The 72089-nt window shown below is 37.3% G+C and overlaps 2 non-coding genes across 2 annotated transcripts; one reads left to right on the forward strand and one right to left on the reverse strand.

Annotated features, from left to right (window-relative positions):
- Window positions 1–34267: 34267 nt before the first annotated feature.
- LOC118344929 lies at window positions 34268–34374 on the reverse strand. Its single transcript, XR_004798658.1, has one exon. It is a non-coding gene; the product is annotated as a small nucleolar RNA R71 (small nucleolar RNA).
- A 13322-nt stretch (window positions 34375–47696) lies between these two features.
- On the forward strand, window positions 47697–47804 carry LOC118344952. The gene has a single exon (XR_004798679.1). It is a non-coding gene; the product is annotated as a small nucleolar RNA R71 (small nucleolar RNA).
- The last annotated feature ends 24285 nt before the right edge of the window (window positions 47805–72089 follow it).

Genomic DNA, 72089 nt, shown 5'->3' on the forward strand with positions numbered 1-72089 from the left:
AAAAACGTTTCGTTTTCAATTTCGTATATTTTAGAAAACTCTAGAAGAGTATGAACGTAATACTTACCTGAACTCCATGCTACTTTCATACCATGCAGTCCATTTATGTGCGTGTCATATGGCAACCTACATGCATACACATAACCTTGACGTCATTCTCTATATAATGCATAAGCAACTTAACTATAAATAGAGCTACCCTTCACTTGGAACACTCTTCTTCTATCATGTGCTCTTACATATCCTTTACTATGCTAAGACCTTTGGGGACCACTTGCGGTCACTATCTCTTCCAAACTCGATGTTCTACTTCAAGTGCTCATTCACTAAGGTGAATCATGGGTTCACCTTAAAATTAAGACACTAAAACATTCGTCTTACTCTTCTTACTAGCCACATTCGTCACTGTCTCCATGCATCTTAGCTCACACTAAATCCTCATCCCCATCCATACAAGCCACGCAACTCTAAGCCAACTCTGAGGCTTAAGCACCGTGTAACCATGCTTAGGACAAATTACCCATTACACATGGTGAATTCGTCTGGTACATATGTCTTACTAGATTACACATGCACCTTATCCCTTTATCACCTAAGACCAACATATAACACGTTGCTTACATGCTCGTAGGGACAAGCACCATACTCCTATACCAACCTTCTCTTAACTCGACTAGCATGACTTTTCATGCTACCCGTCCATTTTGATAGTTCATCCTAACACTTAACACGACAAGACTTCATTCACAATTAAGCCTTACGTCACGTCATATAGCTTGAGAGTACTCCCAAGCTACACCGTGGCCGTGTCACGTCACCTGACATCCTGCTACGTCATTTTTATGCCAACTCCTAACTCATCACAAATACGGTCCTTGACATACTCCTGTCACAACGTGACATCTCGTCACGTTCCTGCTACGCCATTCTTACACTAACACCTCACCTATCATGAGCACGACTACTGATAACCATGTCACTTTGTGACATTCCCCAGTCATGCTTCTGCTGCACACTCTTACGCCTATTCTTTCACTTCACACTTACTCCCAACCATAAGTCAATTACAGTGACAGCTGTCACCTCAGACTACAAGTCACATCATAACTACTTCGAGACACTGTTCCACAGTTCTCGACACTACTCATCACGCTCTACGCCCATCACTAACCCAACCGTCCTTATTTCTGTGACATGCCACACGGTGAATTGTTGCACCTCATGGAGTACACTCCATGTATACTTCTCACACACTATGCCACATCACCACTATGGCGTATGTAACACCTCGGTCTCGCACGGGTTGGAGAGTTACTTCCTAGTACTTAAACTCACATTCCAACAATATAAAAAAATATCATTTAGAAAATTTGATTCAATCTAATTTCCTTAATATAACCAATTTTTCAAAATGCCAAGTCATCACAACACAATAAAATTTCTTAATAAAATTCGACAATACTCATAAAAAACTTCCTATGCTTGATCCACTACACTTAAATCATCTCACTCAATGCCTCATAATCTTGATCATCAGCTGAACCATCATAATATCTGAAAAATATTATGGAGATAAGGGGGTGAATTATCAACAACTCAGTAAAAAGAGAGCATATACTAGCATGTAAACATGAGTATTTATAAAAATCAGTATGCAGAATAAGACATTTACTTTCAGAATGTAGAAACAACATATTTTCTTTCAGAATGCATAAACAAAATTTGTTACAAAACATTAAAGCGAAATTTTTTAGAAAAATAAACTTGTTCTCAAAAAGAAAGTCCTTTGGCATATTCAACTGAAACATTATATTCATATCATCTCATAGCATCACGTCGGGACAAATATCATGTTCAACCCCTGTGGTAGGGTTATAAACCACCATTATACCTGTGGCTGGGTCGTATACCATGTTTCACCCTCGTGGTAGGGTTATAAACCACCATTATACCCGTGGCTGGGCCTTAACAGAAACAGAACAAAACATTATCAGAACAGATCACATTCAGAAACAGAATCAGAACTTCATGCCAAGGTTTTTCAGATGATATATCATATCAAAACAAAGTACTGAAAAGCTTTAGATCATTTAACGTGTTCGAAATAAATAGATACCAAAACATCTTCGTTTATTCAAAGCAAAAACTTTTAGACTTTCATATTCGATCTTTTTGTATAGTTCAGAAACATAATGCACAAAACTAGCTCATGTCTACACCAGTCATGACAGAAAATACTTTCTCTTATAGAATTTATGTATATGCAGAACAAACATCTGAGGTCGTTTTTAGATTTCTTTTCAAAAATAAACATGAATATTTTCAAAGTCAACCTCATTTCATTTCTTTTATGCAAAACTAGTATATAAACCCCGCTTACCTGGGCAACTTAGCTTTTCAGAAAGTTCCTCAAAAATGTCGAGTCGACTATAAATCGTCACCTATAAAATAATCACATAATTTCCATAAGTTTCCAATCAATCACGGATTTCGATATTTAAGCCTAAACTTCTTAAATAACCTATTTTAATTCCTCAAAACTTAAAACGTTCATAATCCCAAAATATATCATCACTTCCTAAAATCACCAATATCCACCATAATTCACGTCAAACACAAAACATCAACATTTAATCTCGAAATAGCCAACAAATCTCATAGCATAAACCAATCACACCAACAACTCCATGATCCAATCCAATCGACCCCCTTACTCCTCGGACTCAGTCTGGCACAACCAACCAATTCATGGTAAATATGAGTTAGCACGAAAATACATTTAAATCTCAAAAGTTATTTGAGAAAATACTTACAATGCTATAATATAATTTTTGAAAGATCACGAAGGTGCTAGAAGCGGCAACGCAGCAACAAAACAATGCCAAATGCACTGTGGCCGTGGGTCTCAAAAACTCACTTTTGAACGGGTGTAAACGAAGATCCGAGATTGATAGGGTAGGGCTTAGGGATGTCGATGAAGATAGTGGTGGTGGTGGTTGGCCGTGGGTGGCGGCGGTTTATGGCCAAAATGCTCAAATCGGAGATGGAGATAGATGGGGCTTCACCGGTGACAGATTGGAGCCAAGGATGGGTGCACTAGGTTGCTAGGAGGTCGAGGATGATGTGGTGAGAAGATGGTGGCCGGAGGTGGCGCGACGGCGGCACAGCGGCACAAGGAGTGTCGCGGCTTGGTGTGGTGCATGGGGGCTATCGGCGGCGAGTTAGGGGCTGAAATCACAGGGGGGTGATCGCCAGTCAAAGGGGAGGTGAGAGGGAGGGGCTGTGTCGGTCACCACCGGCGCACGGCGGCGGGCTGGGGGACGACGCACGGATGGAGAGAAGAGAGAGGGAGAGACATGCGGGCGCGGGAGAGGAGGAGAAAAAGAAAAGAAAAAGAAAAGAAGAAAAAGAAAAGAGGAAAGAGAAAATGGAGGGAAAGAAATGAGGTCCAATCCTCATATCTTGGGTCACAAAAATGATCCAACGAAAACAATTTTAAAACAACATGTAAAATAAAAATAATTCAAACGTAATGATTAAAATGAAAATAAATAATTAAACCCAACAATAAGTTAATTTAATATGAAAAACAATTTAAATGTATTACAACAATCAATTATAAGAAAGCACTTCCAAATAATTTTCACAAAATTAAAATCATAAAAATAAACCCACTAAAAATCCAACCAATTTAAAAACAAGAGAATAAATTTTTAAATTAATAACAAATAATCTTTCAATTAAAAATACACTAAAATACGGGGTGTTACATCCTTCCCCCCTTAAAAAAAAATTTCGTCCTCGAAATTTGTATAGTCAAATATAACGCTAAAGCAAGATAAAAGATACAACCCAAAACATGCTCGAAATGATCATACCATCAACAACTCCCAACAAGCATGAGTAATGGTCTCTCAAGTCTATTTCCATAGGCAATTCCATCATACTCGTATTAGTCCCCCAGTGGCACAACACGTCCAGTATTCTTAGGGTGGCTATGCTATCCAAAATCGCATCTTTCCACAAGAGCCTTAATACAACATCCAAGGAATCCCAATGATTATTATTATTTCCGTAATACGATCTGCGCTAACATCAATCGACTCCTATGTTAAAACTCACAAACCTTCATTGAATTCTACAAGTTGGTAACCTATTAGCCACTTCCAAAGTTATCCATCAATAAACATTTCCATCATCCAGACCTATTCCCTCAAAATGAACAAGAATTATATCCTAATTCCGCACCACCAAAAGTTTAAACTCTAATTAAAAGTATCTTTATCAAATTTTCAAATCACCACTAATTCCTTAAGATCAACACAAGGTATGAATCCTTAATTATATCACTACATAATACCATTGAGTACGAGGTAGCTCAACACCTACTAACCAGAAAACTCTCACCACATTTGGTAGAAAATTCTTGATCTCCAAAACCATGAACTATTACACACTTTCCTCAAACTCACCAAGAATTCATTCCTGAATCTGCACCAACTATTATCCTTAAATCTGATATGGATCTAATCCCAAAACCTGCCACTAAAACCTCGAACTAATAACAATTATTATCCAAACTGGACCAATACCTTCAATCCTCAAAGAAATAATCCCCTTGAAAATTCATATATCAATAACTCAACTTCGATCAACCCCATAATAATGGTCACATACTAACCAGTCTCCAAAATAAATCAAGCTAGCACACCAAGCCTACAGAATTAAAAACTTAAATCTTATTTCAATTCAATCATTCAAATCTGTAATTTTAAAACCTTAAATTATACCAGAATCATTTTTCGAAATCTGTAAGATCGATGAACTTATGTCCAATAATAAAACAATTGACTCCCGAGGCTTTCAAAATCTAAAATATTAAATGATAACAATCATTTCCTAAAGTCTGCAAAACCTTAAACTTTTGGTGAAATTTCCGTAAATCTATCCTTAAAGTTTGTTGAACTTGCAATCTTCTATTCTAAAGCCTCGTGTCATACATCTATGAAATCGAAAACCTCAAATATCTCACTCCCCGAATAGATCACCCAGACCATGCCGTTCTTTTCAAACCTTGATATTATAAAAGCACACCAAGTCGATAAAAGTTCAAGCCTACTGTGCCAAATATAACAATAGCGTTCTCTGTCGTACCATCTTCCTGCCATAACTTAATCCTTAACCCGTTTTTCAGCTTCGAACGAAATGAACAAAATAAAATAAACTTAATAAATAAAATAACATAATTTCAATTCCAATAAAATAAAATCAAACAAAACCAAATAAATTCAATTTAAATAAAAAATAATAATTTCCAAATAAACCTTTAAACTTAAAAAGATTATCTCTTATAGTCCACAAAGTAAGCTTGTTGGATCCAAACTCTCTAAACCTCAAAATCTCAAAACTCAATCATAAAGTCTGCAAAACTACACCTCAAATCTGAAGTTTCTTCCTAAACCCACGGATATCCAAAACTCAAATGTTTTTAGTCTGCAGAACCTCAAAACTATCCTTCGTTCAAACTTAGGTCAACTTCAAAAGCTAAATCTTAGATCATTTCCAAGTCATGTCTTGCATCCTACAGAATAAACTTACCGGATCTAAAACCTGATATGTTATTAAAATCATTTCTTAGAATTTGCAAAATCTAAATCCTCAAATCCCATCAAAATCAATCATAAGGTTTTTAGAATCTCCAACTTAAATATCCATATGATCATCCTTAAATTCCTAAAGTTCCTACACTGAAATCTTTACATCTTATGAACCCACAGAAATTTAAACCTCCAAGGTTTATAGTATGCAGAATTCAAACCTGGCTCTTATACCAACTGTAACGCCCCGGTCCCGCACGGGTTGGAGAGTTACTTCCTAGCACTTAAACTCACATTCCAACAATATAAAAAAATAGACTCCAAATTCCCAATATCATTTAGAAAATTTGATTCAATCTAATTTCCTCAATATAACCAATTTTTCAAAATGCCAAGTCATCACAACACAATAAAATTTCTTAATAAAATTCGACAATACTCATAAATCATCCACTACACTTAAATCATCTCACTCAATGCCTCATAATCTTGATCATCAGTTGAACCATCATAATATCTGAAAAATATTATGGAGATAAGGGGGTGAGTTATCAACAACTTAGTAAGCAGAGAGGATATACTAGCATGTAAACATGAGCATTTATAAAGTTCAGTATGCATAACAAGACATTTACTTTCAGAATGTAGAAACAACATATTTTCTTTCAGAATGCATAAACAAAACTTGTTACAAAACATCAGAGTGAAATTTTTCAGAAAAACAAACTTGTTCTCAAAAAGAAAGTCCTTTGGCATATCCAACTGAAACATTATATCATATCATCTCATAGCATCACATCGGGATAAATATCATGTTTAACCCTCGTGGTAGGGTTATAAACCACCATTATACCCGTGGCTGGGCCGTATACCATATTTCACCCCCGTGGTAGGGTTATAAACCACCATTATACCCATGGCTGGGTCGTATTCCATGTTTCACCCCCGTGGTAGGGTTATAAACCACCATTATACCCGTGGCTGGGCCGTATACCATGTTTCACCCCCTTAGTAGGGTTATAAACCACCATTATACCCGTGGCTGGGCGTTAATAGAAACAGAACAGAACATTATCAAAACATATCACATTCAGAAACAGAATCAGAACTTCATGCCAAGGTTTTTCAGATGACAGATCATATCAAAACAATGTACTGAATAGCTTCAGATCATTTCACGTGTTCGAAATAAACAGACACCAAAACATCTTCGTTTATTCAAAGCAAAAACTTTTAGATTTTCATATTCGATCTTTTTGTATAGTTCAGAAACAGAATGCATAAAACTAGCTCATGTCTATACCAGTCATGACAGAAAATACTTTTTCTTATAGAATTTATGTATATGCAGAACAAACATCTGAGGTCGTTTTTAGATTTCTTTTCAAAAATAAACATGAACATTTCAAAGTCAACCTCATTTCATTTCTTTTATGCAAAACTAGTATATGAACCCCGCTTACCTGGGCAACTTAGCTTTTCAGAAATTTCCTCAAAAATGTCGAGTCGACTATAAATCGTCACCTATAAAATAATCACATAATTTCTATAAGTTTCCAATCAATCACGGATTTCGATATTTAAGTCTAAGTTTCTTAAATAACCTATTTTAATTTCTCAAAACTTAAAATGTTCATAATCCCAAAATATATCATCACTTCCTAAAATCACCAATATCCACCATAATTCACGTCAAACACAAAACATCAATATTTAAACTCGAAACAGCCAACAAATCTCATAGCATAAACCAATCACACCAACAACTCCATCATCCAATCCAACCGACCCCCTTACTCCTCGGACTCAGTCCGGCACAACCAACCAATTCATGGTAAATATGAGTTAGCACGAAAATTGTAACACCCCGTATTTTAGTGTATTTTTAATTGAAAGATTATTTGTTATTAATTTAAAAATTTATTCTCTTGTTTTTAAATTGGTTGGATTTTTTTTAGTGGGTTTATTTTTATGTTTTTAATTTTGTGAAAATTATTCGGAATTGCTTTCTTATAATTGATTGTTGTAATACATTTAAATTGTTTTTCATATTAAATTAACTTATTGTTGGGTTTAATTATTTATTTTCATTTTAATCATTACGTTTGAATTATTTTATTTTACTTGCTGTTTTAAAATCGTTTCCGTTGGATCATTTTTGTGACCCAAGATATGAGGATTGGACCTCATTTCTTTCCCTCCATTTTCTCTTTCCTCTTTTCTTTTTTTTCTTCTTTTTTTTTTCTTTTCCTTCTTTTTCTTTTCTTTTTCTCCTCCTCTCCCGCGCGCCGCACGTCTCTCCCTCTCTCTTCTCTCCCTCCGTGCATCGTCCCCCCGTCACCGCCCCTCCCTCTCACCTCCCCTTTGAAGTGCAAAAACACCCAAAACAGAAATAGAGTTGGAAGTGCTTCATCGGTGACAGATCGGAGGTGGGGTTGCAGGAGAAAAAGAAGGTGACCTTAGGTCATCTGATTTTTCCAATGGGCCTGGGCCTCACGGCCCATTAGTGTTTTTTCTAGACCAAATAAATTTGGGCTGGGCTGGTTCGGCCCTTCTGTGTTTATTAAAAAAAAAAATTTATCTAGGCCATTTTTTGAAGCCCAACCTTGTTTGTGCCAATTTTTTTTAAACAGAAAATAAAAAGAAGGAGATGAAAATGGCATCCTTGGGACTCGAACCCAGACCACCGATCAAAGGCAACGCGCACCACTGGGTTGCGACTTACCTTTGGTTTAGGTGGAGTTTTTTAAATGTATTTATTATACATTTATTTCATTTCTATTAAAAGATTTTTTTTTTTGCATGATTTAATATATGCTTAGATATATTGTTATATTAGATGTGATCTTTTATTTAATGTTTTAGATTAAATGTGATTACATGTGAATATATAGTTATATTCATGCTATTTTTTTTATTCCCTTATGTTATATTACATGTGATCTTTTACTTAATTTTTTAGATTAAATGTGATTACATATATATTTGAATTGAACATGTGGATATGTGATTATTTTATCATCTATGAATGTTAGACTTGAATGTTTATACATTAGTCTTTAATGATAAAATAGAAAAATTCCCACTAGGTAGTCTTAGTTAGAATTGTCAGTATAAATGATAGGCTAAAAAAATTGCAGTGACCCCAGTAAGAACTGTAAATGCATTGTATAGCCAAAAGACCACAGTGACCCCAGTAAGAACTATAAATGCTTTGATGGAATAAGAAAAATGGACTGTAATGGTCTTATATGAACCATCTTTGTAGACTGGCCCAAAAGGTTATTGCGATTTTAGTAGGTTATGTCTTTACATGTGACTAGGACTAGATGACTACTTAAGATAGTGAGAGTATAGTTGAGATTTATGATGATTAATTCTCCTATATTTTTTTTAAATTTGCACAGGAATTTAAAAAAAGGGGAGAAATTGGATGGGGAGAACTATGACATTTGGCATCGCAAGATCCAATATGATGATTCTGAAGCCTAGCGATTTTTCGATCTTGCGACATGTCCAAATTATTATTTTTCTAGTTTGAATGGACGCAACAGATTTCTTAGGTGTGTGTGTAATATCCCTTCTTTGCATATTGTAATGAAATGGCATCCAAGAGTATAGTTGACGATTTAAACAAAGGGGAGAAATTGGATGAGGAGAACTATGACATTTGGCATCGCAAGATCCAATATGTCTTAGATGACTAAGAGGTCTTCGAGGCCTTATCTCACTCCCTTATTGTGCCCGTGGAAGGGATCTCGGAACAAAACAAGATAGATTAACTAGCCTATACTCAATGGGCTAAGAAAAGTCGGTGTGCGCGCATAATAATGTTAAGTAACATGCACAATATCTAATGCGTGAGTTCGAGATCTATGACACTACCCAAAGCATGTGGGAGGCTTTAAAGTTGAAGTTTGGTGGAACTTCAGCCACTAGGTTGCGTGGGTTAACCATGAGATTTGACTCCTATAAGATGCGCTCTAACCACACGATAAAGCAGCATCTTAGGGCTATGTCGAGCATGATCCGCGAACTTAAGTAGGTAGGAAACAACCTGACTGATGAACATCAAGTCCAGGCAGTGATAAGATCACTGCCAAATTCTTAGGAGAATATGAGCTAGAACCTGACGCATAACGAGAATATCAAAGACTTTGATGATGTCTCATGTCACTTGGAATTGGAGCTGAGCGTCTAGAGGCTACTAAGCCCAATCATACGGCCTATGTGGCTGATTCTGGGTCACGTAAGGCATCAAGGCCTAAGCGCAAGAACTCCAAGAATAGGGTAGTTGCCGGAAAAATTAAGAAGGTGTCAGGAACTTCTCAGCGCAACTAGAGGGGCAAGCGTAGGATGAACAAGTCAAAATTAGAGTGCTTCAACTATGGAAAGAATGGCCACTTCTCTCGTGACTGCACTGAGCCAAAGAAGGTACACTCTGACTTTTCTCGTATTGTTTTTGTAACTAGCCATGTGATGGTTGCTCACTCCTATCCTGTATGGACTGTTGATTCAGGAGCGACCAAACACATAGCGCGAGACAGAGTCGAATTTGTGGAGTATCACCGGATCTCAGCTGGGAGCCGTGATATCAAGGTGGGGAATGGAGCTAGCGTGGAGGTACTGTGACTTGGTACCTACAAGCTGGACTTGTGGGGTGGCCGCACTCTTTTCCTCCACAATGTGCTATATACTCCCGAGATTCGACGAAACTTACTTTCTGTAGTCACTCTATTAAGATTTGGTTTTCGAATTGTATTTGAAAACAATTATGTTTCCTTTTATTTGGGCCATGTGTTTTATGGCAATGTTTTTCTTCAAGACGGTTTTATGATATTGAATTTGGATTATTCAAATATAAATGAGTCTATTGCTTTTCTTTCTACATCTGATAATTTGGATTCATATAAATGGCATGCTAGGCTTGGCCATATAGGGCAAGATAGAATGGCTAGGTTAGCTAGAGAAGGCCTAATAGGCAATCTCGCTAAGGTCATCTTGCCCACATGTGAACATTGTCTAATGAGAAAAGTTAAGAGAAAATTATTTGGAAAAGCCACTGGGGCATCTTTTCCACTGCAATTAGTCCACTCAAACATCTGTGATCGCAAGACACGGAGGTGTCTACTTCATCACATTTATAGATGATTTTTTTACATTACGGTCATGTCTACTTAATCTCCCTTAAGTTTGAAGCATTGGAATGCTTTAGGCGATATTTAAGAATGGTTGAGAATCAGTTAGATAAGAGTTTAAAAACTCTAAGAACTGACCGAGGACAAGAATCTCTCTGAGCAATTTAAAAGACTCTGTGATGAAAAATGAATCAAAAGACGGTTGACGATGCCGAGTACGCCACAACAAAATGGCGTGGCGGAAAGGAGAAATCGAACACTGCTTGAGATGGTTAGGTTAATGATGGAGCAAGCAAACCTACCAATTTCTTTTTGGGGGGATGCACTTTTGACTGCTGCCTACATTCTTAACCGAGTGCCCTCCAAATCAGTAACTTCCACCCCATATGAACTATGGACCGGCGAGAAACCCAATTTGAGTAACTTGCGGCCATGGGGTTCAATGGGTTTTGTTCACGATCTTTATCATAAGTATGGGAAGTTAGGCCCTAAAGGGAAGAAGTGTATCTTTATAAGGTATTCAGAACACTCTAAAGGGTATGTGTTAATAGGTGAACAATCTGATGGAAGTGTGACTGAGAATGAGTCATGAGATGTGGATTTCATTGAAGATGAGTTTCCAAGTAGAGGTGAGGTTGATAGGAGTTTAAAACTTCATGAGATTGTGGAACAAGAGGAAAGTGCTCCAAGGAATTTAGTTGAGAATGAGGAAGAAATTCTTCAAGCTCCTAAAAATTATAAAAAGGATTTAAATCCGAGTGGGAGCACATCACTTGTCAATCAATCACAACAGCCTCAGCCACGTAGAAGCACACGTGAAAGTATTCCCCGTCGTCGTTTTGAGATTGAAGGGGAAGCTTTTATGGTAGCTCCGCATGATGATGACGAGTCTAGGACAATTCATGAGGCTCTCTCATCTTTTACTAAAGATGAGTGGATGAAAGCTCTTAATGATGAGATTGAGTCTATGAAGACTAACCAGGTCTGGGATCTGGTTGATCTACCGACAGGGCGTAAGACTATTGGGAACAAATGGGTTCTTAAGGCCAAATACAAGTTGGATGAATTAATAGATAAGTACAAAGCTTGCTTAGTGGCGAAAGGATATACCCAACAGGAAGGTATAGATTCTGAGGAAACTTTTTCACTAGTGGTGAGGTTTGCCTCAATTCGCATGATTCTAGCTATAGTAGCAAACATGGATTTGGAACTCTACCAAATGGACGTTAAGACAACATTTCTTAATGGAGAATTAAATGAGGAGATCTATATGGATCAACCAACGGGCTTTATGGTCAAAGATCAAGAGCGCAAAGTGTGCAAGCTCAAACGATCTATATATGGCCTAAAACAATCATCTAGACAATGGTACCTCAGATTCCATCGAGTCATTCTCTCGAATGGGTTTTCGATGATCACAAAGGACCATTGTGTCGATGTCAAAAGGTCCAAGAAGAGTTTCATTATGTTGTCATTGTAACAACCGATTCCACCATGAAAACTAAAACCCAAGCCCTGACTAGATGGAAGCCTAGCCTTCATGAGAAACCGATGCCGTTTTAGGTAAGCTATCACCCTTTCAATTTTTTTTTCATTCTTTTCTGGATCTCGACGGTTACTCTTATATCTTTCCATTCAGTTTTTTTTTTCACACCTCCGAATCCCTCTCCACCTCAAGTACCACCTCCCCACGCCTCTGTAATTATTATTTTCTCCCTTTTAAGTTCTCTCCCAACAAACTCTCTCTACCCATTTCTCTTATACTCTCAGTTCTCTCTCTTAGATTCTCTCTCGTTCACTGCAAACCTCCATGCAGACATTGTAGCCCAGGGCCATCACTCACTGCTGCGGCATTGCCAACCATTCCGCACGGCCACCATCACGCCAACCTGTGGCTTTCGCAGATGGACCCACGAGCCACTGCTCACCCTCTCAACCCCAAAACCACCACGCTGTCACTGTGAGACCCCCTTGCAGACCACTAACCCCCACGGACTTGCACCACCCAGCCACTGCCTTGTTCACACCACCACCATGCAAGCCTTCCACATTCCCTCGATTCCACCCACTTTGCCACCACCCTTCACCATGAAACTCAAGCCATCATCGCACGCTAAGAGGCCTCTGTTTTCACTTGCCAAAAACAGAGCATGCTTTCCTTCTAACTTTGCCTCCATGCAAGCCACCTCAACGTGCACTCAAGCCTTCATCAACCCTTCCCGCCACCTCAACCTTGCATCAAGAACCCCACGGCAACGAAGCTCCGTCACGCCCAACCAACCATCACCAACATTCGTGGGAAGCAGAAACAAAAACTGCTCTCGTTTAAGCCCTTAGAATAGAGCAACGCCACAATCTGGAGTCATCTTGAGCCACCGTCACAGCACCCTCACCCCTCTAGACTAGTCCCTGTCAGCATGACCTTCATACTCTCTCCCTCTCTCTGAACTCCACCGCTTGCCACGGAGGAGACTGCAGCGATTGTATCTCGCTAGCCCAGCCCCCTGCATCTTCACGTGTTCACTGCTCTCCCTCGGTGAGTGTTCTTTTCCTGTTATGCCGTGCTCTCTGTCTTTTACGTTAACTCTCTCTCATTAATTTCTCTCCCACTCAGTGCCCCGCCAACGCCCTCACAGCCATCGTCCACCGCCCAGCTCGCCACTCGTCATGCTCTCCATCTCTCAGTGAGCCTCGACCTCGCGAATTGTTGTCACTAAAGAAATAACTATCGAACGACTCGTCATGTTCTACTGAAGCTTAGCGTAACTTAGTCATGCATCATATATTTATGTCACTAAATTACTTGGTTACCCTTTGAGTTACCACTATATTAATCTATCTTTAAACTTTTAGCATGTAATAGAGGACTCTATTTTAATTATGTTTCCAGTACTTTAAATTGTTTTTAAAGTAAAGATTTCTTTAAAAAGTAAACGATCTGGTGTAGGTTTATTTCCCCCGGCTTAGTTTTATGATATTACAAGTTTGCCCTTTAAGTACAAGCCAAATCATAAAATGGTTTGAGTTCATATTTTTCGTTGGGTTGATTTTACGACAGGTTTCAGTATGATTTCAGATAATTTTTATGTTAATGTTATGGGAGTTTCATCTTATTTTATATTATTAAAAAAAAATTTCTAAAGTATTTTAAATTTGTTATTTCCTTTCGAAAGAATAATTGATAACGTTGTATTTTTTTACTAGGATCTAGTTTATTATATTGTTGATGCATAATTTAAAATATTTTGGTCTAAGTATATTATCTAGTAACAGATTTTATAGTTACACTTCAATAGTTAATAAGTTAGCTTTTTAGTGTTTTAGTCGAAGTTATTAAATGGACATTGTTGATCTCAGAAAGTGATGATATATTTTGAGATTATGAGAATTTTAGGTTTTGAGAAATTAAAATAGGTTATTTTAGAAGGTTAGGCTTAAATATCGAAATCCGTGATTGATTGAAAACTTATGGAAATTATGTGATTATTTTATAGGTGAAGATTTATAGTCGATTTGACATTTTTGAGAAAAATTTTGAAAAGCTAAGTTGTCCAGGTAAGCGGGGTTCATATACTATTTTTGCATAAAAGAAATGAAATGAGGTCGACTTTGAAAATATGCATGTTTGTTTGAAAAGAAATATTAAACGACCTCAAATGTTTGTTCTGCATATGCATAAATTCTATATAAGAGAAATTGTTTTCTGTCATGACTGGTGTAGACATGAGCTAATTTTGCGCATTCTGTTTCTGAACTATGCAAAAGGAGCGAATATGAAAATCTAAAAGTTTTTGCTATAAATAAATGAAGATGTCTTGGACCCTGTTTATTTCAAACATGTGAAATGATCCGAAGCTATTCAGTATTTTGTTTTGATATGATGTGTCATCTGAAAACCTTGGCATAAAGTTCTGATTCTGTATTTGAATGTGATTTGGTTCCGATGATGTTCCGTTCTGTTTCTGTTAAGGCCCAGCCACGGGTATAATGGTGGTTTATAACCCTACCACGGGGTGAAACATGGAATACGGCCCAGCCACGGGTATAATGGTGGTTTATAACCCTACCACGGGGGTGAAACATGGTATACGGCCCAGCCACGGGTATAATGGTGGTTTATAACCCTGCCACGGGGGTTAAACATGGTATTTGTCCCGATGTGATGCTATGAGATGATATGAATATAATGTTTCAGTTGGATATGCCCAAGGACTTTCTTTTTTAGAACAAGTTTGTTTTTCTGAAAAATTTCGCTCTGATGTTTGGTAACAAGTTTTGTTTATGCATTCTGAAAAAAAATATGTTGTTTCTGCATTCTGAAAGTAAATGTCTTGTTCTGCATACTGAACTTTATAAATGCTCATGTTTACATGCTAGTATATGCTTTCTGCTTACTGAGTTGTTGACAACTCACCCCTTATCTCTACAATATTTTTCAGATATTATGATGGTTCAGCTGAGGATCAAGATTATGAGCATTGAGTGAGATGATTTAAGTGTAGTGGTTCAAGCATAGGAAGTTTTTTTATGAGTATTGTCGAATTTTTATCAAGAAATTTTATTGTATTGTGATGACTTGACATTTTGGAAAATTGGTTATATTGAGGAAATTAGATTGAATAGAATTTTTTATATGATATTGGGAATTTGGAGTCTATTTTTATATTGTTGGAATGTGAGTTTAAGTGCTAGGAAGTAACTCTCCAACCCGTGCGGGACTGGGGCGTTACAGTCACTGTATGTTGACAATATACTACTAGCTGGAAATGAGTCACCACTAAAGAGTGGTTATCCTTCAATTTTGAGATGAAGGATATGGGTGAGGCAGAATACATTCTGGGAGTTAAAATTTACAGAGATTGCTTAAAGAGACTTTTGTGTTTGTCCCAGCAGACTTACATAAAGAAAGTCCTCGAGCGCTTCCTAATGAATGGATGTAAACCCATTGACAACCCTGTTGCAAGAAGCCAGAACTTATCTAAAGAGTTGTGTCCTAAGACTCAAAGAGAAAAGGAAAAGATGGCTCGTGTCCCTTATGCTAATCCTGTGGGTAGTCTGATGTATGCAATGATGTGTACTCGGCCTGACATATGCTATGCAGCTGGCTTAGTGAGTAGATTCAAATCTAACCCCGGACTAGCTCACTGGAAAGCGGTCAAAAAGGATTATGTGATATCTCAAGGAAACTGTAGACTGTGTTCTGTGCTATCAGGGTTTAGATTTGCAGCTAAGAGGTTACAGTGATGCCGATTGGGGCAGCGACCTAGATGAGCGCAAATCAACCACTGGGTATGTCTTTTTGCTCAACCAAGGCGCCATTACATGGAGCAGCAAGAAACAACCCTGTATAGCTTTATCTACCATGGAGGCAGCATACATAGCTTGTTCTGCAATAGTTCAAGAAGTTGTTTGGTTACGGAGGTTCCTCAAGCATTTAGACATTGGCACGGATACTTCAGATCCGGTGACGATATTCTGCGATAGCATGGCAGCTCTCGCATATGCTAAGGACTCAAAGTATCATGGAAGAACCAAATAGATAGATATCAGATATCACTACATCAGAGACATGGTAGCGCGAAAGGAAGTGGTTCTGAAACACCTTTCTACGAGTCGCATGGTTGCTGATCCCTTAACGAAGCCTATAGCAAGAGATGTCTTTAAGGCTAATGTTAGGAATCTAGGACTACGTAGACTGTAAATGTAATTTGTATTTCAAATGACATTGAGATGTAACATTTCCTTTGGGATATTAATACAATATGATTCAGTTCTTATCTTTATCGTATTGTTTATTTTAATACACACACAAAAGATATGTCAACAGGCTTAGATCGGCTCACTCACACGAGCGATCGCCTCTAGCGCTTAAGTAGCAAGTAGAGATGAGACATTGTGTCCCTAGGTACTTGTCCAAAGGGATAAGTTGGTTGACACAAAGTTATGTCGCCTTAGTGGGAGCTAAGATGAGGTCTATTGATAGGATTATGCATGGGTTACCCCACCATCCATGTAGCCTATAGTAAGCCAGATGTGAGTTCCTCTTTGACGTCTTGGAGGCGTGCAAATAGATGAATTCGGGTTAGATGCTTAAGGAGCGGCTAGACTAAGATCTGTACGGTGTTGATATAGACATATGCTCTTTAAGAAAGAGAAATCCATCGTAGCATGTGTTTCATACTATATGTGCTTATACGACCATATGTGTAAGTGAGTAAAAATGTCCTTTACTTTTAACTATGTCACGAGATGGAGGTTGTGATGTCTGCTACTTTAACTATGTCACGAAAGGGAAGACTCTTCGATATCGTATATTCGATAGTGTTTGCTGACGTCAAACAATGATGCTACATCTTGGTATCGGCTAAAGGTTGTGAACACATTGAAATGATTTGGAGGTAGTCAAGCATTGTTTTGAGTTTTAACTCAAGAGGATTCGAAAATGCTTGATCTTGATGCGATAGAATGAGTCTAGGATATGACCAGACACTTTAGGGATGTTACTATACTGGTCTTCTCTAGGAGAGATTTGGTATATGTACTCCCACCTTTCTACATACGTGCTTGGTGGTCACACGACCTATTTATTTGTATGAATAAGATTGAGAATATTAAGAGATGGAGACCTGAGGTCATGCCCACTGTGTGCAAGTGGGAGATGTTAGCAAGAGGTAAGGAGGGGTGCCCATGTGGGCTGACCCCCTCCCTTTATGCCTTAAAGTAACGTATGGCATTAAGCCATACGTTACTTGTAATGTATGGCTTAATGCCATATGTTACAAGCTGTTGCAGCTTACAACTGCTGCATTGTAATGGCGCTAGCTTTGAAGGCCAGCCATGTGTTGGTGGACTATAAATAGTCCACCTCAGTTTGGTTTTGGCATCATCTGAAATATACAAAAGCTCTCTCTCTTTTTGTTCTCTCTTGATAAGATATTTAGGCTGTGGATTTGTTAAGTGTTACTTTAGTTTTATACTACGTAGCACACTTCGCCACTAAGAGGAAACGCTTGGGATTTATCAATCTGGAGAAACTTGTGGAGCAATTTTATAAGCTGAGCTTGAGGTATTTTTCCGCTGTGCATTCTAGTATTTTTTATTTTTTTTTGTTCAACTGCATCCACGATTTCACTCTTTGTTTTCTCTCTTTTGTTTTTCTTTTTTCTTCTCTCCATTCCTTCCTTCTTCTTTTTTGATATAATGGGAATGAGGCCCGAGAGGTGGGGAGAGACTGCTGAGCGAGAGGGTGAGACAGAGGTAGTGGCCGAGGCCAAAACCATGACTACGCTACTGGGCTTTACGTCCGTGGCTGCTGCAGCGTGCATGGGAGCTTCGTACGATGGCGCTGGACGTCTCTAGGTGGTGGAGGCTTGATCTCCGACGTCATCTTTTACTACTGGAGGTGGCGGTGGCTTCGTGTGGGACTGATGGTGTAAGGTGGCTGATTTGAGGCCCACAGTGACTCCATAAATTTGCTCTGTTTTATGGAAGAAAAACATAGGTGGTTGTCCGTGCATGGATGGTTGTTGGCTCTCCAAGGTGCCAGCGGCGTGGTGTTTTCTGATGTGGGTTCACGACTGGCTATGGTGGTGTGGTCTGGGCAGAGATTTACGTGAAGATAGAGGAATTGGGCAGCAACTACTTGGAGGTGCAGTGAGTGTTGTGCAGGAGGAGGTCGTGCATGGAGAGAAGGTGGTGGCGCTACTGGACATGCGGAGTAGTGGTGCATGCAAGGGTTCATGGCTGGTGGAGAGGACGTGTGATGGAGCAGTGCAGCATGGAGTTCACTTACTCTTGGATGTGGTGGATTTGTCGTGCATGATAGTTCAAGTGAGGTAAGGTGGTGGTGCACTATTGGGGTACATGTGGAGACTGGTTTTGGAGCTGAAAAAGTGTTTGCTAAAAGTTGGCTTGACAGTTGGCTCGAGCCAAAGTTCACTCGACACCGCTTGAGCAAAGACAAGTTAGAGAGTTCACTTGAGTTTCGCTCGACTCTATGCTCGAACCAATGTTCATTTGGTTATTCGCTCGAGGCACGCTCAACACTCTGCTCAAGTGCCACTCACTATAAATATATCATATCAGAGTTGTGTTGGACGGCCTCAAGCATATTTTGAGAGAGAACAATTGTCTAGTGAGTTGAGATTGAGTGACTATATTCTCCTCTGGTTAATAAGATTTTTTTTGTTATGCGGATGTAGGCAATTTGCTGAACCACGTATATTGTGTGTCGTGTTCTTGATTGTGCTGCTTTTACTTTATTTGCCATCGTTGGTGTATGTGTTTTGCATGACATTTCACAACAACTGGTATCAAAAGCCATGGTCGGATCTGAAGGAGAATGATGGCTAGAGATAAAGTGAATGCACCTGGGATCGAGAAGTTTGACGACACTGATTTTGGGTACTAGAAGATGCAGATTGAAGATTATCTCTATGGAAAGAGGCGCCACCATCCACTGTTGGGAAAGAAGCCAGAGAGCATGGTTGATGATGAGTGGACCCTGTTCGATCGACAGGTTCTAAGCCAGAGAGCATGGTTGATGACTTTGTCCAAAACAGTGGAACACAATGTCAGTAAGGAAAGAACTATGGTGGATCTCATGGCAACTTTGTCAGGTATATATGAAAAGCCGTATGCGAACAATAAGGTGCACTTGATGAAGAAATTGTTTAATCTGAAGATGTCGGAAGGTATCTGTGTAGCCCAACACTTGAATGAATTCAATAGGATCACAAATCAACTGTCTTCTGTAGAGATTGAGTTTGATGATGAGATCAGATCATTGATTTTGTTGACATCGCTGACAAATAGTTGGGAGGCCATGAGGATGGATGTGAGTAGTTCAGCCGGCAAGGCAAAACTGAACTACGATGACATACGTGACATGGTGCTTGCTGAAGAGGTACGTAGGAGAGCCTCGGATGAGTCCTCGGGTTTTGGATCGGCCCTGATTGTTGGCAATAGGGGTAGAAGACATGATAGGTCAAACTCCAATAGTAAGGGGAAGAGCAAGATGAAATCTGGGCAGCAGATCACATTCTGGAGTTGTGGCAAGCCGGGACACATCAAGAGAAATTGCAGGAATCAAGAAAGTGCTGAGGATGATGTTGTGAACGTAGTGGCAGAAGAAATTCATGATGCCTGTGACGCCCCCAAATTCCGCTTGGGATCGGACGGACATTTGAAGTGTCGAGACATGCAACACATGGTTACCTGCCCCCGTTCATGACATATAAGATGCAATATTCCTAACATGCATCTAGCATTATGCAAAATTCGCAGCGGATAATTTTTTTCTTTAGCAATACTATCCACCAAACTAAAATATCCCAAATACTTAAAACATACTCCATACTTAACGACATACTAAACAACTAAGATCACAATAATAGTCCATAAGGTTGTGATCAAAAGAGTGCTGGAGATTGAACTCCACCAATACAAGTAGTAATCTGAGGTAACTATTGTAATACCATCTACGTCGCACCGTCGCTTAGTCGGCCGTTTCCAGTTGGTCGATTCCCGGTTCTCCTTCAGATCCTATAACAAAATCTACCATTCGGGGGGAATGGTAGTTGGGACTACCATAGTGAGATTTGATTACAAATCTCAGCAAGTTAACGGAAAACTTCCACACAGGTTAATGATGCATGCATGGCAGTAAAAGCATGAATGCATAATCAAATCATAAGTAATCATAGCATAACTTGACATACAACATAACATAACTGGCATAACTTAAACTGAAACTGAAGCTTAGCATGAACGTGACTTGAAACATAGCATGAACGTGAACTTGAAATATAACATGGACTTAAAACATAACATGAACGTGAACATGCATAATTTGAACATGAACTTGAGCATGACATAACATAAATGTGAATTTGGAACATAACGTAAATGTGAACATAACATAACATGAACTTGAAACATATTCTTGTCTCATGGGATTACCATGATTGCGTGAACGTAAACTTGAATGTAACATAACGTGAACTTGAAACATGACTTGAACGTGAAATACATGAACTTGAAATCTTATTCAATAGACTTAATCATTAAAGTGACCATATGGGTGCTACACAGGTCCCCTTGAGCCGTGTGTCCCTGCCGATTACCGCATCACATCACAGGTTTCTATACCAGCTGTGAGTGCGTTAATACGTACTCCACAGTTGTTGTGGCCCCACGTATTCTACGTGTCACAATTGCTGTGTCTCACGTAGTATGTATGCTCCACAGTTGTTGTGGCCCCATGACTTATCTGTTTGTGCCACACTTGCTGTGGACACACGTAACATAATGTGTGGCACCATCGGCGTTAGTGCCTGGCGCGCTCCGGTGACCAGCTAATTAGGCCCCATTCGCAACCTGTTGACTGTACTTCGTCAACCCAGGGAATTTCACACCTATTTAGACACTCCAGCGTGAACAAAGGAGTTCCACTAGGATATTACCCCATCCTAGCGCTTAGGGTCGTGATTGACATGAATGACTTAACTGGCAGACATGACATTTCGTAACGTGACGTAACATGAACGTGACATAAAAGACAAAAGTCCTGACGTAGCATAACATGACATGAACATAAGATGACAGACATGACATACTTCAAGACATAAATGTAACATAATACATTTCATAACATGGCATACATGTAACATGCAACATTTCGTAACATGGCATACCATATAACAGACAACATTTCTTAACATGGTGTAACATGTGACAGTGAATCTTACATGACATGAAATACATGTAACAGATGGCATACTTAACTTAACATGACATGCTTGCAATGTATAGGAATACGTGACATAATATCTTTTGTAACAGATGAATAATTCATGACAGAATAAATTATGTGTAACAGATAAATATGTAATGACTTGGCATGACACATATGATAACATGCATACATACAATTTAGTTCCCTTACTTATCACTCATACACATTAAACTGATAGTAAGTTAAAAGCTAACTTACCTCGATCGTCGCGTTCTACTAGAATAAAGCGCGAAACACAAGGAACTGAAAAAGGTTATTCTAAAGGTTAGAAATTAATTACTAACAATTAGAAATGTGAAAAGAGACAACTTAGAGTAAAATTATCATTTTACCCTCTACATGTGGGCAAATGACCATTTTACCCCCTAACTTAAGGATTTGATATCCTAATTCCAAAAAATTACCAAAATTTACATTCCTCATGTAAATTTTGTCCCAAACTCAAATCTCAACTCAGAAAAATTTAAAACCAATCACAACTATGAAAAACTCACTATGGCCGAAACCTACATAGGCCATTTGTCTTATTTTGGTTGCAATTCTTTCAAGTTCCAAAACTCATGAATAAACCAAAATCTTGTAACAAAGATCTTCCTATCCTAAGTTTAAAAACACCCTTAAAACTATCCATTAAGAAAAAGCTAATTATCAATACCAAACTTTTTGTAAAAAGACCCAAACTTTTTAACAAAAGTAAACCTTAAATCACATGTTTTGACCTTAATAAAAACATCTCCAAGAATTCCAAAAAATCAAATCTTACTTCTAACATATTCATAACATCATCCTAAGATCAAACATGCTTTAAAACATCAAACAAAACTCACCAAAAACACAAAACAACACTTGGAGTTTTTGGTTTTAAACTTAGTCCAAAACAGAAACTGATTTTCCCAACTAACTATGATCAATCTCTTGATCCATGGCTTAAAGACATGTGATCTTCAAACTAACACATCACATGGTTTAAAAATGTGTCCTAAAGATCCAAATCAAACTTAAAATCACATGGCTAAAATTTAATAAAACATGGATCTAACTCAAAAACATCAAAGTTTAGGCCTAACCGAAATCCTCTTGCATAGAAAATCATATCTTTAAAAATAATACTAAATATCTTCGAAATAACATCCTAACATGTATATAAGAGGTTTAGGATCATCATATAAAAATATCAAAGCCTTTGGAATAAGATTAAACCACGAAATATTCAAACTTTCACCAAACAGAAACTGTTTTTCCACTTCCAGTTTTCAAGTTTCTAACTCTAAGCAAATCTATCATCAAAAGCCTTATTCATGCAACAAAACCTCAATGAACATTCATAAACACATGTTAACAACACTCCATAAAATTTTCGGACCAAGATAAGTCCATTAGCTTGGTCAAAACTTCCAAAACATAACAAGTCCACTTCCAGAATGACCTTTCCATGGTTAAAAATACTTTTTACCAACCAAATGAGAATGGAATGAGACTAATAATATATCCACGGAAACTAGACTCAAAGACGAACAACTTATGTGAAGGAATCATCATGCGAAAATACTTACAAAGGGTCTTAAATGGCCACGCAAAAAGTCCCAAAAATCTGCCCGAGAGAGCTCTTTTGGGTTTCTCTCTAAGAACGGGAGAAAGAAGTGATAAAATGGAGAGAAGTATGTCTTGCAAGACTTTAGACTTCTGGAGGGAGAAGTTATGGGCTTGAATGACCCTTGATTGGAGGTGGATATGTGACATAAAGTGGAGAATAGAGAGGGGCAGAGACTGCTTGCAGCAGCTGTGAAAGATGGAGGTTGATGGAGTGGATTTCTCCTTCACATCAAGGCACTATTGGGTGCAGCCAATGGCAGTGGATGGTCTGCCATGTGGGGGAGGAAACTTCTCCAAGAAGCTTTGCCAAGGTTGCCAATTTCGTGGGCCTTGGTGGGCCCCACCAAGTGAGCTTCAATTTGGGGTTTAAAGGGGGTTTGGTTAGGGTTTGAGATGCTATCAAGCCCAAAATCAATTTTTCTTGGCCCAATCAAATTCCCAAGGTTTAAAAGGTTGAATAATGATGTCATAACAAGGATTTGATTAATTAATAGCATGTGGAAGTGATTTAATCAAGTGATTAAATACAATGCTAGAAATCGGATTAAAAAGGGTTTGGAGGCCAACTTTAGGGTTTGGGAAAACCATTTAGGGTTTTGGTTTCAACCAAGCTTTTGGGGTTTCAAATGGATTCCAATCATTTAGGGTTTTGCTAGGGTTGAAACCCTCTTTGGTCTGGCACAATTTGGTTGAACAAATGAAACACAACTTTGCTTAGGTGGCATGATCTCACACCTTGATTCCTTCACAAATCTATCTAATGGTTTTTCTTTGTGTCAAGTATCTAATACCATTCACTAAGTGTGGCTAAAATCTTGCCAAGTGTCCAAATAAAACTTCTCTAACCTAATTTGGACATTACACACTGTGATTTGAAAACACTGCAATGGGTGCGCTTATCGAAGTTACTATTCACTCCAAAAAAAATACATATTAAACTTAGTACTAAAAAATTATAAATATTCATATTAACTTATAGTGAAAATCGTTTAACGAAATTCAACCCCGAAGTGCCCCTAAAAATAATTTCACAATCTTCAACAGATGTTTCGTCCGGAATTATGAAAATAAGTTATTGCGCCATAAAATCGTAAATAATCATCTGAGTCCAATGGCGTAGACCATAATGCATTCTGACACTTCTAACTTTCTCAAATAATTAAACTCATATTACTAGCGCCATAGTGAGTGATAACACTGACTATGTTGACAGACTAAAACCTATGCGATTGGTCGATTCGTAAAAACTTATGGGGTTTTCACGAGATTCCTAAAATCAATAGAAATTCCACCAATGAATTTCTAGCGAGCTGTTACAATGCCTTACTTCTTGCAGTGTACAGTTCGATTGATGATTGGGTGTTGGATTCAGGGTCTTCATGTAACGCCCCGTTCCCGGAGGTCCGGAGAGTTAACTCTTAATACCGCAAAACAACTTAAATAGTACAACTATAAAATCTGATGTTCATGATGTGTTTCATGTGTCTTCATTGAAGAAGAGTTTTGGACAGCAAGAGCCACGTTTTGTTGACCCTGAACGCATTCAACTTCAGCCTAACCTTACTTATGAAGTTGCCCCGACGCAGATTGTAGATTGGAAAGAGCAAAGATTAAGGTCCAAGACAATACCTATGGTGAAAGTGTCATGGGGTGATCCGTTGGCTCAAGATTTCTCTTGGGAAAGAGAAGCCGACATGAGGGAGCATTATCCTTACTTGTTGTTTGATTTTGACGGTATGTTCTAAGTATGCTCTCGGTTGAATCTTGTTCCTGTCTTAGTTTAATGTTTGACCTTGCTAATTTCGAGGAAGAAATTTTTTTTAAGGGGGGGAGGATGTAACACCCCGTATTTTAGTGTAATTTTTACTGAAGGATTTTTATTATTTATTCAAAAATTTATCCTCTTATTTTAAAATTGGTTGGATTTTTAGTGAGTTTATTTCTATGATTTTAATTTGTTAATTTGGTGAAAATTATTTTTATGTGCTTTCTTAATATTTATTTAATGTTGTGCATTTAAATTGCTTTTAATATTTAAATTAATTACTGGGTGATTTAATTATTTCAATTTGACTTTACCATTACGTTTAAATTATTTTATTTAACTTATGGTTTTAAAATCGTTTCCGTTGGATCATTTTCGTGACCCAAGTTATGAGGATTGGACCTCATTTCTTTTCCCCTCTTTTTCTTTCCTCTCCTTTTCTTTTCCTTCTTTTTTCTTTTCTCCTTATTTCCTTCGGTTTCTTTCTCTCCCGCGCGAGCCCGACCCTCTCTCTCTCCCCGTGCGACTTCGGCCTCCACCCAGCCCGCCGCCGTGAGCCGGCGGTGACTCTCACCGCCCATCCCCTCGTGTTCCCCTCCCGCCGGTCGTCCTACCCCACCTCCGTTCGTGCCGCCGATAGCCCCCACGAGATCCACGAAGCCGCGGCACTCTTTCCGCCGTTGCGCCGCCGTCGCGCCACCATTGGCCACCATCTTCCTACCACTTCATCCCCGACCTCTTGGCAACCCTTTGGACCCAACCCCAGCTCCGATCCGTCACCGGTGAAGCCCCACCAAGTCCATTTCCGATTTGTACATTTTTGGCCTTAAACCACCATTTGCGCCGTCATCCACGGCAAACCACCACCACCATTGGCTTCACCGACCTCTCTAGGCCCTACCCTATCATTTTGGGGTCTTCGTTTGTCTCCGTTGAAAAGTGGGTATTTGTGACCCACGGCCACAGTGTATTTTACACTGTGGTGTTGCTCAGACGTCGCCTTTTTCAGCTTCGTGATCCTCCGGAAATTATCATATAGCGCTGTAAGTATTTCTCCAAAGAATTCTCATGAATTTTATGTATTTTTGCACTAACCCATTTCACTGTATTTTTTGGCATGCCGGACTGAGTCCGAGGAGTACGGGGGTCGGATGGATTTGTGATTGGAGTTGTTGGTTTGATTGGATTGGATTGGATTGGATTGGTTATTGGTTATTGGTTATTGATGGATTTTGGATTGGTTGGTTCATGTGCATTTCATTATTTCATGCATGTTCATGTTTGTAAAGGAAAACTGGGTTTTCGTGTATTGCATTCATGTTCATGTGTTTATGAAAACTGGGTTTTCATGTGAATGATTTGTTGGGTGCGTGTGTATCACGAACCCCAAGCCGAGATGGGGCATTATCTCGGTGGAGCTCCTCTGGTTACTCGGGAGCGGAATAAACTGAGTAACGTCCCCTGGATTGTCGCTGGGCGACAATGGGATCGGACGAGAGATTCGTGCCGACTCCGTGGTCCTTCTGCTGGCGGGGACTAGAGGATGTCTGGCCATGTACGCGCTGGGCGCGGAACTGGGCATCGCTAGGAAGCCAGGACGTGCGGATGGTCCCTAGGGGAGGCCATGGTGCATAGGGTATTGACGGATTAAATGGACTATTTTCTGGGAAAATAGTGTGAGTTGGATTTTGTGTAAATCATTTTCTGGGAAAATGTTTTACGGATTATTTTTGGGCCAAATGAGATTTTTGGCGTGTGTTGGAAAATTAATCATTTTCGGGGAAAATGATATTTTGAGGAAAAATGCATATTTCTTCATATGCATGCATGTTGGTGGCATTAATGCATTTTTATTCCTGAGGATATTATTTTTTGGGTTATACTTACCTGCGGTACCATTCTGTGGTAACGCAGATTTTGATGCAGATGAGGAGGAGGAGGGTGAGCCTGAGGAGACGGCTCCGCCCGAGGAGTGATCTGGGATCACTGTTTATTGTTATTTTATTTTACCCTTCTGTATTTTCGGGACATGTGTTAACTTTATTTTGGATGACTGTATAACTGCTTTTAAATCTTTACTGATGTTTACTTGTATTTAAATTCTGGTACTTAGTTGACTAATCCGCTGTGTTGTTGTTGTACACCGTTGCATGTACACACACTGGCACTTCGTTGGGATGTGTGACCGTGTTGTCATCATCCCGGCATCTCGATTTCCGTGTTTTCTCTACATGGGGGTCGGGGGCGCCACAAATATTTTCTTTTAGAATGCAGAATTAGAATAATGTTTTCAAAATGCAGTGTCATAACATGTTATCAAAAATATCAGAGTGAAAGTTCGAAAATATTCAAAATCAAAATCCTTTTGGCATAGCAAAAACTGAAACATCACATCTTATCTTATCAAATCAGAACAAATACCATGTTTAACCCCCGTGGTAGGGTTGTGCAAACCCCGGTAGCTAATCGAGCAGAAACAGAATGTGAATCTTCCCCTTATTCATTCTCGGAGCCCCGAGTGTGCACATAGGAAAAACCATGCAAAAAACCACTTTGTTTCCAACGTGGGTGCACCAGAAACAGAAAAATTGGTACCAACCCGAATAGAGGCCACAGTTTTACACCCGTGGTGAGGTTAGAATGGAACAGAAACAGAATGTTATGCCAGAGGTTTTCAGAAATCACATCAGATCATATCAAAGTACAGAAAATCTTCAGAATAGAACAAAATCATTATACAACATAATTTATGCACAAAATTTCATATTCGCTCTCTTTTTCAAAGTTCAGAAACAAAATGTAAAAAAGAAGCTCATGTCTACACCAGTCATGATAGAAAATAATTTCTTCTTAAACAGAATCTCATGAGTAATGCAGTACAAATAACCAAGGTAGTTCAATTTTCTTTTCAAAATCAAATATGTATATTTTCCAAAAATAACCTCAGTTCATTTTATTTTAATGCAAAGTCTAGCATAAGAACCCCGCTTACCTGGACTTCTTAGTTTTTCTGAAATTCCTCAAAAACGTCAGACAATAATTAATCGTCACCTATAAAATAATCACTTAATTCTCATAAATTCCAATTAATCACGTATTTCGATATTTAATCTTAAGCTTATAAAATAAGCTATTTAATTCCTCAAAAGCTAAAATTACGAATCATCACTTTCTAAAATCGCCAATGCTAATTTAATACTATGACTAAAACATTTAAAAGTCAGACCTATTTATTAATGAAAACAACTTATGAAGTTTAATACAGAGTAAAATAATTATCCCAAAATACTTTAAAATAAACCATAACTATTATTAAATAGACTAAAACATATCTAAAATGTAAAAAAATAACACTACACAAATATTGTTTACTATTAAATAAATCTTTACTTAATAACATATTAAAAAATACTTAAGTGATTTTCTTTAATCATACTTATTTCACACTTTCAATAAAAAAAATAGGTTACACTTAGTATAATTTTAAAAAAATACTATATAAACTCAGTACAATAACTTATACATCCCACAAAGGGTAATAATGTAATTATCAGTCAAAACATTTCCTAAACTACGGAATGTTTACGGAACAACAACACAAACACACAAGCAACAGGACAACGCCGCACGGTTGGAGAGTAACGGAGGACCTACCGAGAGAAGTGGAGCTGCGACGGAGTTGGGCGGGTGCGCTAGAGGTGGTGGGTACTATGGCGGTGCACTGTAAGAGAGAGAGAGAGAGAGAGAGAGAGAGAGAGAGAGAGAGACACGGTGAGAGAGAAATAAAGAAAACGAAGAAGCAGTGCGAGCAGTGCAGCGTTCGGCAAAAGCTCACCGCGAGGGACAAGATAGAACTGAGGCGGCTTGAGGCTGACGGAAAGGTGACAAATGGCGGATTCTGTGGCTAGCCCAGTAGTTTTCCCGACGTACGGTGGTGACCAACCGAAAAGGTGGTGATGCTCTGTTTTTAGTTGTGAAAACAGAGGCTCACCGTGAGACTGCAGGTGACTTGGTGGCTTTCATACACGGTGGTTACAAGGCTGGTTACGGTTGTGGCTGTCTGGGTAGCTGGTTACGTGCGGTGGATGACCCAGGTTGCTTCTACTGATGGCGAGGTCGCACGGGTGTTGGTTTTTAAGGAACAAAGCACGGAAACAACAACCAAAAGCTTCTCGGGTTGGGTTCGACTATTATGCCCAGTGGCTGGGAAAGGTTCCGAGGAAGAGTTTGGGAGATGGTAGTGATTCACCAAGGAGGGCAGAAGCTCTTGGAAAACTGGCTGGCCGAGGTCATCTAAGGAGGGCAACGGCAGCTTGGCTTCAACATGCACGAGGGATGAGAGACGTGTGTATAAATATGTGATGAGAAAACCCTAAAGGAGGAGACGTGTGAGCGGATGAAGATGAGTTGTGTGTGAGCATGCACGACGTGAACGAAAAAAAAAACTTAAGGGAATTAAGAGATAAAGACCAAAAGAGAAAAAAAAACAAAAAAAATGAAACATGCGGGAAGAAAATAAAATAAATAAATAAACGTGTGCAAAAAAAAAAAAAATCACTACTTCAAGTCCGTAATATAAAAACTTAAAATGTCAAGCTCAAATAAATAAATAAAAAAAATCCATAGTCCAACTATACAACTATACCAATTTTGGGTCCGGGTGTTACACTTCATTCCATAGCACCTCACATCGAGAAATCATGCAAAATTATATTGCTAGTGATTTTGAGAATATGTATACGGCTAATGGAGAGGCATTGGAGGTAGTGGGAGTGGGTGATGTGCATATCACACTTCCAAACAAGAGCATGTGGACTTTGCAGCAAGTCAAACATGTTCTAGATCTGAAGAAAAATTTGATCTCTGTGGGACAGCTTGATGACAGTGGTTTTGCAGTAGCGCTCCCTGGAGGAGCTTGGAAGATCAGTAAGGGTGCGCTGGTCTTAGCGCATGGTAAGAGATCTAACTCTTTGTATTTAATATCAGGGTCCAATAATGTGCAGGAAAATACAAGAGTGCAAAAAGGCAAGGTTGATCGCGCGAAACATGTGGGGAAACCAAAATGAGTCAGCTTTGTCGTTCCTCAAGAAAGCCTGGGAAAGTTGGCTAAGGTTGCCAAGATTGGTTCGAGACCGATACTCCTAGTGCAATGGGAGTTGTGAATCGCCCTGTAGATGTGTTGACTGAGGGCGATGTATTTGGAAGACTAAAGTTGGGCTTGACTTCAGTGCTTCTTCTAGCTTGAAGAAGGGAGCTGTGAACTGTAGAGATGATAGGGCTTGGCTGGAAACAATGGCTGGCATGTGGAGACTCAGTCTCCCTGTAGGAGATTGTTGGGGTATATGTGGAGACTGGTTTTGGAGCTGAAAAAGTGTTTGCTGAAAGTTGGCTCAAGACAAAGTTTGCTCGACAGACCGCTAGAGCAAATGCAAGTTAAAGAGAGTTTGCTCGAGTCACACTCGACAATCAGCTCGAGCGATACTTCGCTTGAGCTTCGCTCGAGCCAATGTTCATTTCATTGTTCGCTCGAGGCGCGCTCGACACTCTGTTTGAGCTAAGTACGCAGTTTTTGCCAAATTAGGTTTCCAGCGCCACTCACTATAAATATTTCATATTCGAGTTGTGTTGGACGGCCTCAAGTATATTTTGAGAGAAAAAAATTATCTAGTGAGTGCATATTGTGTGAGAGGAAAAAGTCCTAGAGAGTATGAGTTGAGATTGAGTGATTGTAATCTTTTCTGGTTAATAAGATATCTACAGTTCTGTAGACCTAAGCAATTTGTCGAATCACATATATTGTGTGTCGTGTTTTTTATTGTGTTACTTTTACTTTATTTGTCATCATTGATGTGTGTGTTTTGCATAACATTTCACAACATGCACGACAGTGTGGTGGAGGTTCTTGACGTCTTGGTGGTGGCTAAACCCATTGACAATGTGTGGGAAGTGGACTGGTTCATAGAAACCATGGGAAAAATATGCTTGAGGTGCTTCTCTGGAAACAAAAGGCTGAACGCAGCAAAGAAATATTGAGGACGTTCAGAGATAGGAAGAAGTACTGGACAGACGGAAACGAAGCAAAAGAAAGAAGAAAAAAAGGAGGCAAGATGATGCGTACGCAGGGAAGAAGAAAAAGAAAATTCATTCAGTGGAGAAGCCATGAAAAAAAGTTAGATGCGAATACAACATGGAAGATAAGACATGTAAAGATGAGTGCAAATCAGGTGGCTCACAAGTTAGCACAACAAGCACTTTACTAAAATTGTGAAATTATTGATATTGATTTTATCAACCAAAGTATAAGTGCTCAAGTTATGGTTGAAGGACATACCTCAAGTTCTTGTAATAGTGAATTAGTTGTAGATCAATCTTATGTAAATGTTGTAAGCCATAGTTATGTAGTGGCTGCTTCTGATCTTAACGATGTAATGGCTATTGGTCATAAAGTAGTTGTTTGAATGAAGTTTAATATTTTATATAAAAAAAAAAAAAAAAGCACATGCAAGAATTATGAGCATTTCGGTGGATACGGGACCCATAGGTTTTACTCCGCACGAAAGAAAATAAAAAATAAAAAGCTATCGGCGAACATGCAGCTGGCCATTTCGTTTGGGCTTGAAGACAAGGGGCCTGGGACGCACTATGGCACGGAACAAACAAAGTTGGACGCCGATCGAGAAAGCAGCTTCCATCTCCATTTCCTTTTTATTTAATTTTAATTTAAGGTTTATGATGTATTATTACGATCCTTTGTGCTTTCATTTAATTCTTGTTTGTTTAATTTGATGTTATTTACTTTTCTTGATCTTTAAGCTTTCATTTTAATTCTTGCTTGTTTAATTTGATTTCATTTACTTTTCTTGCTCAGTTAAATTTCATTTAATTAATTTTAGCAAATTTAATTTACTATCTTGCATCTCAATCTCTTACTTTTTTTATCGCTATACTCAAATCCACCAATATGAATCTGGTTCACGACTTGTAGCCTTTCATGTGAAGAAACATTACTAAATTAAATCACAAGTATTAAAATTAAGCATAAACCATACTATAAATCAATTTAAATCACAACTTGAATTTATGCCTCTTAACCATTTTTTCATCTAAAATCAATAATAAAATAATGAAATAATTAAAAATATGTTAGTTTTAGATATACAAAATATGTGATAATTCAACTCAATCACACCCCCCAACTAGCATTTTTCTAATCCCTAAGTAAAATAGTGAAAATTAATTAAGATGAATTTTGCATAAAGATCGAAATCTAAACAAAAGCAATCAAATACAATAATGAATTCTCACAAAATGTGACACATGACTACTCAATCCCAGCAGCTATATCCACCAAGACTATCTTAACAATCTTTCACAAAGAATTGAAGAAAATCTCTTGGAACTCAGACGTGTGTGTATAGCTAAACGCCTGTGTGTTCCTCATTACTAGCCATAATTTATCTTAGGATTTTTTAACCTTAAGATTAATCATTGTTGGTTCTAACTACCTCAAAGCCGAATGGAGTAGTAGTTTTCATGCCAACTCTATTTAAAGGTTGAACACTCAATCCCCGGAAGTTTTGGGTAACTGTTTCTAACCCTTTACTTAGAATAGCTCACTAAACTGCATTTATCCTTCTTTTCTATTTTTTTCCAAATCTAATTTTTTTCTTTTTGTTTTTGGCATGACTTGGTAGTCCTGACTTCTGTAGTTTACTTCTCCTTTGTTAAATCAATGAACAGTAATGAAAAACACTACAAGTGTAAGCATGTGCAAAATATCCTACATAATTTTCCCTTTGTTTTACATAAATCTTCACAACCACTCCACCAAGATGCTCAAATTTCACAAAATGCTAGAAATAGAGTGTGTCAATCATGTGTATATCAGTGCATATCGCATTAAGGCAAAAATTGTGTTATCCTGTGCACACACGCTTATCATAATTTTTTTTAGACGAGTAGGACATCGAATATAAATAAAAGAAAATGAAAATAAAGATAAAACTAAAATAACGAGTTTAAACTTAAGCCAAGCAACTATTCCCTCGCAACGGCCCCAAAAATTTGACTAGCTAAAAAATGAGCAGCACAAAGGCTATCCAAAGTGGAGGAGGGTGTCGCGTAAGAATTAGGAATAACATTTCTAGATTGTCTCCTCAGGGAAAGTACTTAAAATCAAACTTGTGTGAAATTGTGAAAATATTTACAAAGAGAAAAAATAAAATAGAAGTGATGATATGTACAATGAATAGAAGAGTGCAATGGAAATGAAAAAGTTCTGGTTGTGAACCAGATTCATTTTGTTGGATTTGAGTGTAGCATTGAAAAGTAAGAGATTGAGATGCAAGACAGTAAACTAAAATTGCTAAAATTAATTAACCGAAATTTAAAGGAACAAGAAAAATAAATGAAATCAAATTAAATAAGCAAGAATTAAAGGTGCAAGAAAAATAAATGACATTAATTTAAACAAGCAGGAACTAAAGGTGCAAGAAAAATAAATAACATTAATTTAAATGAGCAGGAATTAAAAATTTAAGAAAAATAAATGACATTAATTTAAATGAGCAGGAATTAAAATGAACACTTAAAGGATTGAAATAACACATCATAAAATTCAAACTGAAATAAAATAAAAAATAAAACTGGAGATGGAGGCTACAAGTGAAGGAGGAAAGCTGGGCAATAACAGTTGGGCCATTAGGCTCTCAACTGTGTTGCCATGCTCCCTCTCTTCAGCTGAGCTTTCTCCCAGAACTGAAGAAAAATAAAAGCACACTAAATAACTCTACTCCTAATCTACTTCAAACTCTAACTAACTAACTTATGTCGTCCGTTTGAGTCCCTTATATAGGCTTCAAATGCCACTGCGTTGCACTCTTCCATTCATTGTACATATCACCACTTTTATTTTCTATATGTAAATATTTTTCACTATTTTACATGAGTTTCATTTTAAGCAACTTTTCCTTAGGAGACGATCTAAGAATTTTATTCCTAATTATTACGCGATACCCTCTTGCACTTGGGAGAGCCTTTGTGCTGCTCATTTTTTAGAGAGTCACCAGTATTGTGAGACCTACAATCAATGCTAATAACTTTGAGATTAAGCCTGGTCTCATTCAGATGGTACAACAGGAGTAGTTTGGTAGAGGACTTGCTGAGGATCCACATGCACACCTTGCCAATTTCTTGGAGATTTGTGATACAATTAAGATGAATGAAGTTAGTGATGATTATTCGGCTCAGACTTTTTCTATTTTCTATAAAGGATAAAGCCAAGGTCTGGTTGAATTCCAAAGCACCTACCTCTTTCACCGCCTGGAATGCCTTGTCACAAGGTTTTTTGAGTAAGTATTTTCCTCCAGGTAAGACTACCAAATTTAGAAATGATATTACCGGTTTTATTCAATTTGATGGTGAATCTTTGTATGAAGCCTAGGAGAGGTTTAAAGAATTGCAGAGAAAGTGTCCACATCATGGTCTTCCTGATTGGCTGATTGTATAGACTTTCTATAATGGATTAACACATTCAATCAAGATTATCAGAGTCATAGATCCAGGAGATAATTTAATGAGTAAGTAAGAGGCATATGAGTTGTTACAAGAAATGGCCTCTAACAATTATCCTTGGTCTAATGAAAGGGGTATGCCTAAGAAAGTTCCAGGTGTGTATGATGTAGATGGCATAAACATATTGAATGCCAAGGTAGATTCTCTGGTAAAAATGTTCGGTAAACTGGGTAATGTGAATTTTGTTTCTAGTACTAAGTTATGATTGTTGTGGAGGAGCTCACATGAGTGCTGATTGTATGCAGGTAGAGTAAGCCCAATTTGTGTCTAATTTTAACAGGCAGTAGAAGCAGAACAACCCTTATTCCAACACATACAACCCAGGCCAGAGCAATCATCCCAACTTTTCATGGAAAGATCAAGGTAACCAAGGTAGCAGTTCTAGACTTTTCCATTCTTCTGGTTTCCTACCAAGACCATCCCAAATAGAAAGTAAGCAGCCTTGGGAGATAGCTATTGAGAAGTTAGCCAATGCCAATTCAGAGAGATTTGAGAGACTGGAAGCAAAGGTTGACCAGTTGGTGAGTTCCAACAGACATGTGGAGATGCAATTAGGGCAGTTAGCCAATTCCATCAACTCTCGTGGACAAGGCAATTTTCCTAGTAAGACAAAGGTCAACCCAAAGGAGCATTGCAAGTTGGTCACATTGAGAAGTGGTAAACAACTTGCTCAGGTATGTGGTGAGATTGTAGTTGGTGATGAAGTAGACCATGAAGAGGTGAGCAAGAAGATCGGTGAAGAAGTTGAGGACCTAGCCAAGACACCATCCCCACTACCACTAGTCGAACCTTATGTCCCTCCCATTCCTTCACCTCAAATGCTTAAGCAAAATAAAATTGATCAACAATTTGAGAAATTTTTGAAAGTGTTTAGGTAGCTCCACATTAATATTCCTTTTGCAAATGCCTTAGCACAGATTCCTACATATACAAAGTTCCTAAAGGGGATAATGTCCAAGAAGAGGAAATTCGAGGATTTCGAGACCATTACATTGACGTAGGAATGCAGTGCCATTATCCAAAATAAGCTTCCACCAAAACTATGAGATCGAGGGAGTTTTTCAATCCCTTGTACTATAGGTGATGTTAATTTTTCTAAAGTTTTGTGTGATTCAGGTGCTAGTGTTTCACTAATGCCTTTATCTATGTCTAGGAAGCTTTGGTTAAAGGAGTTGAAGCCTACTACCATCTCTTTGAGGCTAGCTGATTGATCGGTGAAATATCCTTTGGGTGTTCTTGAGAATGTGGTGATCAAGGTAAAGGCGTTTATCATTCCGGTTGATTTTATTGGGTTGGAGATGGAAGAAGACACCGAGATCCCTATCATTTTAGGCCGGCCTTTTCTAACCACAGCTGGAGCTGTCATAAATGTTAAGAATGGTAGGTTGACTTTGAAGGTAGGTGATGACGAGGTAGAGTTTCATTTATTTGAAGCTGCTAAATATCCTTCTTTTACTGATCATGTTTTTCGAGTTGATGTTGTAGATGAGTTGACCAGAGAGGTTTTTAGAGCTAAAAATACTAAAGAACCTCTCGAGACATGTTTAAGAAGTGCTTAGACAAGTAAAGATGATAATTTGGAGGTTGCAAAAGTGGCATGTGCATTAGAAGCTACATGTCCTAAGCCGAAGCAGAGAGGTATTCATTTTGAGGATCTAGGCAAAGGTAAGCCACTCCCTCCCCCTTCTAATGTGCAAGCTCCAGTTCTAGAGTTGAAGTCATTACCCTCACATCTCAAGTATGTCTTTTTAGGTGAGAATAATACTTTGCCTATGATTGTGAGTGCTTCTTTGTCTAATGATCAACTTGAAAAATTGATGCGTATTTTGAGATTGAGAAAAAAAACCATACGATGGACTATATCAGACCTTAAAGGAATTAGCCCTTCATTGTGTATGCATAGAATTTTAATTGAGGATAACCATAAACCTGTTGTTGAAAATCAGAGTTTTCAGAGGCAGTTAAATCCTAACATGAAAGAAGTAGTTAGGGCTGAAGTTCTTAAATGGTTAGATGCAGGGATTATTTATCTTATATCTGATAGTTCATGGATTAGTCTAATGCAGGTAGTACCTAAAAAGGGTGGGATGACTGTGGTGTATAACGAAAATAATGAATTAATTCCCATTAGGACAGTATACAGGTGGAGAGTTTGCATAGATTATAGGAAACTTAATAGTGTTACCCGTAAGGATCATTTTCCTTTACCTTTTCTTGATCAGCTACTCGAGAGATTAGCTGGGTATGCGTATTACTATTTTATAGATGGTTATTCAGGGTATAATCATATTTCTATATTCCCAGAAGACCAAGAAAGACCACATTCACTTGTCCTTATGGTACGTTTGCATTCCGTAGGATGCCTTTTGGTTTGTGTAATGCACCTGCTACATTCCAACGTTGCATGATGGCTATTTTCTTTGATTTTGTTGAAAAGATCATGGAGGTTTTCATGGATACTTTTTCTGTTTTTGGATCTTCTTTTGATAGTTGTTTAGATAACTTGTCTCAAGTTTTACAGCTTTTGAAGCCTTATCTTGCTAGTAATGTGGATCCTAAAGGAGTTACTTACTCCTTCAAGAATCCTACCTATGGTTGATGGTGTAGAAGTCAAGCTAATGACTATAAACAAGTGCTTCTTTTGTTTTAATTGTTGTTTTTATTTAAGTTTTTTTTTAATAATGATAGTTGTGACCCCCCTTCTTTTGGTTGTGTTGTGTAGGTTTGGAAAAATAAGCAAGATGCTAGTTCATGTTCAATTCAATCGAACATTTGTTGTGTTTAGCCTTGCTAGAAGGGGAGTATTAGTGTTCCATTTTTCTTTATTTTCACATTGAGGACAATGTGAAAATTAAGTTTGGAGAGTGGATATTTGATTATGCTGAATGCTAGTGCTGGCTATGTTTGTTTGAGAAAGATGAGTGTGATGCTTTTCTTCTGATTATCCCCTTTGATCTAGTCCTAAACAAAGTTTAAGTAAATAAAGTGATAATGGTTAGATAGTTGAATAAATAAATGTGTACGAAGTTCTATCTACTCCAATGTTTTGAGTTGCTTAGTAACTAGGGGTATTCATTACCAATGTTTACTTTTACGTCAAAAGGCAACTTGAAATAAGTGTGACTTGTTGAGTAACTGGGTCCATCCATCACAAATACTTGTATTCGTGTCAAAAGATGAGCGACAACTTAAAGACAAAGAATAAATATTATTGAAGAAAAATAGTGAAAAGAATAAAATAATATATATATCTCTAGTTTGCTACCTTGTTTGTAGCAGTGAGAAAGGGTGATTGCAGGTTGAGTTGTTACATGATTCAATTGTGTTGATTGCATGATAAATATAATTGAGTTTGGAATTATGTATGGATATTCGAACTAGAGAATGTGAGTATGCTTAGTTTTCCTTTCTTTGCTATTGTTTATGTACTTACTAAGTTGAAGATTTGATGTTTGCATGATAGGTCATTTGGGTGTGATGAGTTGAGCCTAACTATGGTTATTGTCCTTTATTTTTATGATTTTCCTTTTGCTTTAGGACAAGCAAACATTCAAGTTTGGGGCTATTTGATGTGGGAATTTATTTCACACATTTTCTTAGTTCTAATTGTTTTGTTAGAGTGTTTTGTATGTTTCTTAGCTCATTTTTGTAGAATCTTAGGTGTCTTTTACATTTATTAAATTCTTGAAAATTCTTGGTATTTTGCAAATGTTTAATTATTAAATTAGGTTGAAATTGGGATGATGTGAAGAAGTAGAAATTGGGCTAGGCCTAGAGAGCAAATCCTAGTTGGTTAGTCTAGTCAAACCAGAACACTGTTTAGTTTTTGGGTTCTAGCTAGAGCAACAGACCTTTGCTTTGGCTTTCTGGAAAGCTAAGACATAGGCCTAAAACTTTTATGCATAGCCAAAAACCCAATTCTGCCTTTATGAAGTCCAAAACTTTGCAGAAACGGTGGAGTCCAAATTTGTCCAGAAGTTTACTGCAGCCCAGACCCTGTTTCAGATTTCAGCCTGTATCTAGAGTTCTAGAAGTTAGAATATAGCAAGCTGAGGTGCGTTTGAAATTTGAGAACAAGATCTAAGACTTTCATGATGGACTCAACTTCACAATGTGTCGTTTTGATGCTCTAAATCCAACTGGAAATTGGTTAGCCGAGAATTTCGGATTTTCAGTAGCAGATATGGTAGAAATCTTTTGTTTTAAAATTTGAAAGGAGAATCGATTTTGAATGGATTGGATGGCCTGGAGATATGGAAGGAGGGTTCTAAAAAGAAAAGGTTCTAGAGGATTTGAGAGTGATTTGGATCAAGAAAAAAAAAACCATAGAAGGAATTCACAAGAAATCCAAATTCAAAATGCTCTGTGAGACAGCCTGGACATACTTTACAGTTTTTACCATAACTTTCTACTTACACATCTGATTGATGGGATTCCTAATGGATTGGAAATATATCTTAAAGGGCTACAATGTTATTTCTAAGAAGGATTTCTAAATTCATAATCCTGAAGCACATACATGGTTATCAAGATAAGTCCTAAAAGTTAGGTGATTTGTTTAGGGGAATCATGAAAACATTAGGATTTCTTTTCTACCATATATAAGCATATCATTGGCATTAGATTAAAGGAGGAGGATTGAAGGAAGAGCCATAATTCTGAAAGGAAGAATGAAGTTGGCGATTTTTGCAATTACAAAGTTCTTTTTCTTTTTCTCTAATTTTAAGTTGCTGAATTGTTATTAAGTATGTTGAATTCAAATTTATGTTTGAGAAATAATTGGATTATTTTATTAGTTATGATATACTAGTTTTCTTATTCTAGGGTTAGGATGTAGTCATTGAATTTTGGATATGATTTTAGTATGGTTGTATTGAATACCCTTTGTTAATTACATTTGGATGATTTCAATTTTCATTCTTACAATTTATTAGCCATGAATTGCATGCTTAAGATGTTGAATGAAGTAACGAAAGTTGAAATTCAATATTAGTTCGTGAATTCATCAAACCTTGGTAGTATAGTTTAGAAATAAATACACACCTTTGTGACCTACATTCAAGAATTCCACAGAGCATAATGAATTTATATTTAATTTATGTGATCACGACAGTAGACATGATTAATATAGGTATAGGTGTTATACCTTGAAAGAGGATATCACATAATAAAAGTGAATTCGGTCGTTGTAATTGGCAAAACATTAATGCAAGCAACCAGGTTTAAACTCATTAAAGGAATTCAATTGATGAAATTCAAGCTGTATGATTCTTTCATATTTCATTGTTCAGGTTAAGAATTTGCAGTCAGTCACATCAATTTGGGATTGTCTAAATTATTTAGGAAAGTTTATAAATTGGTACTTGAATTTCCTCCTTGTGGAAACGATACTCTTTTTGTCATGTTCTATTTGTCACGACCCATGCACATGTAGTAGTGTCTAGGGCCCGACTGTACCGGAAACTGTCGCGCTTCTCCCACACTAGTTGAAGGTATTTTTTTAGTTTCTCTCCTTTTGCAGTGTATTACCCCATGACTTGATTTATGACCACATGGGAGTCAGCTCTTATATCAACCACCTTAGCCCCTAATGCCTCAACTATGGAGAGCCCTGCTAACAATGCCTCATAGTATGCCTCGTTTTTGGTGGATTTGAAAGTGAGCTTTATTGAATAGTAGTGTTCTTGTTCGGAATTAGTTGTGACATACACCCTTGCTCCCTGGCCAGTACGACAAGATGAACCGTCAACGAAAACCTACTAGGGCTTTTTGTCGGTGTAGCTTGGACCTCTTCGAGTGTAACACCCCGCCTAAAAAGCTCATTAGGCCTTGACCTTAGTAGCCTTAATCATAGTTAATTTGAAGTTGGGCTATTTGAGAATAAGAGCAATTTTGGATGCTCCAGTTGGATAAAGGGCTGTATACTTTGGGTTTAGTAGAATTATTAGAATATTCTAGTGCAATATTGATTTTGAAGAAAATGAATGTATTTGGAGATTGATTGGTTTAGTAATATTATTTTGGATAATTTTTAGTGTTTTATTCATTTTGAGGATAAGAATCCAATAGGCTCATAAGGGAATGACACATGGCACATTGGAGGGTTGCCACATTAATAGGCTGAGTAATTTGGGTTAAATATTTTATGAAATTTGAGAGGCACAAAGATTGGTTTACTAAGGGCCCAAGCTTTTTGGGTATAAAGGCTTAGGAGAGGCAATAAGACTTTAGGCCCTACTTGATGGACCTAAGACTTTAGGGCCCTAGTGCACTAAAGTTTTAAGGGCCCAACTTAGGAGATATAAAGTTTTAAGTTTTTCTTGGAGGTCACTAGAAAATGGGCCCAATGTAAAGGACCTAATGTAACGCCCGTCCTTGTGGTGAGACTTTTTTATAAAATGATTTTAGAAAAGGATGACGGGAATTACCGTTCGATGTAAAACTTTTTACTTCCATACCTAGGGTGCAAAACTCTACGTTATAAAATAAAATATGCTTTGAGAATAAAAGAGGTTTACAGCGGAAAATATCAATTTTAACAATAAAAACGCCTCTCATACATTTAAACACTCATGCCTAGACTTCCGTGCTCTTCCCCTTGAGCCATGTTCGTCCTAACACGTACTGCTCATTCCATCCCTGTGGGGGGAGGGGCATGCATAAAAACTAAAATGAGTCGATGACTTTTTTTTTTTTTTTTTTGATAAAACGGATCTCATTCCATTCATTTAAAGAGGACATACAAATTTGACTTTAAATAACAAGTCAATTACAAACGTTAGTAGAATCCCAGTACACTATTGTGACTAACATGGTCTAGTCCAGACGGCTTATCTCTAAAAACAGAAGTCTAAGAGATAGCACAACTCTGTTTCTGACAGAGTTTGCAATAACCAAACACAAAACTCCATACCCAACTAGATGGGGGGTATGGAGAAACCAAACCCCAACATCACCGACTAGGCGGAGGGGGGACAACACCCTTAGGACCTAAGTCCGAAGGGACAAATATTTTTGGGCTTTTTGTTTTCTTGAAAATAAAGACAATGCAAAAATAAATTACATTAAAAACACTGTAAAAAGGGAAAAACAAAAACGCCTCAGAAGGAAAAACCAACGGTCGGTCTTGGAAGATCCAGAGTCGCCGATTCGAGAGCTGCCGCGCGTTGCAACGGAAAAGAGCTCCTTGGTGGCGCGTTCTTGTGAGAAGGTACTTAAGGGCTGCATGATCTGTGAAAATTGTAATAGGGAACCAAACAAGTAAGCACAAAACTTGTCCAAAGCAAAAACTACAGCTAGCAACTCCTTTTTAGTGGTTGAGTAATTCATTTGAATACTATTTAGAGTTCTACTAGCCTAGTAAATGACATGGGGCTTCCTTTCCCTTCGCTGTCTAGGACACCACCTACAGCATAATCACTAGCATCGCACATAATCTCAAAAGATAAAACCCAATCAGGTGGTTGCATTATGTGTGCTGAAGTAAGCTTGTCGATTAGTGTTTTAAAGGCCTTTTGACATGTCTGTATCCACTCAAATGGGGCATCTTTAGCTAGGAGGTTGTATAGCGTCTAGATATGGCAGAAAAGTTTTGTATGAACCTCGTATAAAAGCTTGCATGACCAATAAAGGATCTAACATCCTTTACTATCCTAGGTGTAGGTAACTTAGAAAATAATTCAATCTTAGATTGATCAACCTCTATTCCCTTGGAAGAAATAATATGCCCTAGGACAATACCTGAAGGTACCATAAAGTAGCATTTTCCTAATTCAAAACCAGTTCCTTTTCCTCACAACGGGTCAACACTCTGTTTAATTTCAGCAAACATGCATCAAAAGAAATTTCATGCAATTTTCAACCATGTCACTAAAAATGCTCATCATGTAGCGTTGAAAAATAGCAGGGGATTACACAATAAAAATAGCATTCTATAGAAAGCATAAGTACCAAAAGGGCAAGTGAAAGTGGTTTTATCTTGGTCTTCTAATGCAATTTCAATTTGATAGTAACCAGAATAACCATCCAAAAAGTAATAAAATGGGTGACCAGCTACACGCTCAAGGATTTGATCAATAAAAGGGAAGGGAAATGGTCTTTTCGGGTGGCGGCATTCAATTTTCTATAATCAATACACATCCGCCACCCAATCACAAGCTTTGTGGGTACTAACTCTCCCAATTCATTCTTCACCACAGTAATGCCTAACTTATTGGGGACAACTTGCGTAGGATTAACCCATTTACTGTTAGCAATAGGATATATAATTCCTACATCAAACAGTTTTAACACTTCAATTTTTACCACTTCTTTTTTGGTAGGATTAAATTTGTGTGGAGGGTCTCTACGAGGGCTAGTTTTATCCTCTAAATCAATTTTATGAGAACAGACTAAGGGGCTAACACATTTTATATTTGCAATCCTCCAAAATTGAATGGATAGTAACTGAAGAGGGCAGAATACACCTGATGTGTGACATGGCCAGCCTAGTAAGCATAAGAGATGGCAAATTAAAATGGCAAAATGACACTATCTTGCAAACAAAAAATAAAGAAAATAGCAACAAACAAAAAGGAAAAAAAGGAACGGAAAGAAAATAAAAAAAAAAAAAAAAAACATACCTACATGGTGGGGGTTAAGGTTGATAGACTGGGTCTGCAAGTGGAATGTCTTCCACTTCAGAAACTTGCGTATGAATAAGTATTTTTAGGCATTGACCATTTAATTTAAAGACTTGGCCATCCCTAGGGTCCTCTATTTCTACCGCCCCATTTTCCAAAACATGTTTCGCTACAAAGGGGCCAGTTCACCAAGACTGAACTTTTCTTGGGTACTTGTAAAGTCTAGAATCATATAAGTATACTCGATCATTAGGCTTAAATGTCTGCCTAAGAATACTTTTATCATGAAATGCTTTCATTTTAGTCTTATAGATTTTAGAGTTCTCATAAGCATCATTTATCAACTCCTCTAACTCAGTTAACTAAAATTTACTAAACTTACCCGCCTCTCCTAGGTCAAAATTAAAATGTTTGATAGCCCAATAAGCTCGATGCTCGAGCTTTAAGAGTAAGTGACAAGGCTTTCCAAAAACAAGCCTATAAGGTGACATCCCTAAGGGAGTTTTGAAAGTTGTACAGTAGGCCTGAAGTGCATCAACTAGTCTTAAAGACCAATCTTTGTGACCAGGGTTTATCGTTTTCTCTAGGATTTGTTTAATTTCCCTATTGGCAAGTTCTACCTGTTCATTTGTCTGAGAATGCTAGGCAATAGAAATTTTATGAACAACCCTATATTTTTTCATCAAAGCCTCAAATGAACGGTTGTAAAACTGTGTGCCCCAGTCACTAAAGATAGCACGTGGTGTACCAAACCAAACAACACATTTTTTTAAGAAATTTGATTACTGTTTTATTATCATTGCTACTACAAGCTACAACCCCTACCCATCTTGATACATAATCTACTGCCACAATAATATATAGGTATCCAAAAGGAGAGAATGGTCCCATGAAATCAATACTCCAACAATCAAATATTTCAATCACTAAGATCGGGTTTAAGGGAATCATATGACGATGAGACAAAATTCCTAGCTTTTGACACCTTTCACATGAGCAACAATAGATGTTTGCATCCTTCAACAAGGTGGGCCAATAAAATCCACATTGCATAATTTTTGCCGCAATTTTTTATATTGAAAAATGTCTCCCGCAAGCTTGGGTATGACAAAGTTCTAAGATGCTAGCAATCTCCTCATCAAGGATACAACACCTTATAATTTGGTTAGAGAAATATTGGAAAAGAAAAGGTTCATCCCAATAGAAATTGCATACCTTAGCCATGAACTTCCTCTTGTCTTACGCACTCCAATCTGCCTATATCTCGTCTGTAGCCAAATAATTCATACTATGAGCAAACCATGGTAAAGAGGAAATAGACAATAAATGCTTATCTGGAAAATCATCCCTAATTGGCAAGTGGTCGGTGGTGTCCTCAAATGTGAGCCTTTTGAGATGGTCGGCAATTACATTTTTAACTCATCTCTTATCTTTGATGGTGATGTCAAGTTCTGGTAAAAGTAAAATCCACCATATTAATCACGTTTTAGCATCCTTCCTTGTGAGAAGGTACTTAAGGGCTGCATGATCTATGAAAATTGTAATAGGGAATCAAACAAGTAAGCACAAAACTTGTCCAAAGCAAAAACTACAGCTAGCAACTCACTTTTAGTGGTTGAGTAATTCATTTGAATAGAGTTCTACTAGCCTAGTAAATGACATGGGGCTTCCTTTCCCTTCGCTGTCTAGGACACCACCTACAGCATAATCACTAGCATCGCACATAATCTCAAATGATAAAACCCAATCAGGTGGTTGCATTATGTGTGCTGAAGTAAGCTTGTCGATTAGTGTTTTAAAGGCCTTTTGACATGTCTGTATCCACTCAAATGGGGCATCTTTAGCTAGGAGGTTGTATAGCGTCTAGATATGGCAGAAAAGTTTTGTATGAACCTCGTATAAAAGCTTGCATGACCAATAAAGGATCTAACATCCTTTACTATCCTAGGTGTAGGTAACTTAGAAAATAATTCAATCTTAGATTGATCAACCTCTTTTCCCTTGGAAGAAATAATATGCCCTAGGACAATACCTGAAGGTACCATAAAGTAGCATTTTCCTAATTCAAAGCCAGTTCCTTTTCCTCACAACGGGTCAACACTCTCTTTAATTTCAGCAAACATTTATCAAAAGAAGTTTCATGCAATTTTCAACCATGTCACTAAAAATGCTCATCATGTAGCGTTGAAAAATAGCAGGGGATTACACAATAAAAATAGCATTCTATAGAAAGCATAAGTACCAAAAGGGCAAGTGAAAGTGGTTTTATCTTGGTCTTCTAATGCAATTTCAATTTGATAGTAACCAGAATAACCATCCAAAAAGTAATAAAATGGGTGACCAGCTACACACTCAAGGATTTGATCAATAAAAGGGAAGGGAAATGGTCTTTTCGGGTGGCGGCATTCAATTTTCTATAATCAATACACATCCGCCACCCAATCACAAGCTTTGTAGGTACTAACTCTCCCAATTCATTCTTCACCACAGTAATCCCTAACTTATTGGGGACAACCTGCGTAGGACTAACCCATTTACTGTTAGCAATAGGATATATAATTCCTGCATCAAACAGTTTTAACACTTCAATTTTTACCACTTCTTTTATGGTAGGATTAAATTTTTGTTGAGGGTCTCTACGAGGGCTAGTTTTATCCTCTAAATCAATTTTATGAGAACAGACTAAGGGGCTAACACATTTTATATTTGCAATCCTCCAACCTATGGCTGACTTATGCTCATTTAAGATTCAAAGTAATTGCTCACCTTGAGATCAGACAATTAAGGTGAGATAATAACATGAAAAGTTCACTTGCACCAAGGAAAGCATGTTTTAAACCCTTAGGTAAATGTTTCAATTCAACTCTTGGTACTTCCATCTTTGAAGGAATCTGCTTTTCACTTTCCTTAGGAAACTCCTCAAATTTCGCTAGCCAAGCTCGTGTGTCATAATCCTGAGTTTCATAAAAAATAGCACAAATATCAACAACATCAGATGAATTACTAATAGTATCAAACTCAGAATTAACAAGGAAATATTCAAGGGGATCAGAATCATGAGTTGTATGAACTCTCTTATCTATGAGTGCGTCAATCATGTACATTTGATAGCACTCGTTATCCTCTTTTGGCTATTTCCAATATGGAAAATATTCACCTTGAGTCATATTCCCAAAAGAGAGTTTCTTTAGACCATTTCATAAGAGTATTAGTAGCAGCAAGGAAAGGTATACCTAAAATTAAAGGGATTTTAGAACTAGACTCAACAACAGAATGAGTGTCGAGGATTAAGAAATCAACAGGATAATAAAACTTATCTATTTGAATCAAAACATCCTCCACCACACCCCTTGGTACTTTGACTGAACGATCAGCCAATTGTAATACCACAGTCGTTGGTTTGATTTCTCACAACTCTAGCTGCAAGTAAATGGAATAAGGTAAAAAATTTACACTATCTCCTAAATGTAGCAACGCTTGCCCAAACCCATAATTCTCAATATTACATGCAATGGTTGGACAACCAGGATTCTTGTATTTAGGATGAATTCGCTGCTCAATTAGAGCACTAACTTGCTTTGTTAGAAATGTTGTTTCCTTAACATGGTGTTTTTTCTTAACCATACACAAATATTTGAGAACTTTTGCATAAGTAGAAACTTGTTTAATAACATGCAAAAAAGGGAGGTTAATTTTTACCCGCTTGATGCTCTCCAGGATTTCATTGCTTGGATCCAAAGTTCACATATTCAATTTTAAAGCTTGATGAAATGGTACCTTAATTGGGCTCTTTATTAGCTCGTCTTACTTGGGTAGCTCCACACCACTATTACTTTGATCCTCTTCAATATCCTCTAACTTATCATTTATTGAGATATGTAAGGATTTACCACTTCAAGCCACAATGGCATTGACATCCTTCAAATTTTATTGCACCATATGTTGACCTTAGGGTGTGGATTGAGGTTAAGAAGGGAACTTACCACACTCATTCACACTCAAGGAGCTCATCAACTTAGATACATGGCTCTTTATATCCTTATTTCCTTCAACAACCTGCATAAATAAAGACTTAACTTTTGATTAGTTTTACCCTTTGCCTCAACAAAAGCATGTAAAGTATCTTCTAAGGGGTTCCTAGAAGAAGAAGATGCATGATATGGTGCAGGGTAAGTTCTAAGTGGTTGTGCAGGCTGCTGGTTTTCAGATTTCCAACCAAAATTCGGGTGATTACACCACCCCGGATTGTAGGTATCGGAGATAGGGTGCAAAAGGATTCTTGTACATACCTAAGGAATTACATTGTTCCTTATACATTCCCCTTATTTTCGCAAATGTGGGGCACTCTTGAGTGAGATGATATACTCCACCACACACAAAACACGGTCCAAAGGACTCAACACGAGTAGCCATGAGTGTTGGCTTTAAATCCTTAGTTTCTATCACTTCTAACTCCATGGTAAGCATCCCAGCTTTAGCTTTTAGGTTATCCTCTTCCCTAAGATGGTAAATTCCACCACCATTTGGATTTTCAGCAGGTCGTGACCTATTTGTACTCTCAATAGCACTAGCTCCTGTCCAAGTGTGAGCTTTTTCAGCAAGCGCCAATTCCCATACCCATGGTGAGGACACATACTGAACAACTCCTTAAACCTCTCCCAAGCATGATACAAAGTCTCACTATCCTTTCGTGCAAAGTTGAAGATCTGCCTCTTCAAAGCATTGGTCTTATGTTAGGGAAAGTATTTGTTAAAGAAGGCTTGGGTCATCTCATTCCAAGATCCTATTGATCGTGGTCTTAGTGAGTACAACTAGCTCTTTGCTCTATCCTTCAAAGAGAAAGGAAAGAACTTAAATCTCATAACATCGTTTGTAGCATTATGACTATGGAAAATCGCAACTACTACCTCAAACTTCCTGATATGCACATAAGGATTTCATTCTCTAAACCATGAAAGGTAGGAAGTAACTGTATCATCCCTGCTTTAAAATCAAGTCTGTGAGTATTGTCTGGACACTTGATGCATGATGGTGTGGGTGTGCACGTAGGGTAGAGGTAATCCTAAAGAGTTCTAGTGTGTTGATCTTCGTGTTCACTCATTGTTTCGGGACTAAATGGATTGTCAAATAAAGTGTAATGCTCCGGTCCCGCACGAATCGGAGAGTTACTTCCTAGCACTTAAACTCACATTCCAACAATATAAAAATAGACTCCAAATTCCCAATATCATATAGAAAATTCAATTCAATCTAATTTCCTCAATATACCAATTTTCCAACATGTCAAGTCATCACAACAGAATAAAATTTCTTAATAAAATTCGACAATACTCATAAAAAAAAAACTTCCTATGCTTGAACCACTACACTTAAATCATCTCACCCAATGCCTCATAATCTTGGTCCTCGGTTGAACCATCTTAAATATCTGAAAAATATTGTGAAGATAAGTGGTGAGTTATCAACAACTCAGTAAGCAGAAAATATATACTAACATGTAAACATGAGCATTTATAAAGTCCAGTATGCAGAACAAGACATTTACTTTCAGAATGCAGAAACAACGTATTTTCTTTTAGAATGCATAAACAAAACTTGTTACAAAACATCAGAGCGAAATTTTTCAGAAAAACAAACTTGTTCTCAAAAAGAAAGTCCTTTGGCATATCCAACTGAAACATTATATTCATATCATCTCATAGCATCAGATCGGGACAAATACCATGTTTAACTCCCGTGGTAGGGTTATAAACCACCATTATAGCCGTGGCTGGGCCGTATACCATGTTTCAAAGCAAAACATCTTCGTTTATTCAAAAAAAAAACTTTTAGAATTTCATATTCGCTCTTTTTGTATAGTTCAGAAACAGAATGCACAAAACTAGCTCATATCTACACCAGTCATGACAGAAAATACTTTCTCTTATAGAATCTATGCATATGCAGAACAAACATCTGAGATCGTTTTTAGATTTCTTTTCAAAAATAAACAAGAATCTTTTCAAAGTCAACCTCAGTTCAGTTCTTTTATACAAAACTAGTATATGAACCCCGCTTACTTGGGCAACTTAGCTTTTCAGAAATTTCCTCAAAAATATCGAGTTGACTATAAATTGTCACCTATAAAATAATCACATAATTTTCATAAGTTTCCAATTAATCACGGATTTCGATATTTAAGCCTAAGCTTCTTAAATAACCTATTTTAATTCCTCAAAACTTAAAACGTTCATAATCTCAAAATATATCATCACTTCCTAAAATCACCAATATCCACCATAACTCACGTCAAACACAAAACATCAATATTTAAACTCGAAACAGCCAACAAATCTCATAGCATAAACCAATCACACCAACAACTCCATCATCCAATCCAACCGACTCCCTTACTCCTCAGATTCTGTCCGGCACAACCAACCAATTCATAGTAAATATGAGTTAGCACGAAAATACATTTAAATCTCAAAAGTTCTTTGAGAAAATACTTACAATGCTATAATATAATTTTTGAAAGATCAAGGAGATGCTAGAAGCTGCAACGCAACAACAAAACAGTGCCAAATGCATTGTGGCCGTGGGTCTCAAAAATCCACTTTTGTATGGGTGTAAACGAAGACCCGAGATTGATAGGGTAGGACTTAGGGATGTCGATGAAGCTAGTGGTGGTGGTGGTTCGCCGTGGGTGGCGGCGCAATAGGCGGTTGAAATGCAAAAACACCCAAAACGGAAATAGTGTTGGAAGTGCTTCACCGGTGACAGATCGGAGGTGGGGTTGGGTCCAATGGGTTGCTAAGAGGTCGAGGATGATGTGGTGAGAAGATGGTGGCCGGAGGTGGCGCGACGGCGGCGCAAGGAGTGGTGCGTGGGGGCTATCGGTGACGAGTTAGGGGCTGAAATCACAGGGGGTGATCACCGGTCAAAGGGGAGGTGAGAGGGAGGGGCAGTGTCAGTCACCACCGGCGCACAGCGGCAGGCTGGGGGATGACGCACGGACGAAGATAAGAGAGAGGGAGAGACGTGCGGCGCGCGGGAGAGGAGGAGAAAAAGAAAAGAAAAAGAAGGAAAAGAACAAAAAAAAGAAGAAAAAGAAAAGAGGAAAGAGAAAATGGAGGGAAAGAAATGATGTCCAATCCTCATATCTTGGGTCACACAAATGATCCAACGGAAACGATTTTAAAACAGCAAGTAAAATAAAATAATTCAAACGTAATGATTAAAATGAAAATAAATAATTAAACCCAACAATAAGTTAATTTAACATGAAAAACAATTTAAATGTATTACAACAATCAATTATAAGAAAGCAGTTCCGAATAATTTTCACAAAATTAAAACATAAAAATAAACCCACTAAAAATTCAACCAATTTAAAAACAAGAGAATAAAATTTTAAATTAATAACAAATAATCTTTCAATTAAAAATACACTAAAATACGGGGTGTTACATCCTTCCCCCCTTAAAAAAAAATTTCGTCCTCGAAATTTGTATGGTCAAACATAACGCTAAAGCAGGATAGAAGATACAACCCAAAACACGCTCAAAATGATCATACCATCAACAACTCCCAACAAGCATGAGTAATGGTCTCTCAAGTCTATTTCCATAGGCAATTCCATCATACTCGTATTAGTCCTCCAGTGGCACAACACGTCCAGTATTCTTAGGGTGGCTATGCTATCCAAAATCTCATCTTTCCACAAGAGCCTTAATACAGCATCCAAGGAATCCCAATGATTATTATTATTTCTGTAACACGATCTGCACTAACATCAATCGACTCCTATGTTAAAACTCACAAACCTTCATTGAATTCTACAAGTTGGTAACCTATTAGCCACTCCCAAAGTTAACCATCAATAAACATTTCCATCATCCAGACCTATTCCCTCAAAATCAACAAGAATTATATCATAATTCTGCACCACCAAAAGTTTAAACTCTAATTACAAGTATCTTTATCAAATTTTCAAATCACCACTAATTCCTTAAGATCAACACAAGGTATGAATCCTTAATTATATCATAACATAATACCATTGAGTACGAGGTAGCTCAACACCTACTAACCAGAAAACTCTCACCACATTTGGTAGAAAATTCTTGATCTCCAAAACCATGAACTATTACACACTTTCCTCAAACTCACCAAGAATTCATTCCTGAATCTGCACCAACTATTATCCTTAAATCTGATATGGATCTAATCCCAAAACTTGTCACTAAAGCCTCGAACTAATAACAATTATTATCCAAACTGGACCAATACCTTCAATCCTCAAAGAAATAATCCCCTTGAAAATTCATATATCAATAACTCAACTTCGATCAACCCCATAATAATGGTCACATACTAACCAGTCTCCAAAATAAATCAAGCTAGCACACCAAGCCTGCAGAATTAAAAACTTAAATCTTATTTCAATTCAGTCCTTCAAATTTGTAATTTTAAAACCTTAAATTATACCATAATCATTTTCCGAAATCTGTAAGATCGATGAACTTATATCCAATAATAAAACAATCGACTCCCGAAGCTTTCAAAATCTAAAATATTAAATGATAACAATCATTTCCTAAAGTCTGCAAAACCTTAAACTTTTGGTGAAATTTCCATAAATCTATCCTTAAAGTTTGTTGAACTTACAATCTTCTATTCTAAAGCCTCGAGTCATACATCCATGAAATCGAAAACCTCAAATATCTTACTTCCCGAATAGATCACCCAGACCATGCCGTTCCTTTCAAACCTTGATATTATAAAAGTTCAAGCCTACTCTGCTAAATATAACAATAGCATTCTCAGTTGTACCATCTTCCTGCCATAACTTAATCCTAAACCCGTTTTTCAGCTTCGAACGAAACGAACAAAATAAAATAAACTTAATAAATAAAATAACATAATTTCAATTCTAATAAAATAAAATCAAACAAAACCAAATAAATTCAATTTAAATAAAAAATAATAATTTCCAAATAAACCTTTAAACTTAAAAAGATTATCTCTTATAGTCCACAAAGTAAGCTTGTCGGATCTAAACTCTCTAAACCTCAAAACCTCAAAACTCAATCATAAAGTCTGCAAAACTACACCTCAAATCTGATGTTTCTTCCTAAACCCACAGATATCTAAAACTCAAATATTTTTAGTCTGCAGAACCTCAAACCTATCCTTCGGTCAAACTTAGGTCAACTTCAAAAGCTAAACCTTAGATCATTTCCAAGTCATGTCCTGCATCCTATAGAATAAACTTACCAGATCTAAAACTTGATATGTTATAAAAATCATTTCTTAGAATTTGCAAAATCTAAATCCTCAAATCCCATCAAAATCAATTGTAAGGTTTCTAGAATCTCTAACTTAAATATCCACATGATCATCCTTAAATTCCTCAAGTTCCTACACTGAAATCTTTACATCCTATGAACCCACAGAAATATAAACCTCCAAGGTTTATAGTATGCAGAATTCAAACCTGTCTCTGATACTAACTGTAATGCCCTGGTCCCGCACGGGTCGGAGAGTTACTTCCTAGCACTTAAATTCACATTCAAACAATATAAAAATAGACTCCAAATTCCCAATATCATATAGAAAATTCGATTCAATCTAATTTCCTCAATATAACCAATTTTCCAACATGTCAAGTCATCACAACAGAATAAAATTTCTTAATAAAATTCGACAATACTCATAAAAAAAAACTTCCTATGCTTGAATCACTACACTTAAATCATCTCACCCAATGCCTCATAATCTTGGTCCTCGACTGAACCATCTTAATATGTGAAAAATATTGTGGAGATAAGAGGTGAGTTATCAACAACTCAGTAAGCAGAGAGCATATACTGGCATGTAAACATGAGCATTTATAAAGTTCAGTATGCAGAACAAGACATTTACTTTCAGAATGCAGAAACAACGTATTTGCTTTCATAATGCATAAACAAAGCTTGTTACAAAACATCAGAGCGAAATTTTTCAGAAAAACAAACTTGTTCTAAAAAAGAAAGTCCTTTGGCATATCCAACTGAAACATTATATTCATATCATCTCATAGCATCATATCGGGACAAATACCATCTTTAAACCCCGTGGTAGGGTTATAAACCACCATTATACTCGTGACTGGGCCGTATACCATGTTTCACCCCCGTGGTAGGGTTATAAACCACCATTATACCCGTGGCTGGGCCGTATTCCATGTTTCACCCCTGTGGTAGGGTTATAAACCACTATTATACCCGTGGCTGGACTGCATACCATGTTTCACCCCCGTGGTAGGGTTATAAACCACCATTATAGCCATGGCTGGGCCATAACAGAAACAGAACAGAACATTATAGAAATAGATCACATTCAGAACCAGAATCAGAACTTTATGCCAAGGTTTTTCAGATGACAGATCATATCAAAACAAAGCTTCAGATCATTTCACGTGTTCGAAATAAACAGACACCAAAACATCTTCGTTTATTCAAAGCAAAAACTTTTAGACTTTCATATTTGCTCTTTTTGTAAAGTTCAGAAACAGAATGCACAAAACTAGCTCATGTCTACACCAGTCATGACAGAAAATACTTTCTCTTATAGAATTTATGCATATGCAGAACAAACATCTGAGGTCGTTTTTAGATTTCTTTACAAAAATAAACATGAATATTTTCAAAGTCAACCTCATTTCATTTCTTTTATGCAAAACTAGTATATGAACCCCGCTTACCTGGGCAACTTAGCTTTTCAGAAATTTCCTCAAAAATGTCGAGTCGACTATAAATCGTCTCCTATAAAATAATCACATAAATTCCATAAGTTTCCAATCAATCACGGATTTTGATATTTAAGCCTAAGTTTCTTAAATAACCTATTTTAATTCCTCAAAACTTAAAACGTTCATAATCCCAAAATATATCATCACTTCCTAAAATCACCAATATCCACCATAACTCACGTCAAACACAAAACATCAATATTTAAACTCGAAACAGCCAACAAATCTCATAGCATAAACCAATCACACCAACAACTCCATAATCCAATCCAATCGACTCCCTTACTCCTCAGACTTAGTCTGGCACAACCAACCAATTAATAGTAAATATGAGTTAGCACAAAAATACATTTAAATCTCAAAAGTTCTTTGAGAAAATACTTACAATGCTATAATATAATTTTTGAAAGATCACGAAGGTGCTAGAAGCAGCAACGCAGCAACAAAACAGTGCCAAATGCATTGTGGCCGTGGGTCTCAAAAACCCACTTTTTGAGCGGGTGTAAACGAAGACCCGAGATTGATAGGGTAGGGCTTAGGGATGTTGGTGAAACTAGTGGTGGTGGTGGTTGGCCGTGGGTGGCGGCGCAATAGGCAGTTGAAGTGCAAAAACACCCAAAATGGATATAGAGTTGGAAGTGCTTCACCGGTGACAGATCGGAGGTGGGGTTGGGTCCAATGGGTTGCTAAGAGGTCGAGGATGATGTGGTGAGAAGATGGTGGCCAGAGGTGGCGCGACGGCGGCGCAGCGGCGCACGGAGTGCCGCGGCTTGGTGTGGTGCGTGGGGGCTATCGGCGGCGAGTTAGGGTCTGAAATCACAGGGGGTGATCGCCGGTCAAAGGGGCGGTGAGAGGGAGGGGCGGTGTCGGTCACCGCCGGCGCACGGCAGCGGGCTGGGGGATGACGCACGGACGGAGAGAAGAGAGAGGGAGAGACGTGCGGCGCGCGGGAGAGTAGGAGAAAAAGAAAAGAAAAAGAAGGAAAAGAAAAAAAAAAAAAAAAGAAAAGAGGAAAGAGAAAATGGAGGGAAGGAAATGAGGTCCAATCCTCATATCTTGGGTCACAAAAATGATTCAACGGAAACGATTTTAAAACAGCAAGTAAAATAAAATAATTCAAACGTAATGATTAAAATGAAAATAAATAATTAAACCCAACAATAAGTTAATTTAATATGAAAAACAATTTAAATGTATTACAACAATCAATTATAAGAAAGCACTTCCGAATAATTTTCACAAAATTAAAATCATAAAAATAAACCCACTAAAAATCCAACCAATTTGAAAACAAGAGAATAAATTTTTAAATTAATAACAAATAAACTTTCATTTAAAAATACACTAAAATACGGGGTGTTACATAAAGGATTAAAAAAAATTGGTTCTAACTCTAGCACAGGCCTATGAGAAACCTACCCAAGGCGTCTCTATATCGGTGCATGCAAGGTAACAAAAATACTAAAAACTAAATACTACGAAAATAAAAAGAAAAAAATAATGCAGCAAGCTAAAAGAGGTAACGAAGTTACTGCCTTTACACACTGCTGGAGTACATTATGCCTTGTATCAATTCTTGCACCGTGCTCCCTGGCAATAGCGTCAAAATTTGATTACGCCCAAACTACTATGCAATGTTATGGTATAGTTCAAGCTGTCGATCCATAGGGAGTCGAAAGAAACGCTACAAGAATGCAAACTTAAAGGAAAAGATCAAATGACAATATGATAGGAATTTGAAAAGTATTTTGAAATCTACCTAAAACACGTAATTAAAATGAGATTTGGACATGGATAAAAATGGAAGTAAAGTTTCGTGCTTCCATCAAAAAGATCCAATATTTTGATTTTTTCAATCCAAATTATACACACGATTAGGAATTATAACACGAAATTCTTAATCGAAAGATATGACAATATACTCATCTAATTTCTCAATTTTAATTCTAGAATCTATTCCCCCATTTACAAGCCACATTTTTCATGTATAAAAATGAATATCAGATCTAAAGACGACTATGTTCATAAACAATAGTGTAGCAAAAGATCGCATCAATGGCATAAAGAACCTCTTTAAGTCACAATCATATATTCAAAATCCTATAGCTCAACAAAATCAAACCATAACATTATTTAGTATAATTGTCTCAAATTTATAATATCCAAAACAAATAAAGAATTTAATCCTAGAATCTTAATTTATAAAAGCTTAGGCTATGAATTGAAATATAGTCAAAGCATTTTCACCAATCAATTTCTGCTCTAGGCTTTACCTAAGTTTTAGTTCTCCTTGGGAGCACCAAAAGAATATGTTCTTTTTTTTCTCCTCCAGAACTGTACCGTATTGTTGTCCTCCCACCAACCTCTTAAATATCCATCTTTGAAAAGTCCTCCCCACATTGGAGAGTTCTACTCATTGAAACAATTGTAAATTATCCCAATTCAAAAATTCCTTTGAATTTCACAAATCAACAAAATCCCTTAAATTTCGCAGATCAGCCAAATCTTATCTTCGCTCTGCTGAAAACTATCCTCATCCTGACCGAGAAAATTAACCAACTACCAAGTGATTATTTTCCTTTTAAATTTCCATTGGAGAACATATATGTTCAACAAATCTTGGACCGTCACATTTTGGTGCCTATTTAACTCCCTTTTGAATCCAAAATGGGCATCATTTGAGTAGTAGTTCCAGCTCATTCTTCAAATTAATGAAATATTAGTCCTGAACCATGAAGTTGTTGGAGGCACACAATAGGAGAGAATAAACATAATGGGCTTGCATCTTTCTTTTAATAGGCTTTGGCTCTCATTTGACTGGGCTTTAGCCTCCTCTTTTATGGACTCTGAAATTAAACATAAAAAAAAAGTGTTTAGGAATATCTCAAAATAAATAGAACCTAAGTTCAAGAATACAAATTAATTCTTATGATTTCTATTCACATTTTAGAATTCTAGTCCAATAATAGGGTATTTAGAGTGCACTTTCGTATACTCATCAGGGTTTTAATTGGATTCTAAGTATTTAGGATTTCAATATGGTTGAAACCCTCTTTGGTTTGGCACAATTTGGTTGGTTGGATGGAATAGTGTTTTGCTTCGATGGCATGATCTCACACCTTGATTTCCTTCACATTTCCATTTCTTGGTTCTTCTTGGTGCCAGGTGTCCAATATTATTCACCAAGTGTGGCTAAGATCTTACCAAATTTGCAAATAAAACTTCTCTAACCTAATTTTGACATTCTATATTGTGATTTCGAAAACATAGTACTTGGTGCTACTATCGAGATTACTATTCATTCCAGGAAAAGTGAAAATAAACTTTGCATAGCAAAATCCTAAATATACACACTAACATAACTGTGTAGTTCGTTTATCGAAATTCAACTCCGAAGTGCCTCGAAATAAACAAAATGCATTTTCGAACAAGGGTTTCGTCTGAAAACTGAAAATGAGTTATTGCGTCATAAAATCTTAAGTAATCAATTGAGTCTAAGGTGTAGACCATATCGCAATCTGACACTTCTAACTACCTCAAACAAATAAAATCACGCTTTTAGCACCATAGTGAGTGGTAACACTGACTATACTGACAGACTAAAACCCACACGATTGGTCGATTTGTGAAAACTTACAGAGTTTTCAAGAGGTTCCAAAAGCCTATAGAAATTTCACCATTGAATTTCTAGTGGGCTGTTACAGTATATGATTCAGTTTAGGGCTTATGGCACAAACTGATTCCAATCTCTTTGTTATCTTAAGTTTTATTGCTTGGTGTTATGTATTAAAAACTGGGAATGAGTATTTAGCATGATAGAAGCTAAGGTTGGTGATTGATTAAGGTTGTTGAAGTCATTTGCAAGAGAAATACTAGAAATGCCACTTTAGGGTTCAAATTGCTTTGTTATTGATGTTTTGGGTTGATTTCTTCGTATGCAAAGTATATGACCATGATGATTATATGTATGGTGTCTTAAAAACATGTTACTAAACTAGGAATTAAGAGTTGGTCATGTGTTAAATTTGTGTAATAGCATAAATGGTATGCAAGTTGGACCAAAAATCACATTAAGTGAAAATTAGGTTTTAGAGGTTTCAGCCAAGTTAGGGTTCTCATAATAGATTCTTGATTTTGTAAATTCTTATATTCCCAAACTAGTCCTTATTATATGATATGAGAGTAATTTACTATAGCTTATGGTTTCTCAAATTTGCTTTACATTCAATTAAAAGATAGGCTGGTAAAATGGTGGTTGTTTTATAGAAGACATGATCAAACCTTTATTCTTGCTTCCATTACTCCTATGTTCATTTTATGAGAGATATGGTTAGTTTATAAATGATCATCTTCACAAAGGTAAAGAAGTTGTGGTTTCAGCGGTTATCAACAAGAACAAACATTGGCTACTTAAATATAATGTTTTTCTTAAACCTTCATGAAATCTTCAATTTAGTGCTCATATTTCTTTACAAACCTTGGGCATTAATCCTCATCAAGTCCAAATTAGAAGGCCTTTTCTAGTTACTTAGTAGCCTACTCCTTGAGGATATAATGGTTCTTCATTTCGGAATCCTATGATGTGGAGGTATCTTGAGCAATTAATAGAGAAGGCACTAAAACTGTAACGCCATGGTCTCGGAGGGGTCGGAGAGTTACTTCCTGTAACTTAAACTCACATCTCACGGTGCATATATAAACTTCAATTTCTCAATTACACATAGACCTCACTATTTCCAATCAACTACTACAATATAAATAATCTAAAAAAACTATCAAAAAAATTCAAAAATAAACATCAACCTTTTGAAATACTAAGTCATCAGAACACCACAAAATTATTGAATAAAATTCCACAATAATCAGAGCAACCTTCTAAACTTAATCCACCATACCTAAATCATCTCATCCATACTTCCTAATCTTGATCCTTATTTGAAATATTCAAATTATCTGAAAATTATTGTGGAGATAAAGGGTGAGCTATCAACAATTCAGTAAGCAAATAATATATACTAGTATGTAAACATGAGCCTTTTCACAGAGTTCAGAATATAAAACAAAACATTTCAATTTTGATATGCAAATCACAAAAACGTGTAATCAGAAAATCAGAGCGACATTTCAAACTGTTCATATTCAAAGACCTTTTGGCATAACATGACTGAACATGTTTATCTTATCATATAATTTCATATCATATCATATAGTATCGTATCGTATCGTATCGTATACCATGTTCAACCCTTGTAGTAGGGTTGTGCTATCCCCGAAGGCCAAACTAGGCAATATCAGAATATGAAACCTTCCCTTATTCATTCTCAGAGTCCCGACTGTGCACACAGGAAAGAACACATAGAAAAACTATTTTGTTTCCAAAGTGGGTGCACTCATATCAAAGATATTAGTACCAACCATATAACATAATCAGAATCATCATATCAGAACCAAAATCAGAATTAGAAAGTCATGCCAAAGGTTTTTTAGATGCATATTATATCAAACAGAGTGTTGAACATATTCAGATCATTTTCACATAGTCAGAAACAGATTCGGAACATCTTCATATTACATGTACAATATTCTCAGATTTCATAGTCGCTCTTTTGCACATTTCAGAAAAACAACATATCAAAATATTGCATATTTCATATTCGCTCTTTTGCACATTTCAGAAAACAACATATCAAAATATTGCTCGTGTCATAAACATTTTCTCTTTTAAACAGATTTCATGTGTAACAGCCCACTAGAAATTTATTGGTAGAATTTCAATTGACTTTAGGAATCTTGTAAAGACCCCATAAGTTTTTACGAATCGATCAATCGCATCGGTTTTAGTCTGTCAACATAGTCAGTGTTATCACTCACTATGATGCTAGAAATATGAGTTTTATTTATTTGAGGTGGTTAGAAGTGTCAGAATACATTATGGTCTATGCCATTAGACTCAGTGGATTATTTAGGATTTTATGGCACAATAGCCTATTTTCATAATTCCGGATGGAACGTCTGATAGAAATTGTGAAATTATTTTTAGGGGCACTTCGAGGTTGAATTTCGGTTAAAAATTTTCACTGTAGATTAATATGAATATTTAGGTATTTTTAGTGTTAAGTTTATGATTCACTTTTCGAAGTGATTAGCAACCTCGGTAAGCGCACCAATTGCAATGTTTCAAAATCACAATGTGGAATGTCCAAATTAGATTAGAGAAATTTTATTTGGACACTTGGCAAGATCTTAGCCACACTTAGTGAATAATATTAGACACTTGGCACCATGAGGAGCGTTTGATGGATTTGAAGGAATCAAGTTGTGAAATCATGCCACTTAAGCAAAACTTTTTTTCATCTGCACAACCAAATTATGCCAAATCAAAGAGGGCTTCAATCCTAGCAAAACTCTAAATGGTGGGAATCCAATCAAAAACCCAAAAATATTGTTGAAATCGGAACCCTAAACGGTTTCCCCAAACCCTCGAGTTGGCCTCTAAACCCTTTATAATCCGATTTCTAGTATTATGTTTAATCACTTGATTAAATCACTTTCACATGCTATTAATCCTTCAAATTTGTGTTAGAACATCATTATCCAACCTTGTTAACCTTGAAAAATTGATTGGGCCAAGTGATATTGGATTTGAGCTGGATAGCAACCCAAACCCTCTTTAAACCCAACCCATTCGGTTTAGGCCAACTAAGGCCCACAAAATTGACCACATTAGCATTGCTTCATGGCTAAGTTTTGTACCCCCACTTGGCTGGCAAGATCTTTACAAGAAGGGCCTAGAAGGTTCTTGAAATACAAAGCTAAAGGGTCACCTCACTCTTTCACTCATATACTCCACCCTGAGAAAAGATCTTGGACTGATTTTATGAGAAGAAAAGGCCAACACTCAACCTTTCCATCAGTCCTATCACTTTCCATAACTTGTGTAAGAGGCTCTCCAGTCCACGTTCCATGAAAAGCAACTCTCCTTTACACTTTTCCTTCATAGAACACAAAAGACACTCTCGGACCTTTTTTCGTACCTCTTTTGAACACCTATTTCAAAGCTTTTGTAAGTGTTTTATCGCAAAGTTTCCTTCATTAAAGTTGTTGAATTTGGACTCTAGTTTACGTGGATATCTTAAGTGTTCCATTTGGAGATCATTTAGTTGGTCAAAAGTTGTTTAAACCCCATAAAGGTCATTCTAGGTGATAAACTGGAGAGTGTGTTATAGTTTGGAGTTTTTGACCAAGCTAATGAATAGATCTTGGTCCGTAATGTTTATGGAGTACTGTTAACATGTGTATATGATTATTGGTTAAGGATTTGTTGCATGATTAAAAGTTTTGGTGAAATATTTTCTTAGGTCTAGAAACTTAGAAACCGGAAGAGGAAAAACAGTTTTTGTTTTGAGAAAGTTTAAATCTTTTATGGTTTAATCTTATTCCAATGGCTTTGATATTTTTATTGGAAGATCCTAAGCATCTTATATACATGTTAGAATGTTATTTTGAAGATATTTGTTGCTAGTTTCGAAGATATGAAATTTTATGCATTGAGATATTTGGTTTGGCCAAAGTGATGATGTTCTTGGCTAAATTTATGTTTTGGTTCATGTTTAACCATGTGATCTTGAGTTTGATGCTTGGATCTGTTTTAGGACACCTTTCTAAACCATGTGATGTTTTGGTTTGAAGATCACTTTTTTATAAGTTATGGATCAAGAGGTTGATCAAAACAAGTTAGAAACAAAATTTTATTTTGAACTTAGAAGAAAAACCAAAAAGTTCAAGTATGGTTTTAGTGATTTTGATGACTTTTGTTCATGATTCAAAACATGATTATTCTCAATAATATGTTATGAGTATAGTAGAAGAAAAATTTTGGTTTAATCATGAGTTTTGAAATTTGAAAGAATTACAACAAAATCAATGGAAATAGCCTTATAAGTTTCGGCCATATAAAGTTTTGATGGTTGTGTTTAGTTTTAAAATTTTCTGAATTGATATTCGAGTTTAGGACAAAATTTACATAAGGTATGTAAATTTTTGTGATTTTTGGAGTTAGGATGCAAAATCCTTAATTTAGGAGTAAAATGGTCATTTTCCCACATGTAGAGGGTAAAATGGTAATTTTACTCTAAGTTGATATTTTTTCATTTTCCCACAAGACTTTTGCCTTTTATGCCATGTTCATATTACGTCACGTTACAAAATATTATGTATGCCAGTTAAGTTATTAATGTTAATCACGACCCTAAGCGCTAGGATGCGGTAATATCCTAGTAGAACTCCTTTGTTCAAGCTGGAGTGTCTAAATAGGTGTGAAATTTCCTAGGTTTGCAAAGTACAGTCAACAGGTTGCGAATGGGGCCTAATTAGCTGGTCACCGGAGCGCGCCAGGCACTAACGCCGATGGTGCCACACATTATGTTACGTGTGTCCGCAGCAAGTGTGGCACAAACAAATAAGTCATGGGGCCACAACAACTGTGGAACATGAAGTATGGGGCCACAATAGCTGTGGAGCATACACTACATGAGACACAGCAATTGTGATATGTAGAATACGTGGAGCCACAACAACTGTGGAGTTCATATTAACGCACTCACAGCTGGTATAGACACCTGTGATGTGATACGGTAATCGGCAGGGACACACGGCTTAAGGGGACCTGTGTAACCACCATATGGTCACTTTAATGATTAAATCTATTGAATAAGATTCCAAGTTCATGCATTTCACATTCAAGTCATATTTCACGTTATGTTATGTTCAAGTTTACGTTCACGCAATCATGGTAATCCAATGAGACAAGAATATGTTTCAAGTTCATGTTATGTTATGTTCACGTTCACGTTATGTTCCAAATTCACATTTATGTTATATCATGCTCAGGTTCATATTATGTTCAAGTTCATGTTCAAATTATGCATGTTCACGTTCATGCTATGTTTCAAGTCCATGTTATATTTCAAAGTCATGCTTATTCTATTTTTCAAGTCCATGTTATGTTTTAAGTTCACGTACATATCATGTCACGTCAAGTTAAGTTTAAGTTTAAGTTCCAGTTCAAGTTATGTTAGCTCATGCCATGTTATGTCAAGTTACGTTATGCTTATTATTTCATGCCATGCTATGCCAGGATATGTTATGTTTTCTATTGATTTGATTATGTATTCTTCTTTTACTACCATGCATGCATCATTAACTTGTGTGGAAGTTTCCTGTTAACTTGCTGAGATTTGTAATCAAATCTCACTATGGTAGTCCCAACTACCATTCCTCCCGAATGGTAGATTTTGTTACAGGATCTGAAGGAGAATCGAGAATCGACCAACTGGAAATGATCGACTAAATAATGGTGTGACGTAGATGGTAGTACAGTAGTTACCTCATTACTACTTGTATTTGTGGTGTTCAATCTCCAACACTCTTTTAATCACAACTATTTTGGACGAGTGTTGTGATCTCAGTTGTTTAGTACGTCATTATGTATAAAGTATGTTTTAAGTATTTAGGATATTTCAGTTTGGTGCATAGTATTGCTAAAGAAAAAAAATTATCCGCTGCGAATATTGCATAATGCTAGATGTATGTTAGGAATATTGCATCTTATATGTCATGAACGAGGGCAGGTAACCTTGTGTTGCATGTCTCGACTCTTCAAATGTCCGTCCGATCCCAAGCAGAATTTGGGGGCGTCACATCATGCATAATGGAGAACACATAACTGATATTGTTTTTTACATTTCTTTTCAAAACATATCATGCATATTTTCATAAATCAACCTCAATTTATTTTCTTTTTATGCAAAGTCTGGCATAGGAACCCCGCTTACCTAGACTTTTCAACTTCTCTAAATTTCCTCAGAGCAGTGCCAAGAGAATATCAATCATTACCCATAGAATAATTATGTAACTCGAGTAAATTTTCAATTGAACACGTACCTCGTAATTGAAATGAAAATACTTATGTAACCTTTTTTTCTTGGACGGAACCTTCGAGTTTTATTGATAAACCCTCATTTATGGTGGAAGAATACCGTGGTTACAGGTAATGACCAATAAAGACCTTATTACCAATCAATCACAACAATCAATAATCCAAATAAAAAACCCCAATTAAAACTAAATACACCAACTCAAGAACATCTCAAATAAGGGAAAGATAATTTGTTAGTGTGAATCAAACCTTTAAAAAATTTTGGAACATGCAATAAAGATCTCCAAATGCGAGTCGAGCCTTGAGCTCCTAGTTTAGCCAAATAATCCGTCGGTGCATTTCCTTCCCAAAAGATATGGTTAATAACAAAATTACCACCTCTTAACTATCTCATAACCTTCTCCAAAACTCTTCTAAATACCAAACACCACATCGTTGTTGATGAATCTAGGTTACACAAACCAATGAATTAGACTCTATATCCACCTGTAGAAGCCCCATTACATGGAAATATTTCAAACCAATTAACAAAGCCTTTAACTCAGCAAGATTGTTAGTTCCATCCCTAAGATAGTGAGAGAAAGAAAGCACTGTATCCCCATGCATATCCCGAATTAATCCACCTGCTCCTAGTCTCCCAGGATTATCGAAACTGCAACCATCAATATTCAACTTAAATCTCCCCTGCCTTGGCTTCACCCGATCTAATTTAATTGGGATAATAGGAATACACAAATCCCTCAACCTATCCACGTTAGCAAAAGAATGCATTGTAAACTTGGACAGATTGCTTTGCACTTTCCCGAGCCAAACATGAATAGATCTCCAAAGCTTTTCTACCGAAAAACATCTTCCTTACATTCTTGCGTTACACCTGCATTGCCACAACTTCCAAATAATAATACAAGGAAGTAGACCCAAAATACAACCAACCTGGGACGAACGAGAACCATGTCTGAACCAAAGCAGCACCATCTCAGACCAATATTTATTTGGATCATACGGCACACCCAAATAACCGAAAACCTCTTCCAAATAGCAAAAGCAATGTCACCTGCAGCAAGAACATGGTTTAAATCCTCATAGCTACCTCCCTCACAACAATCACACTTGGAAGTAAAAGGAATTCCAACTCTTCTCAATCTGTCAGCAACACTTAAACTTGAAGAGTCTTCCACATTAGTATTGAAATTTTTTTGGGTAAAGCTTCATGCCACACCCAATAAGACCAAGGAACAACTGGAGAAGTTACATGAATGCATTGCCCTGTGCTCTTTGTGGAGAAACAACCATCTTTATTATTGAGCCAAACTAGAATATCTTGTCCAGATTTATGTGCACCCAAGAAACAACATATTTCATCCGTCTTTTCTAAACCAACGAGCCTCTCTAAAATTCAATATCCCAACCATTCGAGACTCTTAATTCAGCCAACGTCAACCTTGGTGTATCCATAACAGGAAGGGTATTTGCAAGAGGACTTCCATCCAGCCAATGATCCCACCAAAATGAAATATTCCCATCCCTGACTTTCCATTTTGAATTTTCTAAAACCGCCAAATTGCACTTCACCTCCAAAACCGATACCCCATTTTCGGATCTAAAATAGAGACATGCTTATCCCCCAACATATTTCGCACGGAAAAACTAAGACTAAAGATCATCCCCAATCATGACCTTCCAAGTAAATTTCATATGAAGAGAAGTCTACACCTCAACAAAACCCTGAAGACCAACTCCCCCTTCTTCAATCGGCTTGCACATAGTCTTCCATGCAATCCATTTATTTTTTTCCTTTCCATCTTGCTCGCCCCAAAAAAGGGAACTAAACAACCTGTTAAGACTTTTCAACACCAACTGTGGTAATTGAAGAATAGACATAAGATAGATAGGTATACTAGATAAAATATGTTTCAGCAACACAAACCTACTACCAACTGAAAGGCTTTTTAATTTCCACCGCCCAAGTTTATTCCTCACCCGATTTAAAAGAGATTCCAACTGCAAATTAGTAAGTTTACCAGTGACAATAGGCACACCCAGGTAAGTAAAAGGAAACCTCCCTTCAATGAATCCAGTAATACTAAGTAACTCCCTCTTCTGCTCTTCCGACCTGAGGAAAAATGCTTAGCAAAATAAACAGTTGTTTTCTCCTTCGTAACCCTTTGACCAGACCATGCCTCATAAGTATCAATAACCTTGATCAATTCCTTAACCGAATTCTTCCCTCCATTAGCAAAACTCACTACATCATCAACATAAAGTAGATGAGAAACAAGAGGCGCACCTCTTGTATGAGAAATTTTTTTCATTCTTCTTTAATAAACGAGAGAAAACTTCTTCCACAATAATAAAAAGACAAGGCGATAGTGGATCTCCTTACCTCAAACCTCGACCTCCCTAAAAAAAACCCCTAGAAGTGCCATTCATCATAATCAAGTACCAAGGCGAAGTAATACAATTCCTTATCAAACCACAAACAGAACTAGAAAGCCCAAAAGCTTCCAATACATGTAAAAGGAACTCCCAATCTACCATATCATAGGCCCTAGCCATATCAAGTTTGAAAATAACATACCGCCCATAGCCTTCTTATTAAGAGAATGGACCATTTCTTGTGTAAGACTGATATTATAAAAAATACTCCTTCCCGGAATAAAAGCACATTACTCTAAAGAAATCAAAGAAGATAATAAAGGTGCAAGCCTCGCCACTAAAACCTTGGTGCAGATTTTATAAAACACAAAACATAAACTAATAGGACGAAACTTGTCAAACCTCGTCGGCTGAGCCATTTTAGGAATAAGAACCACAAAAGAAGTAGTATAAAATCTGGGAAGAGAAACCCCCAGAAAAACTCCCTTACTGCTTCCACCACCTCCAAATGAACAATATCCCAACAAGCATGATGAAAACCAGAACCAAAACCATATGGGCTCGGACTACTCAATGGGAATGCTAAACACTACTTATTTCACCTCTTCTTCTGTCGGCAATGAACAAAGTCTCGAATTATCATCATCCGAAATCACATGAGACACCATGTCTCCTAAATCTGGAAGCACCACTCGAGAAGACTGCCCCAAGAATTCTGTACAATGCTGCACAACACCATCATGAACTTCTTGAGGGGATTTTAGGATCAATCCATTCGAAAGCTTCATCTCCATAATCTTATATTGCTTCCTTTTATTAACTAAAGCATGAAAGTAGTGAGAATTCTTGTCAGCTTGCCTTCACCAATGAACTTTTGCACACTGAGCTAACCAAACATCTTCTTTATGAAGCCAAGTATCTAGTTCCATTTTTGAAGCTATCAGATCAAGCTCATCTTCATCATACTGAACTTGCAACTTATCTTCCAAACCTTCTATTTGATTTTCTAACTCCAGAATATGCACACTCGTCCAACCAAAGATCGACTTATTCCAAGCTTTCAAAACTTGTTTAAGCCTTTTCAAATAAGCTTGTTCCCACTATTCATGCACACATCTAGTAAAATATGAATGGTCCACCCACATTTGTTGAAAATGAAATGGCAAAGGACCATATGCTTCTACATTCCTCAACAGAGAAATAATCATAGGAGCATGGTTTGAAGTAATACGATGTAAATAATGCATGACAGAATCCAAAAATGCATCCAAACAGTTCTGATCCAATAAAGTGCAATCCAAACGAACCCAGCTACGAAACCTACTAGCATGCCCATTGCACCAAGAAAAATTCTTACCCAAACATTCATCTCTAGTAATCTGCAAGAATGAATCCATGAATTGAAGTCCTCCATAGCCACCACAGGACATGGCCTCCCTCCTCATCTTTCCATAGCAAAATAAATAATATTGAAGTCACCTGTAATTAGGCAAGGGCCTCCTAAATTACTCACCCTTGCCAATCCTAACCATAGCACCTATGGCAGCCCCAGCCCCTGCTTGGGATTCAATGGAAAACTGAAGTGCCGTGATAGGCAACACAAGGTTCCATATCCCTCATACATAATAGATAGGATGCAATGTACCTAATAATAATTAGCAGTATGCAGTATATCGAAGTGAAAAGTCAACTCAGGTTAAATAATGGAACAATAATCATGGTACCGAAGAACATAACATCCCAAAATATTTCAAATTCCATAAGAGTCATCAAAAGTAGTTAAGAGTTTCCAAAAGAACTCCCAAAACACGAGACCAATACATTCAATCATCAAAAGAGTCATTTCCCAAAAGTGGCGTGGGTCAAAACCAAGGTTCCGTCCTCAAGTAAACTTAAGAACACTCCCCTTGTCTTCCAGTGGTCACAATCCAACAAACCCAACTCAATGGCAACTTCCTTAGCTTCTACAATGGAGTTCTTGGCTTGCTCCAGATACCTCGACACAAAATTCATATCATTCTTAAATCTCAACATCCTTTCAGGATCCAAGGATGAAATCCCAACATTTGACTCATTGAGAGTCGCCAAAACTTTCTTGAGTTGTTGAGCTGCAACCTTAAGAAATTCTAAGGTGGATTGATGATGAGCCTCCACCGTGAACTTGTCCTCCAATATCTTAGAAATCTCGCCCACATCTAAGGATCTTGCGCACCTGGCACAACTTTTATCATTCCGAGTAGGAGAATGACAGTGGAAATTACAACAGTGAGATTTTGAGAAATCTCAGTAAATAAACAAATAACATGTAACAGATATCGTAAGCATATGTAAGCAAAAACTTTAACAATAAATGCATGGACATGAGACTTTACTTATGCATTTGGCTTTTCAAAAAGACATCGTGTAAATCATAACCTTCATAACCTTCTTTTCCATAAAACATTCTTTCTTCATTTTAAACTTGTTCATTTAACATACTTGTGAGCCTTTTAACAATGAATACTCATGGGTGGCTGAAACACTCCAGTGATCATAGACAAATATTTTCTTGAACTTGGTCCCATACTAGATTCAGTCAAGTAACAAACATTCACATACAACAAACATTGTGCAATCTGAACCCTATCATGGTTTCTTATTCCATTTTCGTAACATGATTACATTCCATAGACCATTCTATTCATTCATGAGATAGTCATGCTAAGAAGAGTTTATAACATATGAAAGAAACATCAATATCATAAACAATCACATCAAACTGAACAACCAACAAGTTCACATTACATATACACAAGATATCCAAGTACAAGTTAGAAGTTTACTTACAAAAAATCCTAAATAGATAGCAAGCAAGCTGAATACATATAATAATCGTCAGGTTAATCACTCAAGAAAAACTCTAACCCAAAATAATCACTAAGGCCATGACCCTCTTCCTTCAAAACATCATGCTTATGAACTTAAAGCAAGTAGGGTTGTATCTATCTTTCTCGAAGAAAAACCCTAATCTAACCATGTGCATAAACATGAGCTAACTCCTTCTAGCTCAAAAGTGTGTGTGTGAACATGAGTTCTAGATGAACACACTAAAAACCGAAACTCTATCCCCTTGAAACCGTGCATGTTTAAGGGTTGGAAGGGTGACGCTGGCTTCATACATTCGAAGACTCTTCTCTTGGAAGTATCTTCTTACTTTGCTTATCCTCAAAATGATGTTTGGGTGAGAAGAGAATATTGTGGTGAGTATTTGGATAGTGAGAAAATTATAGAAGTTGGAGAGAAAGGGTGGTGGCCGATTACCTTGAGAAATTATCAACATGACTAAAGGACTTAGGATTTTCGGCTCCTGCCCCTTTTATAGACACAAAAAGCTTCTTGCATGTGCCAATCTCATTTGCATGGTTGCCAAGTGGCATGTCACCCTAATGCATTTTCCTCTAGCTCATCATTTGATTTTGTTGTAAACACAATAGAACCTTTTGGACAAGTGGTGCCTCCTTCCTCAAAATTGAAGCCTCTTTCCTAGTTTGCCCCTTCACCTCATGTCTTGGTTCAATGAACCTTATGGCTAAAGGGTCTTTGTCATGCTAAAAATCTTCCTCAATCTCTTACACGTGTGCATGTGTGCCAAGTGACATGTGAGGAGTGTGTGTGTGTGTGTGCATGGGTTGCCGAAAACTCTCTTTTCCTCAAAGAAGATCTTCTTTCACCACACTTTTGGACAAGCATGTGATTGGTCAAAAATTGCACAAACTCCATATCTCAAAGTGTCTTACACAAGATTCTTCTAGAAATCTTCCTAGGCGTGTGGCTCTTCTCTTCCCAAGCTTGATTTTGCCCTATACCAAGACAAAACTTTTCACGTACCTTTCTACATGCATGACACATGGCAAAAAGCAAGAATATTTTCTTTCCTTTTTCTTATGGTTGTCGTGCAAGGCCTCTTGGCTTTCCCTAGACTCCCCCTTTTTCCATAACCTCATCATTCTCCTTCTAGAATCTCTCTACCATGGTGACAAATGTCACAAAGCTTCTTACTACAAGCAAACCTCCTTGCATTCATGACACATGACAAGAAGATGGTTGATCTCCTATGGTAGGCGTGTAAGGCCAAATCCCAGATCCTCACCTCTCTTCCCTCATTTCCATCCAGATTCATCAAGTCTTAAACATAAGCTCCATTGGATGACAAGTGGCATGCAAGAACTTGAGTTAGGCATGAGCCCTAGTTCCATTGGGCTTCAAACCCCTGTTTCTTATGAAGGCCGAAACCCTCATGGACTTATCTAAAAATAATTACACTAAAAAGCCTAAAAAGTCTTGGTCGTCACACCACCCGACGTTGTTCATAATGACATTTAGCATACACAAAAGAAACTTTACAGTTAATCATCACATCAGAAATGAGAACTGTAATATGATGAGTTCCATAATTTATCATACTAATATTGACTTCATTCATCCAAGAAATCCATAGCTTTCCTTCCCATGTTGCATTCGAAAAACCATAATCAAAACCAAACAATCTTTTAATCATCCAGTCGTTCTTCATATAAGAAAGGTTCAGCAATAACAAAAACTTTCAGTTTATACAATCTCATAAGTTTTTTCAACCTGCTCTTAGAAGATCTTACCCCTCGAACACTCCAATATAAAATTGGACTAATCATAAAATTAATTTAGAGGATCGACTAATAACCCGTTTACTGCTACGAACCTTCATCACCGAATCCTCACCCTCTTTCTTCACATTATCTTGCACTTCAGAATCAGAGACTACATCCTTTCCAGATTGCATGTTTTCTACCACTATTTCATTTCTAATAAACATACCAGATTCTCAACCTCATTTGTATAACCATCATTGGTCAACACTCTACTATCCTCCTCATGCTCTCCTCGCTTAGGTTCCCTCTAACAGCAACTCCACCTTGAAGTTCTTATGATTGGTTATTCACAATGCAAAATAGATCCTCCTGAGCCACCTCTGCTAGAACAGAGTGAGTAAAAAACTGACCTTCTTCTAACTCCTGAAGTTGAGAATCCATTTCCTTTGCACTATCCAAATTCTCTATACCAGGCAACTCCATCATCTGTAAATTAGCCACATCCTCACCTGCCTTGTCTTCAATATTCTGATCATCTCTCACCACCACCGTATTGACCGGATCATTGCTTCCCAGTCCTTATCCTCCAATGCAAGGACTGAAGTAGGCCAACCTTTCTTATCTTTTTTCGAACTCCAGGCTGCTTCTCCCCATCTTTCTTAAAACTCCCTTTCTTACACGTCTTATCATTATGCCCCTATTGCTTACAATGAATACAAAATGTAGGCAATGTTTCATACACCATCTCTTGCAAACGACTTGTAGAACAAGATGGAGCACCAATCCAGAACGACAAAAGAGGAGGTTTCATAGCATCCAAATCTAAACAAGCCCTTGCCCCATCTGTTCTCGTAGCACACCTCGTAGAATTATCACTACGAATATAATTACCAATCGGTGCAAAGAGACTTCGCAGGATTGAAGGATGATAAAAATTCGGAGCCAACCCTAGGAGGAAAACCCAAACAGGAACCACCGACGGCTCCTCCTCTTCATTAAAATTCAGAGACCAATGGAAAGGTCTATAAGCCACGCCTTCAATGTCACAAACCTCCCTACAAAAAGCTTTATTGGAATCCGCTGCAGACGTTAGTCAGACAAACATGTTGAGCTGCTTTCTCATGGAAGAAACCACTGCAACAGTAGAGAAATCCCATCTGCATCCAGAGATGGCCTTTGCCTTAAACATTTCAGCACCATCAAAAACCTAAATGGTTCTGCAAACTTCTAGATTTCCTCATTAGAAAAGAGAAAATACAAGTCTCCATCCATTACTTTTGGAGCCCTTAAGGGCATCTGAACATTCGGAAACG

This window comes from Juglans regia, chromosome 16 (genome assembly GCF_001411555.2).
Source record: "Juglans regia cultivar Chandler chromosome 16, Walnut 2.0, whole genome shotgun sequence".
Classification (NCBI taxonomy): Eukaryota; Viridiplantae; Streptophyta; class Magnoliopsida; order Fagales; family Juglandaceae; genus Juglans; species Juglans regia.